Genomic DNA, 69948 nt, shown 5'->3' with positions numbered 1-69948 from the left:
CTGATAAAAAATGAGTCTTATTTTCAATTTTTTAGTTTCTGATAAGAATCACTTCTCATGAAATTTTAACCTTGTTTATGTCTCTTTGGCTTTTTACTTCTCATAATTTTCATGTCTATAAATATAATTGAATAAGTTTCATTCCTTTAATCAATAAAAAAAAAGGTTTAAAATTTTGTCCAAAAATCGTAAAGTATAAAATTTTAAAAAAAGATCATTTAAAACATTTATAATTATGAAACCAACTTGAAAAAAAAAAAAGGAACATTTGTATCTTTTCTTTTTTTCCTTTACGGGGAAGCAACTATTTCCCACATTCTGAAATGGAAAGAAAGCAACAAAAGGGTGGGAATAGGCAAAAAATTACAAGTACTTGACCGTTGACACCCTTTTTCAATAATAATGACCTGCAAAATTGACAGACCTCGGAATTTTGTTCGCAGCCAAAGATAATTTGGCATAAATGAAACAATGGAAGTTTTAATTTGACATGCAAGCCATGTATAACTTAGCAAAAGTGTACTCCTATCATACCAATTCATTGGGTTGGACTCTTTCATTAAGAATTCAACAACTTGAATCATGGTTGGATAGTCTTTGTAACAAGCATGGTTAATCTTCTTACTGCCTCCCTGAATTTGTCTCCTACCTAATATCTTGAATTAGTCATTTAATATTTTCTTAAGGTGTGTAGTAGGAGAGAAATTTTTAATTTAGGTTGGAAATTCTAATTTTTCATGTTTGGTATCTATTTAAAAAAAATAACATTCTTGAAAAATGATATTTTTTTAATTTTAATTATTTTTTACAAAATAATTTAATTGGGGAGATGAAAATATTACTTTCTTAAGTTAATTTTTCTTTTAATAATATAAAAAAATATCATGTTATTCTTATTAAATTAAGGTAATCAGTAAAAGTATCATGTAACTTTTATTAAATTAAAATAACCAGTATCACGTAACTTTTTTATTCTTAGAAAACTCATCTAAATATTCATAACAATCAACCAAACAAATTTTATTTGTTCCAAGACAATATCATTCTTAGGATTCATATTCCGAGGGATCATGAGAATTTATATTCCTAAGAATCATGATCTTTGGGTATGAAAAAATTACCCTCCTACCAAATGTCTCCAATTAAAAATATATTTAGTTTAAAATAGAAAAATGAAAGAATAAAATAAAAGTGGAGAGAGAGAGAATAGAGTAATAGACAAGATGATTATGTAAATTGTTTGTTAGGAAAGAAAAAAAAAACTTTACTTTTCTTTTCCATTGTTTGGTTGTATAGAAAGTAAAAGAGAAAAAAATTATTTATATAAAATGATATATTTGCAATAAAATAAAGAAGTGTGTATAAATAAAGATAATTTAGCCTTTTATAATATCACTCATCATGTCAATCTTCTTTTCTTCCAAAAACCAACACCATAATTAGTTAGGGTGTCACTTTTTTCCCATTCTTTCACTTTTTATGATGTTTCAAGCTGTACAAAAAAGAAAGGGAAAAAAAAAGGTAAATATTCATTTTGGTCTCAAAAAGTGTCAAGTATTGACAGTTTGTTCCTTGAAAGATAAAAAAAATTGAATTTAATATTTGAATATGCAAAAAATACAATAAATTAGTCTTGCAGTTAATTTTTCATCGTTTACATTAATGTTTTTGCCTATGTGGCATGTGACCTTCCCATGAGACAATACATGTGTTCAAATAGGATGTCATGCGATTGATTATAGAACAGGACTGATATATCAATATGTTTTTCATGGACTAAATTATTAGTATTGAACATTTTATTTTTTATTACAACACTTTCCCTCCATTTAAAAAAAAAGTGTTGACAAATTAATCATAAACATTAGAGTTTACTGTCATTTTAGTCCTTCAAAGATATATCTGATTGACAAATTAATTCATGAAAAATAAAACACATAATTAAATAATCTCTACACAACACACTTGCATGAATGTAAACTAATATTACGACTATCAAACAAGAAATTCAATACAACGAAAAACAAAACATTGTTAGACATGTGCACTTGGAGGTTGGGATGAAATTGACGTTGTTAGAATGTTTATTGACGTTATAAGAGACTACACCATACTTTATGGATTGGGATATTATGTGGGGGGGAAATGATCACATTAGAGGTAGAGCGATTTGCAAACAAAAGGGGTGTTCACTAGAGATTTTTTAAGTGTTCAAATTAAATTGAATCAAATTGTTCGTAAATCATCAAATCGATCTCAAAAAATCAATTAAATAAAAAATTAAAAAAAATTGAAAACTTAAAAAATGACATACTTTTTTTGCAGTTTGGTTTGGTTCTTAGTTATTGTTATAAAAAATTCAACCAAACCACATATTATAATTATATTGGTTTTATTATTGTATGTTTTGCATTATATAACTCATATTGTTTTAAATTTTTAATAATTAAAGTATGTGATGTATAGTGTACTTCTTTCTATAATAAGTTTTTAATATTAGATATTTTGTTGTGATAATTGATAATAAATATTAGATAATTTATTACATTACTTTACTTTATAACTAAGGTGCATATTATACTTTCATTAGTCAAAAAAGGATGTAGCAATATTCTTAAAAATGATGTTAAATATTAAGTTATGCACAATTTATTATTATGTTACAAAAAAAAGTTTGTAATATTATTTTTTAATAATGTCAAATAGAAGTAAAAAACAAAAATATGTTAAACAAATTTTAATGAAAAATAAAATTTATTTTTAAAATAATATAACATAATAATTATGTAAATTTAGTCAATAGATTTTACACTATGATAATAGATTAAAAATAATGTTATATTTAAATCGAACCGCATCTTTATTTTATGTTTAGTTCACATGATTTTTTTTATCTAAAAATCAAACTAAACTGCACTACAAATACCCTTAGGAGAGTTATTGTGCATGGACCAAAGTTAAAAGATTTCAAATTAAAACCTTTGCGGAGGAGCATAATTGTGGTAAGGTCTTCAAAAACAAGCAAACTATTATGAAATGGGTGACCTAAAAGTTGGCTCATAAATTAAGAGTTCATCCAAGTTTAACTCATATTGAGGCACATGAGCATAGAAAAGAAGACTATGTTCTACTCATAAATGTAAGGAAGATGTTTAGGGCTTTAAAATAGGCTAGATTGATGACAATTAGAGTTGAGTTTCCAGTTTGATAATAATAATTTGAATTTGCATCCATGTAAGTGTGTTGTGTTTAAGATTATTTAATTAGGTGTTCTATCTTTCATAAATTAATTTGTCAGGAAATTATATCTTTCAAGGACCAAATTGATAGTATGTTGTAATGTTTAAGAACTAACTTGTCAGCACTTTAGTATTGTAAGAGAAAGACAAATAAAACTCTCAACGCTGACGATTTAGTCCATGATAAATATACTGACAAAAACCTCACGCATAGCAACACAAAATGTTACTACTAAGCTGCGACCCTTGACAGCGCATATACTTAATATACATATATTAATAGCAAAGAAAATATTATTTTTTGGTGGGACTAAAGCAAGGACTTCGGCCGCCTTACCCTTGAATCGGTCCTGCGAAGAAGAGTTAACAATAGGACTAATTTGTCGCGTTTTTTGTATAGTTAGGAATTAAATTTGAATTTCTCATCTTTCAAGGACTAAATTGTTAGCATTTGATACTTTTTGGGACCAAAATAATACCCGGAAAAGTACTATTTTCATTCCTCTATTATCATTCCGTTTGTGATTCACTGATTCATGCGTTTCAAACTTACACAAAAAAAAAAAAAACTTTTGTCCGTTTTTAACTACACTACTAGAAAATACACTTTCAACATCGGTTATTTAGAACATTCTACATCGGTTCTAAAACCGATGTTGAAAGTGACGATGTTGAATGTATGAATGTTAACATCGGTTTTGGAGAACCGATGTTAACATACATATGACAACATCGGTTCTCCAAATACCTGATGTTAAACACAATGAACAACAGCAAAAAAAGTGTATGCATGATGAACGTTGACATCAGTTTTCCAGTAAAACCGATGTAAATATGTTAGTTTAACATCGATTTTCTAGAAAAACCGATGTTAATATATGCCGCTTAACATCGGTTTTGCTAGAAAACTGATTTCAACGTTGATGATGCATACACTTATTTGGTGTAGTTCTTTGTGTATAACATCGATTAATTATTAATAACCGATGTTAATATTCAAATATTCACATCGGTTATTGATAATTAACCGATGTTAATGTACATTAGTTAACATCAGTTTTCTACAGATAACCGATGTTAAATTACAAACACTGACATCGGTTATACACAAAAAACCGATGTTAATATACAAACATTAACATCGGTTTTCTATTATAACCGATGTTGGTTATGATATAAACATCGGTTTTTGTTAATAACCGATGTTGTTTTCAAATATTTTTTTTTATATATACTTTCTGTTTTTACAGTAAACCCAAAATTGTACCTGTCAAATGCAATTTCAGAAGGTCCAATTCACAGCAAATAAACATTTTATTCTGCTTTCAAGCAGTTTTAATGATAATAAACATCAAATAATTGATTTATATATTATAAAGAACTATCAACAAATGAATTGAATGTTCATGTTACATAGAAAATGTAAAAAATGTCAAAAATGTTAAAAAATGTCCCTAAATCCTAGGCCTGATCTCTAATTCGGAGATAAAACTGTGCCCACTGGATCCGCAATGCTTTTAATCTCTCAGGCTCCAATGGTCTAGGGTCGTTAAAATATTGCATGATTAAATAAATCATATTAAGTTAATAATGTAATACAAATTATAAATAAATCGATTTTCTTTAAATAAACTTACCGCTTCCCAATTATTTGTAAAAGTTCCTAAAATGATGGTGGACATCCAGTGCATGACATAGTAGCCGCACTCAGTAGTTCCTTTTTGTCTATTACACTAAATACATAATGAAATTTGGATATTAATTAAACAACTAGTGTACAGACACATAAAGAAATATATATAAGTAGAAGTTTTATGTAAATGACGTACCTTGACGACAATCCACCTAGCAGGAGCCTTTGATTTAGGCTGTGGAGCATCATCAAGACCCTTGATAGCACTGTTCCATATGAGTAACAATTAAAAACTGGTGTTGTACGTTGAGGTATTACAATGCAAATGTATTGAAAACAACACTAACCTATTAATAATCCCCTTAAGGTAGTTGTCTGGCCTGTTATGCAATGAACAAAACCAGACAACTAAGTGTTCCTTGGGCAGGATGACCACCATCTGCCAGTGTTCGCTGCAGTGGAACCTAAAATGGGTTAGTACATTAGTAAACATTAATTAAATTTTGTTATTTTGTGACTTACCCATTTAGGTAGGCTCCAAGATACACATCGCGTTGTGAACTCTGCATCCAACTCTTTATGTAACTTTCAGATTCAAACTGCGATTGCCCATACCTCTGAATGGACTGAGGCTCGAGGAATCCATAGATATCATAATTCCCCGCTCGCATACATGTTTCAGTGAGATGCTTGTTTATGTTAAGTCAAAGTTAAATATTTATGAATTGAAAGCCATAACTTAGGTAAATAAAAGCCTTTTATATAAAGACTTACAGAATCCACAACTGTAACACTGATATGCTGAGACATTGACCACCGTGTGCGATTTCGGAGAGGTCTTCGTGCTTTATGTACAGGGGGAAATCTGGATTAACGACCCCGAACACGGTGGCATCCCATCTAACCTGATAAGGCCTCAAGAAAAGCTCTGGGATGGTCAATGTCATCAGATAAAGTGGATTATTGACCTCCGGATCGGGCTTCGGAGGTGGTTTTGGCGGAGACACAGCTACCTGTTCATGAAACAAAGTTAAATAGCCTAATTTGAAAAGAAGAAACATATAGTAAGGATAATAAGTACCTGCTGTGATAAAGACTTGACCAGATGTGTCGGCCAAGCAAGGAAGGTGTGAAGTGCCTGCCCCACTAAGGAAACCTCATCAGTGGGTACAGGAACTGGAGCATCTGCATCTCTAACCTCCTCCACACTCACCTTTACTTGGCCAGGCAACAAAGGAGTGTTATGAACAACAGTGGATCCCTCATAAACTCTCCCGATGGCAACCAGGCGTGCAGGATATGCTTCTATGTACAAGCCGCACCTGTCAGAGTCACCGGTCTCAGGATCGTTTCCTGAGGGATCAACACAACTCCCTTTTGTGCTCACTCGAGGACCGGAGGGACCAGGACCAACCACAGGCTCAGGAGGCACTGCAACTCCCTGAGATTGCATCTGCGACTGAAGGTGGCTGAAGGATGCCATGACCTGCCTCGTCACTTTCTCTGTGATGGACTCCTCTAGCTAGTCCCTGATCTGCTGGGTCAGCTGCTGTAATTCGTCAGGAGGCAGGGAGGAAGCGCTCCGGGACGTCCATGGAGCCGATCCAAAGTATTGCTTGATGGTGACACCGGCTCCAGCAGCACGGACACGTCAAGGGTGCTCTGGACGTCCAATAACAGCGGCCAGAACATCCTGACGTCCATGGGGGATGAACGATCCCTGTGTGGTCTGCTCCTCAAACGAATCCTGCACATAAAACACACAGTGGTACATGGCATTCTCAAAATATTCAAACATAATTGTAATGGTTAGTTGAACATGACTTACAATCTTCTCAGCGATTTCCTTTGCGGCCTCAGTCGTCATCTCCCCTGTCTTCTTCGTGCGGGTCATCTTCCACTTCACGTGGCGTCTGACCGGGGATGGAAGGTCGATGACGCCATCAACGCTTCCTGACTGTGCAGCTTCCTGCATCTTCTTCTTGGTCTTCTCAGCCAGGAGCTTCTGCTCCAAATAATCATAACCCCCACGAGACAAAACGTGGGGGGCAGTATTCTGCTTCTGGATGGTTTGTGCTTTCATGCGCACATCCTGAAAAAATTAAACAATAATGTTTGAAATGGGTAGAATGAAGTATAACAACATCATGTTTAATATGAAAAACAACTTAAATGGCAAAGGAACATACCTCCCAAGAAGGGTCTCTGCGAGTCTGGCAAAACTGGGCCCACTTTTCCTTGCTAATGTCGTATTTGTCACAGACAGTGTCCTCGACACCGTCCTGATCAGCTGCAAGGGCCCATTTCCTCGTGAGGTCTGATTTAAACTGCCTCCATCTCTCCCCCACGGTCTGTAGTAACTTCCTTTTCGTCCTACTATCAGAAGCCTCTAGGATATCAAATTCCGCCTGACAACATGAAACAAAGTTTATTTGTTACAATAATGAAATTTTTTGGCTATTAATTACACACAATCAAATATGAAAAGAGAAATACCTGAATATCCTCCCAAATCAGGTCCTTCTGAGCAGTAGGGACCTCCTTCCAGTTCTCGTAGGTGATGTCCACCTTATCACATGTCACAATCCCCAAATATGTTCTTAATTTCTTCTTGTGGGGACCGTCGGCCTTCCCTGTAGCAAGATCAACATGCACCACTGGTCTCTCAACACCAGGTGGTCTAGTGGACAACGATCGTAGGCGTGAGGCTTTGCGTGTCCGCTTCACGGCAGACGTCGAAGCCGATGCGTCCGAAGTAGGAGGAGGAGAAGGAGGAGAAGGAGGAGGAGCAGTAGTGGAGGCAGGTGGAGAACCCATTATTTTCCCTACGCTGTATCAAATCTCTAACCAATAACAGCAACCTATCATCCTCTTGGGAAGTCATAAGGAGGTACGATGGGAATTGAACTTTAAATTGAGGGGAAACTTATTTGATAATGAAGCTACAATGGCTGCTGAATTCCTAGAGGAAACAGTAGGGCTAGCAGTACAGCAACAAGGAGCAGACTGATGGGTTTGGAAGCAAGACTCGAGTGGAATCTATTCGACCAGAACTGCATATAAGTTTCTGTTGGGGGAAATAAGGGGGGAATCAGAGGATGGGACTTTCTCGCTTCTGTGGAGACTTAAAATACCACCTAAGGCAAAGGTATTTACATGGAGGCTCATCAAAGACCGTTTACCAACGAACATGAATTTAAGAGGAAGACAAGTAGAGATAGCTGATCCATTGTGCCCATTCTACAACAATTTGGATGAAGATGCAGCGCACCTTTTCTTCAACTGCAGCAAGGTACTTCCCTTGTGGTGGGAGACAGTCTCATGGGTCAAATCAGTGGGTGCTTTCCCAAAAGAACCGAAAGACCACTTCATGCATCATAGCAGATCGAATGCTACACGAACAAGGCTTTTTGTATCACTAGAGGGTAGATTTTTATTGAGGCTTTAGCAGATGTATTAGCCATAATATGGTTCCTAATTAAACTGTATTAGTTTTTTCTAAGGAACCATATGTATGGGATCCTATCTATGTACAAAGTACCTCTGGTACTTCATCACTATTTACATAATGAAATATTTATATATTTTTGCCAATAAAAAAAAACCATGCAGATGATAGCAACACACTAACAGTAGTACCAGATATCACACAGATAATAGCATCAGACAATAATTCCAACCAAGAGGAAATCATGATACATATAAAGATAGTCTACCAAACAATTTATCTACCAAACAAATACAGCAGTATATGTGTATATAAATGCTACGACAAATGTCAAAACAGTAGTCTATCATAATACATATAAAGATAGTAGACCGTACAAACATACCTGGAGTTGCTATAATCAAAGAGCTTCCACAGCAACGCCAATTAGCAGTAGTAAATGATAAGCCTAAAAAAAAGCATACAGAAATTATCCACAGTGTATTTAAACCCTTTTAAAGCCTATTATCTACATTTCAATTAAAGTACAACATCCATAATCAACTTAAACCAGCAGAAAAAGAAAATTTCACTGCAACAATAAACAAATTCTGGCCAATAAGGCAATTTTGCCTATCATAGTCAAAATTTTGCCCAATAATGCCATTTGGTTTAACCAATGCTCCGACTTCTTTTCAGTGTTTGATGAACCATATTTTCCAACATGCTTTAAGGAAATATGTGTTAGTGTTTTTTTATGATATATTGGTATATAGTTCCACATGGCATGAACACTTATGCCATCTAGAGGTTGTATTCAAAGTATTGAAAGAAAATGTTTTGTTTGCTAAGTTGTCTAAATGCTCTTTTGGTGTATTGGAGATAGAGTACTTGGGACATATAGTTTTAGGTGAAGGAGTTGCTATGGATGCTACTAAGGTGCAGGCAGTTCTAGAGTGGCCTACACCACTCAATATCAAGCAGCTAAGAGGTTTCTTAGGCCTCACTGGTTACTATCGAAGGTTTATCAAAGGATATGCAAAGCTTGTTGCACCATTGACAGATTTACTTAAAAAAGAAGCATTCAAGTGGACACCAGAGGCAGAGACAACATTTGTTCAATTGCAGAAAGTCATGACTTCAGCTCCAGTGTTAGCTCTTCCTAATTTCCAGCTGCCCTTCATTCTGGAAACTAATGCTTCCGACACTGCTATTGGAGCAGTATTACATCAGAATGGCCATCCAATAGCATTTTTTTCCAAGAAACTTGCACCTAGAGTGCAAAAGAAATCTGACTAATTTAGAGAGATGTTAGCAATTGTTGAAGCTATAGCTAAGTTCAGACACTACTTGCTGGGATACAAATTTATTATCAAAACTGATCAAAAAAGCTTGAGATCATTGATGGAACAACCCCTACAGACACCTGAACAACAGCAGTGGTTACACAGGTTTTTGGGATATGATTGTGTGATTGAATACAAGGCCAGAAAGGAGAATCTAGCTGCTGATTCTTTGTCATGAATGATGATGCTGTCTTGGTCTGAACCTCAAGCTAGTATACTGTAGAAGATTGAACAAGCCACTATAAAGAATGTTGCATTGCAGGAACTGATACAGTTGTGTAAACAACAACCAGAATCACAGACAAATTACACAATCAAGGGTAATTTGTTGTATTGGAAGAATCGGGTAGTAATTCCTGAGGAAAAAGAATTGATTCAAATGTTGCTGAAAGAATTTCATAACTCTCCCATAGGGGGCATGCTGGGATAAAAAGAACTACAACTAGAATTGCAAGCCAATTCTACTGGACATCCAGCATTCAGAACTACAGTGGAGTAAGGGAGAGGGGAACATTGATGTTAACAGGATATCCAGCATTCAGAAGAAATTAAATGAGGTGGAGGACTTAGCTTCTAATCGTATTTTGACTGATCAAGAGCTCAAAATCAGAAGCTCCCTTCAGCAGGAGTTATGGAATGTATCAAATGCAGTGGAATCCCTTTTGAGACAAAAATCTAGGATATCTTGGCTGAAGGAGAGGGACTGCAATTCTGGGTATTTCCACAGAATTATAAATTTTAGGAGAGCTTTCAATGCTATTCCAGGTATCTCTATTGATGGGGTGTGGGTCCAGCAACCCAATACAGTCAAGAATGCAGCTGTTAATTATTTCCAGACCAGATTTTCTGAACAGGATTATTCTAGGCCTTTTTTGGATGGGGTTCCTTTTAAAGCTATTTCTCAAAGGCAAAGAGAGCAGATGACTGCCCCCTTCTCTGACCTTGAGCTCAAAGAAGCTGTGTGGAATTATGGAGGTGACAAATGCCCTGGGCCAGATGGCCTTAACTTCAACTTTATCAAAAAAATTTGGGATATCATGAGACCAGAGTTTAGAAGGTTTGTAGATGAGTTCTATGCCCATGGCAGCTTTCCTAGAGGAAGTAATGCTTCCTTTGTGGCATTGATTCCTAAACTGAACCATCCTCAGTCATTCAATGATTATAGGCCTATATCCTTGATAGGTTGTATGTATAAAGTTATTGCCAAGTTGCTGTCTAATAGATTGAGGTCTGTTATGGATGGGCTAATTGATGAAAGGCAGTCAGCCTTCATTAAAAGTAGACATATCCTCCATGGTATTGTGATTCTCAATGAGGTGGTTGAGGAAGCAAGGAGAAGCAAGAAACCAGTGATGATCTTCAAGGTGGATTTTGAAAAGGCCTATGATTCAGTGTCTTGGTCTTTCATGGACTATATGCTGTTTAGATTGGGGTTCTGCCCAAAATGGAGGTCTTGGATATCAGCATGCCTCCATTCAGCTTCTATTTGTGTTTTGATTAATGGTAGCCCCTCTAAGGAATTTACACCTACAAGGGGTTTGAGACAAGGGGATCCCCTAGCTCCCTTGCTTTTCAATATTGTAGGAGAAGGCATTACTGGTATGATGAGACAAGCAGTCCACAAAAACCTCTTTAGAAGCTTCTTGGTTGGTAAGAATAGAGAGCCTATCAACATCTTACAGTATGTTGATGATACTGTTTTTGTTGGAGAGGCTATGTGGGACAACATTCATGCTATTAAGGCCATCTTAAGAGGATTTGAATTAGCTTCTGGTTTAAAGATTAATTTTGCCAAAAGCCAATTTGGGGTTATTGGTGATGGTGTTAATTGGGCCAGGGAAGCAGCTAATAATAACCTGAACTGTCGGCAGCTGGAATGTCCTTTCCTTTACTTAGGCATACCTATTGGGGCTAATCCCTCTAGCCAGCTGGTGTGGGAGCCTATCATCACTAAATTCAAGTCAAAATTAGCCAAATGGGCTCAGAAAAATATATCCATGGCTGGGAAGGTTACTCTAATAAATTATGTCCTCAATGCCCTCCCAATTTACCTCCTCTCATTCTTTAAGATACCTCAAAAGGTTGTCAAAAAGCTGATATCCCTTCAAAGGAATTTTCTGTGGGGTGGAGATATTGATCCAAAAAAAATTCCTTGGGTGAAATGGACTGATCTTTGTTTGCCTAAGGCTAATGGGGGGCTGAGGATTAAAGATATCTCCAAATTCAACTCAGCTTTGATGGGAAGATGGTTATGGGCTTTTGCATCTGATCAACAACAGCTATGGGCTAGGGTTATAACCTCTAAATATGGTGGTTGGTCAGATCTTCAAAATGCTAGAGACAAAAGGGGTTATTCCCATTGGTGGAGAGACATTAGAAACTTGTACCATCAGCTAGACTGCAGTATTTTTAAAGATAACTTGTCTTGGAAGGTTGGGTGTGGGGAAAATATCAAGTTCTGGACTGATAATTGGCTAGGGGAACAATACTCCCTGCAGCAGAAGTACTATCAGCTATTCCTCATAAGTAGACAGCAAAGGGATCTCATCTCTCAAGAAGAAGAAAATTTTCTATGTACACTTGTTGACTCCAAGAAAAACCTCATGCCCAACAGGAAGGATCTCATACAAAGTGAACAAAGAGGGACTTAAGAAAAAAAAAATGCAACTTTTTTTGAACTTGGTAGATCTTTTTTGTTGTGTTTCATGAATCATTGTACTCATGCCAGCATATGAGCATAATGACACAGTGCCTCATGATGTAGAAACGAGCCCTTTGCTCTTTGACCAGCCTAGCACACTTTCTAGCAAAAGCACACTTCCTCTGAGTGGAAGAAGAAGAAGAAGAATTCTTCATGATAGAGGAAGAAGAAGTTTGTTGACATACATTCAAAAAGGTCACAAAGCTGGAATCAGATTTAAATAAACTGGAGGAGAACTCAATGCATAGACAGTTAACAGAGCAAGAAAAATTGGAGAGGAAGCAGTTACATGATTCTCTTTGGGTTGCTGCCCAAGCCCATCAATCCTTACTTAGGCAGAAATCCAGATGAAGATGGTTAAAAGAAGGCGATTGTAACACAGGTTTTTTCCACCTATTGATGAATGCTAACCGAAATAGAAATTCTATCAGGGGTGTATTCATTGATGGTTCATGGACTGACGACCCACACAAGGTGAAGGAAGAGGTGAAATCCTTTTTCTTCCATAGGTTCCAAGAACCAATTGGTCAGCGACCCAAGATTGATGGAATCAGGTTTCAAACTGTTAATCTACAGCAGAATAACGAGCTTCTGGCACCTTTCATGGACGAAGAAATTCAGAAGGCAATTTTTAAAGCTGCATATGAAGGAAGGCAATTCACAAAAGGATTGCATGGATTTAATGGAAATCGGTATGCTTACCAAAAGAAAAGGCTGGCTTGGGCATCAAGGATATTGAAACATTCAACCTCGCACTACTTGGAAAATGGAAGTGGCAATTAATGCAAGAAAATGGTGAGCTGTGGACCAGAGTTCTGAAATCGAAATATGGTGGATGGAGGAACCTTGAAGAAACAGGAAACTCAGCAAAGCAATCTGTTTAGTGGAGGGATCTAAAACACGCTTTTAATCAATCACAATAGGGAATGGTTATTCAAAATAACATGAGGTGGAAGGTGGGAGATGGAGAGAAAATTAGATTCTGGAAACACAAGTGGATTAATCAACAGGAATCACTAGCAGAAAGGTACCCCAGGCTATTTATCATATCCTCACAGCAGAATCACAACATTAGGTTTTAGGTTTTAAGATGACATATAGAGTTTTAGGTTTATCAAAGAATTTCCCATAACAAATCCAGCACTATATCCCCACAATGCAAATAGTACAAGAGCAAGCAATCAATATACTTTAGCACCTCACACCCATACTCCATTTCAAGCATTATATTTTTTTCATATTTAGACATAACTTGACAACAAAGACATACCTTCGATGGCTTCCCTAGGAGGCTTAAAGCCAACCACAATGGACTTCCAAAATCGCTTCCCCCCCTTTCCTTTCGTAGTTTTCTTCGACCTGCGAAAGTGAGAAAATGTTAAAACGAGGAACGCCTAATGTTAAAACGTAAGGACGTACCTCAATCGATATGTGGCAGACACAAACTCCACAAAGACCAACTCCACAATGTGGTTGCAGTCACGGAAGCGCAACCCAGTTTGTAACAAAGACGAACTTAGGGCAGAAGGAGAAATAAGAAGAACGCCCTGGGAGTCTTAAGGCGAACCACAATGCACTTCCAAAATCGATTCCCACCCTTTCCGGAACTCTTTCCTTTCCTAGATTTCTTCGACCTGTGAAAGCGAGCAAATGTTAAAACGAGGAACGCCTAATGTTAAAACGAAAGGACGTACCTCAATCGATAAGTGGCAGAGACGAACTTCACACACACGAACTCCACAATGTGGTTGCAGTCACAGAAGTGCAGGCCAGTTTGCGACAAAGACGAACTTAGGGCAGAAGGAGAAAGAAGAAGAACGATAGGGTTCGAGCGCGCGGGTTCTGCAGAATCAGATTTTTAATATATAATGACAACAACATTGGTTTTTTAAAAATAACCGATGTTAAAAACAACTAAGTAACATCGGTTTTAAGAAAACCGATGTTAAAATCAACTCCATAACATCGGTTTTTACCAAACCGATGTTAACAACGACACACCAACATCGATTTTTCTAAAACCGATGTTAACTACTCCATAGTAACATCGGTTATTTAAATAACCGATGTTAATATATAGTACTTAACATCGGTTTTTCCGAAACCGATGTTAACTATGTCTAATTATTTACAAAAATGCCACCGCGCTTTTGTTAACATCGGTTTTGTGAATAACCGATGTTAACCGTGCGATGTTAAATCTAAAAATTGTAGTAGTGCTAGTTCAATTAGCACCTGAATAAAATCAAAATACATAGCTTGCTAGCCTTACTCTCATCACAAGGCGAATCCTTTTTTCTTTCTCTCTACCCACAAATGATGCAACAACTCAAAACCATTAATTTGGTCTTTCTATAAAAACTTTAAACCATTAATTTGCTAACCATTAAACGAATTTTTTAAGGGTTTGCCTACCTATTGCTCGAAGCTTATAATCATTCCAATCTTAAGTTTTTAATTAAGACAATCCAATATCACTCGTATCGTGAGGCAAAGAAAAATACTTGTTTTGCATGTGTATATCAATGTTTCCTCGTTGTCTATTGGTTGGATATTAGTTCTGATGTGTAAATTTGCCTTTGGGTTCTTAATTCTACAGGTGTTTGATACAAAAGAGAGAAGTAGAGTAGATAAAAAAAATGTAAAAATAGATAAGAAATAAAGTGACATATAAAATTATTTGATTGGAGAGAAATAAAAAAGAGGTGAGGAGAGAAATGAAAAAATGAGTAGAAATAATACATGCTGAGTCTCATTATTTTTAAACTTATTTTCATTTTATTTCTCCTCCATCAAACACCCAAAATTATTTTCATCCTCTATATTATTTCTATCTTCAAAACCAAACATATGGTAACATGATATTGTTCACAAATCCCAATATGAAAGAAGAAAAAAATGTTTACAACCTTTTCTTGAGAGTTTACTTAGACAACGAATTACTTGCGGCTTAAAGAGACGATCATTACATGTGTAAAATTTAAAAACGCAATTCAAAGTTGTAATTATAACTTTATAAGTCATTTTGATCTATCACAATAAGCTTAAGTTTATTATGGCATTCTTTATTTTTTATTTGCAATGCTGCTTTTTTCAACGCATACACTGTTTGTAGAATAGTACTTGCAAATAAAATCAAAATAGTTCTAAATCAACATATTTTCTGCATATGAAATTACGCATTTCCACTATGAAATCAGCACTAATAATAGGTCTCTCTGACTCTAACTCTCACTTTTCCTCAATATTTATCTACATTAATTGACAGAATGCACCCTCTGCTAAGATGATTGAAGATGTGCAGACTAGCATAAACATATTTTTCCTAAGTTGTGTTCATTTTAAAGTTTATTAATTAACCATATCTCATGAAAAAACTGATAATTTTGATCATTCCTAAAAAAGATGAAAACATTGTTGAATAAAATTAGTAAAACAAATAAACTACAAATATGCCCTAGTCCTGCCTTGGTTAGTTGAATTCGCCAAGGATGATTGACATTTCAGGAGGCAAGCTGAAATGCAATTCATAGCTAGACAATAAAAATCAGGAATCACCAATGTTTCAAAATAATCTCAACTTCATTTAGAAGTGGTTGTAGATGCTGAGCTCAAGTTGATAGGAGAATTGTCTGCTTGATGCGCATTAACATCACTTTCAGTATCAGCTTTCTCAAGCAAAACTTCTTGTTGCAGTGCTTTCAACATCTCCGTCAAAGTTTTCTCTTCTTCCATCATCTCAGATTCATTCATATTGGTTTCAGCATGGTTAACTTGATGCTTACTAGCATTTTTTTCAGCTTCAGCTTGTTGAAGCGTAGCTTGTTTCTCCAGTGCCTGCATCATAATCTCTGAAGTTCTCTCTTCCCCTTGTATTTGCATTTTCATTATAATCTCAGCTTCCTTGTCTAGAGGCTTGAAATAGTCTTCAATGGCTGTCTCCTGCACGAAATGTGCATCTTGTCATGCAACAAATTTGAGTATCACAAATGAAACAATCATACATTACGGAAAAGAAATAAAATATCATCTAAGAACTTCCATATATTAGACAAATATTTTAATTAAGATAATCATGACAGAATACAAATGTCTCCATCCAAAAAGAAGAAAAAAAAATGAAAGAATATGAATCATCCAATTTTGACATCAATAAAAGTAGGAAAAAAAAGTGCATTTCACACAGAAGTTCTCAATGCATGTTGGTATCACTTCTTATGTGAAAAAAGAACAGATAAAACTTCTTGTTTAGAAGACATTTTGCCTTCATATTTATCAGCGAAAGGAAAGGATTAGAAATTTCAAAAAAAAAAATCCAAAAGAAATACATGTATTTAAATCCTAAATTTCCAAAATTTTATAGTTTTCCTTGATAATACAACTTACTGTTTCTTCCAGCTTCTTATTCAAAGCTTTCATCTCATCAACCATTCGCCGAACCTCGGATAAAATAATCTGCTCAGGTACTTTATTTATGGCCGCTTTCCTTGCTTGTACCTTATTCATGGGAAAACATCATATACATCAGAATGGAAATAAAAAAGAAATCCCACATCTGCCGTCACCATAATGAAAAATGAAGGTTACAAGGTGATAATTGTTGTGCATGCTTAGTTTTGCACTTAATTTTCACAGCAATTATCTTATTTATTTTCATTTAATGCTTGATTTGATTCCAATATGTTAGAATTTAGTGTTCTTTTAGGTTTTAGTCTCTTGAAGTTAATTTCTAGTGAATTTATTAGTTTTATTGTGTTTTTGCAGAGTTGGTGCATTAATTGAGGAATTGGAAAAATTGAAGTTTGGAGTGGCTCACTTGGCGAGTTGTATCCCGCTAAGCATGCATGTTTGTCAGAACTCAGAAGGATGCCACGTTGCATGTGTTTGGAAGCTGAAGCCAGGCACTTAGTGAGCGATTTTCGTGTTAAGCCCAAATCTCCTCTGACTAAGATTTGAAAGTAACTTCTAATGGGTGTTATGTCTAGGGATGGAATAACACTTCTTAGCCTTGTTTAACTTGTGTTCTTAAATCCAAGTGGTTTAACTTGACTTGCTAAGGGATTAGGAGTTGAGTTAAGCAACTTAGGCTCTCTCACATAAGAGATCATGGTTAGAGCATTACAGTAGGTTGAAGTAAACATTAGAATGAACATTGGATAAAAAAATCTTTGATTACTGAGATTGTTAGCTTAGTGTAGCCAAATCCCCAACACTTAATTTATTTTGCATTTAGCTTCTCTTGCCCACCAACTTTATTTTGCATTTAGCTTCTCTTGCCCACCAACTGTTTTTGCTTTTGTTCACCTTTAATTTGTTATGTTTTCAGTGTTTTTATCCTTTGCCTATAACTTGAATTTACATGAATAGCCTAGTACAAACAAGTCCCTATGAATACGATACTTGGACTTTCATTTTATACTATTTGCACTATACTTTGGTATGTTGGCCAAGGATTTATCACAAAGTTAAATTCATATGTCCCCCATGTGAATAGGTGATGAAAAATATACTTATATAAATTATGATATAATATCTTCACTACCTTGCATTACCTATTTTTATAAGATTGTGATATCAGCACGATAAAAGCCCGAACCTTAACAATTTACTACTTATTCAGACTTAGGTCATCATAACCAGAATTGACACTATCACAGTCTCCTTCATCCTTCTCTCTCTGAATCTATCAATTATTTTCTCTCTCTCTTTCATGCATATTCACAAACACATAGTAATCACCACCTAGCTCAACCTCAAACCACCAAAGAAAAAGCCACGACCTATTTCACCAAATTCAGTATCCTCCAACCCCATCAAACCAAAATCCAAGTAAATTCCAAAACATATAAATGTAATCCATATAGGCAAAACATACAGGCCGTCAATAAAATCAAAATTGAAATAAAAAAAGTGGGCAGCGACAGAGAGAAAGAGATTACCTACCAACAAGAGAGAGAGAGAGAGGATTGTGCAACAAGAAAGGTTGAGCATTGCAGCTAGAGAGTGAGCGTCCTTGGGAAGAAAGTGGCTTTTCAAAGTGTTCCCTTGGAGAAGACGATTTTGTACTGTAAGGGATTGTTTGGTTAAAATAAAGAAATTATTATTTAAGAAGAAATTTTCAAAATTTAGGATGGTTTTCACAATTTTTTTCTATACTTTAATTTAAATATTTCTTTCATGCAACTAAATAATTACTGAAAGAAAAAAAAGACACAATTAAAGTTGGCTTTTTTTTATTTTGTTTTGTTGTTGTTGCTGCTTAGAAAAGATAAGTCATAAAGCTCCATCAGACGTGCGCTCGCAATGGCACTATGGGTGGTAAAGTGGGCTAGTTCAACCCATTTTGGCCCACTTTGTTGCTAGCCCACCAAAAGTGGGTCAGGACGGGCTGGCCCTCCTTCTAATGGTGGGCTAAAGATTTTGACCTGCCCCGCTTAGGGGCAAGTTGACGGGCCGACCCACCAAAAATGAAAAAAAAAAAAATATATATATATATATATATAATAAAAATAACTCAAATGAACAAATTTAGTTTAAAAATGTAAAGTATTTTTTTTTTTTAGAAAGGCAGAAAATATATATATATATAATAAGAAAAAAAACTACAGTACCAGGGGTACTGATGATAAACATACAAAGGCAGCTGTGCTGCCAGCCTCCCAAAAAGAGAACAAAAACCCTTCACAAAGCCCAACTACAAGGTATGACACCCGATTAATCAAAGGCCTCCATTAGATGGGATGACCAGTGATTAAAAGGGATATTAAAACCTTTAACTCTAGCTTTAGACCAGGACCAAGCCAAAAATAAGGCATCATCCATAACTTTGGAATTAATAAAAGGAATGCCCTGAAAAATGAGTAAATTCCTATGCTTCCAGATGGCAGAAGTTAAGGCAATCCACCATCCACACCATCTATTCTGATTTCTTCCTGCAACCAAACCTTCACACCATAGACTGAAATGACTTGCTGGGGAAGAAGGGAGAGCTCCGAAAGTCTGAATCCACCTCAAAGATTCCCACCACAGGCCAACAGTGTATCTGCAATGGAAAAAAAGATGTCCTGCCTCCTCCTGCTCACTATGACAGAGGGGGCAGGTAAGATCCTGCAACTCCACATTTCTTCTATGCAGATTAGCTCTAGTAGGGAGCCTATCTTTGATGAGCCTCCAGGTGAAGATGGCCGCCTTTGGGGGTATCTTCAATTTCCAAACAAGCTGGAAATTTATCCCATCTAAAGCAGTACTGTTTTGACTTGATAGAAGCCTATAAGCAGACCTAGTAGAGTATAGCCCACTAGGATCAGCTTTCCACAGCAACTTATCTTTCAAGTGATTCTGAAGAGTATAAGCAGTGATGTCCTCCATAAAAGCCACAGCTACACCCTCCTCATGCTCGAAGAGATGTCTCCTCCATTTCAAATCCCATCTCCAAATATTCTGTGAGAAGCTACCCATGGTGGAGATAAAATCATTCTGCTGCTTACTAATCGAAAAGAGCTGAGAGTATTTCTGTTGCAGAGTGCTTTCCTCCCCCAACCACCTATCTTTCCAAAATCTGATTTTATCCCCACAACCAGCCTTCCATGCCATATTCTGATGGATAATCTTGAAATCATTGTGCTGATATAATCTCCTAAGGTCTTTCCACCAGTGAGAATCCCAGCAATGAACTTTGCCATTCTGCAATGCTGACCACCCCCCATATTTGGAATTAAGAACCCTAACCCAGGGCTGATTCTGATTAGAATATAATTCCCATATCCATCTTCCCATCAGGGCAGCATTGAACTTGACCAGGTTCTTAATACCCAGGCCCCCTTCCCTTTTGTTGAGGCAAATGTTATCCCATTTAACCCAAGGGATCTTCTTTTGGTCAAGGTCTCCACCCCACATGAAATTTCTCTGAAGAGAGACCAGTCTATCAGCTATTCTTTGAGGAATTTTAAAGAAGGAGAGGAGATAGATTGGTAAAGCGTTTAGAACAGAGTTTATCAAGGTAACCCTGCCAGCCATAGATAGGCTTTTCTGATTCCATTTAGAGAGTTTAGCCTCAAATTTACTGATCAAAGGCTCCCACACCATCTGAGATGAAGATCTGACAGCAATAGGAATACCCAAATAATGAAAAGGGACACCCATCTGCCTACAATTCAGCACCTGAGCAGCTTCATGAGCCCAGCTAACAGGCTTCCCATAAATCCCAAACTGACTTTTGGCATAGTTAATTTTCAGACCAGAGGCCATCTCAAAACCTCTAAGCATTGCCTTCATGGCAAGAACATTCGCCCAAGAAGCTTCCCCAATAAAAACAGTATCATCAGCATATTGGAGGATATTAATAGGCTCCTTATGCTTCCCAACGCAGTAGCTACTATAAAGATTTTTCAGAATGGCCTCTCTCATCAAACCAGTGAGACCCTCCCCCACTATATTGAAGAGCAATGGTGCTAGGGGATCCCCTTGACGCAAACCACGAGAAGGGGTAAATTCTTTAGTAGGACTACCATTAACTAGGATGGAAATGGTTGCCGATTGGAGACAGGCAGCAATCCATTGTCTCCATTTACCACAGAATCCTAATCTGGATAGCATATAATCGAGGAAGGACCAGGAAACAGTGTCATAGGCCTTTTCGAAATCCACTTTGAAGACCATGACTGGGTGCTTTCTCTTCACAGCTTCCTCTACCACTTCATTAAGGATGATAATCCCATGGAGGATATGTCTATTTTTTATGAAAGCTGATTGTCTTTCGTCAACAATACCAGAAATAACTCCCCTCAACCTATTTGCCAAAAGCTTAGCTATGACTTTGTACATGCACCCAATTAGAGAAATAGGCCTGTAATCATTTAAAGATTGAGGATGATTTGTTTTAGGGATAAGAGCCATGAAAGAAGCATTGCTGCCTCTAGGGAAACTCCCACGGAAGTGGAATTCATCCACAAATCTCCTGAATTCAGCTTTCAAAACCTTCCAAAAGGCCTTAATAAAATTGAAATTAAATCCATCGGGCCCCGGGCATTTATCTCCACCACAACTCCACACAGCCTCTTTAATTTCTTGGTCAGAAAAAGGGGCAGTGAGCTCCTCTCTTTGATTCTGGTCAATGGATCGGAAGAAAACTCTATCAAGAGTAGGTCTAAACTGCTTGTCTTCAGTAAATCTATGTAGGAAGAATTTATGAACTTCCTCCTTGACTAGGTTAGGCTGTTGAACCCAAATCCCATCAATAAAAAGACCCTGAAAGGCATTAAAGTTTCTTCTAAAATTGATAACTTTGTGAAAGTAAGCTGAATTACTATCCCCTTCCTTAATCCACTTCTCTCTAGATTTCTGTCTCAAGAGGGATTCATAAGCATTTGAGGCCTCCCACAGCTGTTGTTGAATGGACTTCTTGGCTTGGGCTTCATCTTCAGATAAAGGTCTATCTCCAGCTGAAATTTCCAAAAGATTAAGTTTGTGCTTCAGACTCTGGATTTTGTTAATATTACCATCAGCATTAACTATGCTCCACTGCTTGATGCTATTTCTGAGATTTCTCAACTTGTTTTTAAGAGCTATGCCCCCCCATCCGCCCTGCTGATCCTTAATCCAAGCCTCTTTCACCATCTTCTGATATCCACTTTGGTTAAGCCACGAATCCACCACCCTAAAGGGCTTGGGTCCCCAGTCAAGAATCTGAGTTTTCAGAATGATTGGGCAGTGATCTGAATAGTCTCTATGTAGAACCTGCTGAGTGGAATCAGGCCATATGTTTAACCATTGGTCTGAAACAAGGAATCTGTCAAGTCTGCTCTTGACAGAACCATTAGGCCTGAACCAAGTGAAATTGCCACCAAAACCTCTGATTTCATGAAGCTCCATATTTGAAATCCAGGCATTAAATTCTGAAGTGTCTGAGTTATCAGCTGACCTTTGAGATAGTCCAATACGTTCCTCCTGGCTCCTTATACTATTAAAGTCACCAAGGAAGCACCAAACTCCATCAGGATTGGATTGTTTCAGCTGAATTAACTCCTCCCACAGATTTCTTTTCCCAGCTAGATCACAAGGGGCATAGACATTGACTATGAAAAGCCTCTGGTCTTCACTCAGCCATCTCCCCTCTAAGCATAAGAATCTATTGCCTTTTATACTCCTTTCCACATGGAAAACTGAATTATTCCATAAGCAAAGAAGGCCACCAGCTGCTTGAACAGAGGGAACGCTTTCCCAAGAGACAGTGGAATCCCCCCACATTGACTGGCATATAGATTTATCAAAGTGCTCTCTTTTTGTTTCTTGAATACACACAAGGTCAGTCTTATGTATAAAATTGAGTCTCCTTATAGCTGCCCATTTAATCCCCCTTCCCAAACCTCTAGGATTATATGATAGTATAATCATAATTGGTGGTTCTTGATACCCTTCTGCACTACCACAGAGTTATCTCTCTGTTCCATGTGAATCAACATCTCCTTAATCATCTGGGCTTCCTGACCATAGGTGAGGCCCATGTCACTGGCTAGAGCTATTTGGTCTTCCAGGGAAAGCTGCTTACAGATTTTGGTACTTGGGTCCTTCACGTCAACTTCCAGGCAAGGTTCATGCGGCTGAGAGGTTAAGACTATGGGGGGGGGGGGGGGGGGGGGGGGGGGTGTAGAGCAGATTGGGCCACAGTTTTGGAAACCTTAGATTCCTTTCTTCTAACATAAACTTTGGTACCAGAGTGAATTGGGCCTACTAATTGCTGGCCCAACTCCCCCTCTTCATTTTGAAAATGATAAGGACCTACGGGTAATGGGGTTGAGCTTTCTAGATTATTATATAGACCACTACTACGGGCTAACCTCTCCTCAAAAGGGGCTATTATATATTTTTCTCCCTCCAAATTACCCATTATGGAACCAGACAGGACCACGTCAGCGTCTTCTTCCTGCTCCTCAACACCTATATGGTTCTGATCACAGTCTGCCACCTCCACAGCGTCTTCTTTCTGCTCCTCCTCTGCATCCATTGAGGTCAAAACAAATATTTCCTTTTGCATGTCAACGCAGGATTTACTTTTGGTCTTGGCATTAAAAGGTATCTGTTTCTGTCGAAGAGGACCGTTGCTGCGTTCCTTCGGGCTTTGAGCCTCCACGCCCTTGTTGTCGCCGAACGATTGGGCCACGTCAGGTTTGTCATCAACAGACCGCTCCATGTGATAGTCGTGGGTAGATTGGATCCGATTGACCCGACCCGCCAGGAACGACTGGGTACGGCGCCAATGTCCAGAGAACCCGGCGTCGGAGCCTTGTGACCCACCGTCCGACGAAGCTCCTTCGTTAACAACCCCTGGGGTACGACCTGTGAAAGTTGTGGGAGTGTTTGGCTCGGTCGAGAAAGGTGATGGCGGGTACCACGTGAGGGCTTGCTTGGGCTTCGTCTTCGTTCCGAGCCCCTGCATGTCTTCAACGATGTGGATAACAACATCCACTCCATCAATGACGGCTGGGACCGCCATGGCAATGCCCGGTCTGAGGTCCGTCCTAATTAAGATTCGCGCCACGTCCAACCTCCAGCGTTCCTCAACCATTACATCAACCTCTACCAGCTCCCCAAGCTCCGCCACAATCTTCTCTAAATAAACTGCTTCCCACACAGTTGGCGGTAGACCCCATAACAGGACCCACGCCAACCTGTGTGTCTGACGAATAGATGGGGACCATTTCTGGAGGTCTAGTAAAGGTGTGGAGCCGTTCGTCCGTTCCTCATCCACTAGACAAAGTGCCTTATCATCCTCAAGGTTGGGTAAGATAACCCAATCATCAACCCAATAACGAGGGTTGATGTCGGGGTCTAGAACCCATCTCAGTTCCTCCTTCACTCTTTCAAACATTCCCCTATTCTTCAATCTGCCCACCCAAGCCTTCTGTACCCATTCTTTGTGTTCGTTGGTTGGATTCAGAGTGACCGGGCTCAGGACTGGTCTAATGTCATCTAGGACAGTCCCCTTCTGGTTAGACAAGTTATCCACAGATGGTGTTACCCCCTTAGCCACCTCAACATATGACCGAAGTCTTCCGCCCGTGTCGCATGTTTTATGGCCACCGTTGTCCACCTCCTGTATTCTCCCCTTTCCATGTGTGAGGGTACCATGCTGATAGCCTCTATTCGCATTCTCCCTCTCAAACTTTGGTTTATTGACAAACATTTTGATCCCATCAAGGAAAATGCTATTATCCAGCTGTCTTTCCAACCTCTGCACATCTTGGACCTCCTTATACCTTACAAAACCGAACCTATGGCCTGCCTTGTTTTTAGTTTTATGAATGAAAACTTCCCACACCTTACCCCACCTTTGGAAAATCTGCCATAAATCCTTTTCCTTTACTCCATCAGGGAATCTTGAGAAGTAAAAGGAGGTGACATCCTCCTTATCTCTCCATGTACCTCTCCTATGTTGCCTTTGTCGCTTACTAAGCACAGAGGGTCCTCTGTCTGCGACTGATTTCTTCTTCCTCCTATAGGAAACTTCCACCCATCCAACATCAGTACTAGCAGGGTTGTTATCCACCTCGTGAGATGCCCTCCTACTCTCTGCAAGACCCCTACTTTCACCATAAACAGTGACTCTTCTCCTTTCTCTATCAGAAAACTTCTCCCCATGTTGGCCACCAGAGGCTTGGTGATGTCCCTGGCCTCCTACCCTGTCACGGGCACTCCCTCTTCCATTGCCATGAACATTCCTTCGTAAACTCCCTCTCAGACTCACTCTTTCTCTCGGTCTACCCTCTCTCACCTCTCTCACTGTGTCTCTCGTTCTACCTTGTCTCACTCTTTCTTTCGTTCTACCCTCTCTCACCTCTCTCACCTCTCTCATCTCTCTTACTTGTTAAAAAAAAAAAAAAAAAAAAATGTAAAGTATATCAATTGTTTATTTTAAATTTGATTTCAATATAATTTTTTCTATAAGTATTAGAGAAATTGAATTTATAAAATAATATAAAAATAATAACAAATACCTATTTTGAACAATACTATAAAAAAATACAAAGTGACAACCCAAACCCTAAACACCTATTAGTATTTAGATTTTCTTTAAAAAAAATATATGTATGGCAGGCTAATGGGCCAACCCTTCCCACGCTGCTGTTGGCTCGTCAGACCTACGAGTTAGTCAGGGCAGGCCACATCATGTTGACAGGTTCCATCAAACATCAGCGAGGTGGATAACTCTAACTCCTTAAATGGAATTAGCCATTATCACACAACAAATTGATACCAAGACCTAAAACAAGTAAGCAGAACCAATTGATGTTCACACAAACACACAGTACAACCTTATGACCCAATTAAAAAATAACTAAGCAGAACTAAAAGCTTCAAAAAAACAAAAACCTCCAAGGAAAGTTTTGGACAGGTTGACGAGGTTGTAGAGGTGGTTTTTTGTGGGGAGGAGAATTAGAGGAGAAGAAGATTGCATGGGTCAAGTGGGAATCAGTATGTCTTCCAAATTAAAAAACAAGTAAGCAGAACCAATTGATGTTCACACAAACACACAGTACAACCTTATGACCCAATTAAAAAATAACTAAGCAGAACTAAAAGCTTCAAAAAAACAAAAACCTCCAAGGAAAGTTTTGGACAGGTTGACGAGGTTGTAGAGGTGGTTTTTGTGGGGAGGAGAATTAGAGGAGAAGAAGATTGCATGGGTCAAGTGGGAATCAGTATGTCTTCCAAAGGAAAAAGGGGGCTTGGGAATTAAGGACCTGAGGAAATTTAATTGTGCCCTTCTCAAAAAATGGAGATGGAATTTATTTCATCATAAATGAGAGTTGTGGGCTCGAGTGTTGGATTCAAAATATGGAAGCTAGAGGAACTTGGATGAGATAAGAAGGTGCAATAGTGAATTCCTATGGTGGCGGGACCTCAGCTTCATTTGTCAATCTGCTGAGGAGGGAAGGTGGTTCCAAAGTGGGGTAAAATGGAATGTCGAGTGTGGAGCCAAGGCGAGATAAAGGTGGTCTAATTGAACTACCTTCACTTCCATCATCATCTCGTAGCACAATATTCCTTCTACATAGAACATTGGGCGGATAGTAGTAAGATGTAAATGTAAAGGTCTCTTCCACTAAATAAGCTTCACAAATACTACCCTCAATTGCAGATGTGTTTGTGACCTTGTCTTTTAAAGTGCGAATAAACCTAATACAATAAATTGAAGACATTAATTTAATAAATATTGATTGGTCATTTATTGAGAACGAATAAGATATATTACTCAATCTTTCAAAGGTATACATCCACCGATATTGCACGAGACCACCAACCCTAGCTTCATAAGGCAAATGAATCGAAAGATGCTCCATAAAGTTGAAGAAACTTGGGAAATATTTGTTCAAGTTTGCACAAAAATATTGGAATATTTTTTTCCATTAAGCATAAAGCATCCTCTTTTAGTAGAGGCGAAGTTATTTCTCGAAAGAACTGACTGAACTCTGCCTATGTGTTCCAAATGGCCTTTGGTAAAGCTTTGAAGGCAACTGGAAGCAAACATTGCAGGAACATATGGCAATCATGACTTTTCATTCCGAAAAACTTCGCATCTTCCATGTCAACACACCTAGACAAGGCAAAGGCATACCCATTGGGTAGGCTTTAGTCTTTTGACCCATGCACACACTACTAATCTTTGTTGCTTTGTTAATGTGTATTTTGCCTTGGGTTTTTCCAGTTTCCACCCTCCTCCATCTTACAACTCCAAATCTCTTCGCCTACAAATATCTACCATGTCTAGTCTAGCATTAAAATTGTCCTTTGTCTTGCCTTTAGTGTCCATAACAGTATACTAGATATTAAGAAGCATGTTTCTCTCAATGAGCATGACATTTAGATTATGCGGGAGAAGATTTGTTTTCCAATATGGCAGCTCCCAAAAGATGGTTTGTTTGGTCCAATGGTGACCAAGTCCATACCTTGGTAGAGTATCATATCTCAGTCTAGTTATTTTAGGTAGATGTCTTACCTTTTTCCTACATTTCTTCACCAGTCAACCGATGGGGAGCAATGAGGTCTCATCATGTCTATGCCTAAAAGCAATTTTATTTCTTCTATAAGAATGATCAATTGGCAAGAATTTTCGATGTAAATCAAAAAATGATACCTTTCAACCCTTATCAAGGTATATTCCTCTTGATTGCTCCATGCAGATTGGACAAGCAAGTTTACCCATTGTCATCCAACCTGACAACATTTTGTATGCAGGAATATCACTAATAGTCCACAACAAGCAAGCTTTCATAAAAAAATTCTGCTTCAACGAGACATCAGAGGTCATGACACTAGAATTCCATAAAAGTTAAGGTCATCTATAAGTGGCTGCAAGTACACATCAATTTTATTTTTTTGGATTGGATGGGCCATGGATCATAATGGTAAAGAATAAGAACTCTTTTTTGATGCACATCCAAGGTGGGAGATTATAAGGAATAAGAATTACTGACCAACAAGAATAAGGTCTGTCAAATATATTAGATGGTGCAAACCGATCAGAACATAGCCCTAACTTGACATTCTGGGGAGTCTATTGCAAATTCAGGATATCTTTATGTTAGCTTTTTCTAAAAGTGCTACATGTAACATCCCAATTTTCTTAGATTGGGAAGTTATGTGCAGAATTGTTTCTGTTTGTTTGGTATGTAGTGTAATAGTATTATTCTTAGTATAATTATGAATATAAGATGTAGAACTATCATTAGACAGCCATGTGACTTGGATTTAAGTTTTGAGTCTATGGATCGGTGGTTTACATACAGAGAACCCTTAGTCAAGCCATCAGTTAACAAAAGTCAACTATAGTTTAGAAAGTCAAAGTAATGATATTTTCATTAGTGGCAGTTTAGTAATTTAAGGTTTTTATGCCAAACAAAGAGATTTAGGCACATTAATGAAAGTTTAGAATATGTTTGTGTCTAGATGTGAAAAACTATTAGCCAACACATGTTAACACATCGATTCAACACACTCATTCATAGCACACCTGCAAGTTGAAGGTTCTTGACGACATTAATGCACACATCAAGTTTTCAAGACAACTTGTATCACTTAATGACTTGTCATGACATCCTACCGCACTTCACGAATTATAGAGTGGCTAGTCTCATAACTCATGACTCAACAGTGGATTTATGGTATAGCAGACATTAAGGATGCAACGCTCATCACAAGAATCATTCAATCTCATTTAATCATGCAAAGGAAAATACAATTAATAATTCAAGCATGTTCAACAAAAGCATTCATAAGTAATCACACAGAGTGCACACCAGAATATGGTAAGCACATAACACCTGCGCTATTGATAAACCTATGCTACAAGATCATATACCTAAAGGACATCAAACAGATCATGAAGCAGGTAAAAGACAAATCATTTTGTTCAAAACTATGACTTGAAGGACTCTCGGGGTGCAACAGGTGAATGAAATCAATCACGGTGGAGGGCCATACCCTGGAAGATTAGGCCATTGGTTTTTTACGAAAGAAGAAGAACCAGCACCAACACCACTAGTACTAGTCCTCTCAGAGTTACCACCAATAGTGGTGCTGATGGTGCTCCACAAAGAGGCATCAGAGGCTCTATTACTAACATTATTGTTATTGATGAAGCTCATAGGCCAATCATGCTGAGAAACACCACTGCTATTAGTATCAGTATTAGCCATGTTGGATGAATATGGATTGACCAAACCTTGTTCATACAGAGACACCATCTCCCTTTCACCACTCCCCATTTGATGATACAAGTGCGGTGGATGAATTGGCCCAATTGGGCGCTGAACATTGAAACCAGATAGAAGGCCCAAATTGGAAGAACGCAAGGTGTCACTACCCGCAAAATTTAGAGAGTGATCAAAAGGGTGTGATCATGAGTTGAGTGAATGCATAGCAGCCAAAGAAGACAAGTACCCACCACTTTGGTAAAAGGTTGAAGCCACAACGGAAGAAGGGTCTTCAATTTAAATCATTCAGAGGCAGTTAGCAGCTGCGGGACAGAATTTTCATACGGAAATTGAATTGTGAGACTGTTTACAGGTCACGTGTGTCAAAGTCAGCACATGGCAGCAATTCCACAATGTATTGCGCATTCAGATTGAGGTAACAAACACAACAGAACTACCAACCCTAATCGAGTTTCCAAGAAATGCAGCAAGCTATATCATTGCGCAAAGAAAAGGGGTGCAAATACAAGCAAAATCAAAGAGGGTCATCACAAAGCCCTCTTACCTCAGAGACTACGTATAAGAAAGAAAGGGAGAAAGGAAGCTGACCTGGAATGAAGAATTGCTAGATGGTTGATGGTCTGCCTTAGGGAGATATGAAAAATTGCTGCCGATATGAAAACTTAAGCTTCCTTCCACTCTTACCTTGTCTGGAGGTGCTGGCCTCCAAATCCAGTTTTTCCTTTTACACAGTAGCAGTAGTATACAATAATAGCCTATATTCAAAACTAGAAGATAGCATTCTTAATTCATTGCATTCTGAAGCCTCAACTTACTGGAAAATGAAATGAACCCACAACAGACCAACTTAGAGATGGTGTGCTTCACGACGAGAACCAAGTTAGAGATGGAAAATGACCCAATACAATGATGGAGAATCGTCAACGACAACCACGACACTGCTGGTGTGCTTCACGACGAGAACCAACTTAGAGAGACAAAGGTTAAGGGCGCAAAATTACTCAGGTAGCAGGCTAGAGTACACTGCGAGTACGCAAGGGAACAAGATAAAATTGACTTGACTTTCAAAGACAGTGTATATAAAACCCATCTTTGGATAATCCAGTTCAACGACGGTGCCCATTAAACCCATCGTTGTAATGCGAAGACGACGTCGTTAGTCATTTTCAACAAAAACATCGTTGAAATAAAGCACATATTTACTAAAATGCCACCGCCTGTTAAACGATGTTGTTTTTCGAACCACCGTCGTTGAAATCGTAGAATCAAATATTTGTAGTAGTGTACAAAAGCTAGCTATTGTAATTGGAGAGCCAAGGGCCCTATAAACCCCATATTAGAATCCCATACCTCCAATGTGGGACACAAGTCCCACAAGTCCCATACCTTGCAATTGGATCCTAACACAGGTCTCATTTGATTTTTTAAATAAACTTGCTTGGCTATTGCAATTTACAAAGAGCCCTAGCCTCACATGAAATCCCAAGTTCTAGCTCACAACATTCATATGCCTTATTTTCTCATGTTTTCCAAAAGAGAACAGACACCAACACCAGTAAGAATATAAATGTTCATGGAAGAAAAAATGTTAGACCTGTTGTACGCGTTGCTCAAGCTGCAGCCTATAAGATCGTATTCTTCGCTCTTCATATCCAGAAAGCACCCTGACATAAAAAAGGGCTTTCCTCCCAAAATCTAACAACTTCTTCATGTCGACAAATCATCAACAACTATTTGTTTTGGAAATTTCTGCACAAAGGAATCCACCTCAGAAATGCCAGGGAAAAAAAATATTCAATGTCAATTAATCTGATAACTCTTGGAAGGATTAATTAATATGTTTCATGCAGCTGCCAGATGGAATCAAATCTTGGCTAAATTATCACCAGACAAGACATAACAAACTTCATAATTACAAGCACCCTGACATAAAAAAGGGCTTTCCTCCCAAAATCTAACAACTTCTTCATGTCAACAAATCATCAACAACTATTTGTTTTGGAAATTTCTGCACAAAGGAATCCACCTCAGAAATGCCAGGGAAAAAAAAATATTCAATGTTGATTAATCTGATAACTATTGAAAGGATTAATTAATATGTTTCATGCAGCTGCCAAATGGAATCAAATCTTGGCTAAATTATCACCAGACAAGACATAACAAACTTCATAATTACAAGCAGAGAGCCTTATTATCCCAAAGGGTATGTTGGGTAGTGAGGTTTGGGAGGGAAAAGGAAAGGAGGGTAAAATTATTATTTTTAATAGGCTTAAATATATTTTTCGTTCTTGCAATTTAGCATTTTTTTCATTTTTGTCCTTTCAATTTTTTTTTTCATTTTAGTCCTTGTGGTCCTTAAAGTGCTTTAGATATCGCTTTTTTCACTGTTCAAAGCACTTTTTTCCTGTTCAAAGTGTTATCCAAAGCGCTTTAAGGACGAAAAACAAAACATATACATTTTACACGGACTAAAACAAAAAAAAAATTGCAAGGATGAAAATGAAAAAAACACTAAATTGCAGGGACAACAAATGTATTTAAACCTTTTTAATAAATATTCTCTACTTTAATAATTTTTTAAAATAACAGAAATAAAATGATAGAGTAACATAAACTTAATGTCTCAATCTTTTTTTTTATTGTTATAAATGTTATACAACTCTTGATTCAAAAATAAAAAATTTGTCCTCCATTCTCTTTCCCTCAAAATCTCACTTCCAAACTTTCCCTAAGACTTTTGACCTTTGGAAGAAAAAAAAAAGATTTATTAAACTTACAAGATATTAAACTGCATAAGTAAAGGGAAATGAAAGAATAAAGGATGAAGACTGACTCAATAACCTGACATTGATAGACCTCATACAAGAGCAGCAAAAGCAACCAGATGAAGATAAAAAGCATGAATTATGCACTAACTCACAGCAGTTGCCAAAAGACTAACAAAGAGAAAATAACAAAAACCTTGAGATCACATAGCAGCAAGCTTAAGAGCCTCATGCTGCCAACATAAGAACACAAACAGCAGTACACAAAAAGTTCTGAATTTAGCAAGAGCACAACAGAGGTGAGGTTTGTAGGAAACAGGTGAAGTTTATACTCCACGGGAAATCACCACACTTCAATATGCTCCAAAGTACCTGAAAGCTATCTTAGGAAACCACTAACTTGCCCAAACTACACATTTCTTTAAAATCTCAGTTTAAGAATGCAAAAACCTTTGCACAACCATTTTTTAGGAGTTGGACAGTAAAATAAAATCCCTGAAAATTTAATTGCTGACTAACTTTAAAGCTTAATGTCCTCAAACAAAATTACAAAGTTGAAGTTATGAAAAGTCATGTGTAATATCAGTTTCTAAGCAGGTTAACATTAAGAAAGAGTTAAATACCAGTGCCTTAGAAATTTGGTACATAAAGGTATAGGTCATCCATTGCCATAAGAACTGGGAATTTCATATACATTTTATTCATAGTCGGATTGATCTTTCTTTCTAGCACGTGATAAATTTAGCTGCAAGATGTATGGTAACCAAAGCTTGTCATAATAACATACAACTCAGCACCCAAAATATAAAGAAGTCAACATGGAAGGATTTGAGTTGACTATGATAAAAAAAAAAAAAAATCTAGTCAAAATAGAAAACGAGTCTAACCCTAAATTTCTTGTACTAATTTTAAGAACAAAATCCCAGAAAGAGTCTCCTCCTACACTAATCAATCAGTCTCGTAAGAACCTGAAAAAGAGCCAACAGAACCACATACAAATTCCACCACCAAGACCCATTAAAGAAATAACACTATCAAACTAAGTTAACAAAGCAATCCACAAAACAGACCATAAGAAACCAACATTCAAAAAACAAACCAAGAAAGCTAGCAAAGGAGATCGATGTTCGTTTGGGCATTTGACCAAACACAAAACTCGCAACCCACAATATTCAAAAATTGTTCCAAAACCCTTCAATCAGTCATTTTACAGAACCTGATGCCGACAACCTACACACATGCCTCAGATATTCATTCACAGACAAAATTACTCACAGAAATTCAGAAACAATGTATAGGCAAGAAAATTCAACCCACGAAAACTGCATATGTTACTACTGTGCCCACAAAGAAAAGAATAATTAATTAACAATAAAGAGGCAGCAAAAGGGTTTGAAGTTCAAAGCAAGATGATTGAGAAATAAAATGTGATTTAGTTACCTGAGTGAGAGTGATTTGGAGGCAAATATCAGCGCTTCATTATCATCGCAAACCCTGATGCTTTTAACGCAAATATCTGGTGATTTTATCTTGCTGTGTATGCCAGAGACTGGACCGAGATCGCACTACGGCGAGACAAATGAGGTACCGGAGACTCGAAAAGGTAAGGAGAGCGAAGATGTCAAGATGGGCGACGGCGAGAGAAATGAGGGTTGAGGGCTTAGTGACAAATAAAAATACAAAGGATAGATCACTTTTGTCTCTCAATCAGAATTTCACTCGAAATGCTATGAAGGATGAAAATATTTTGGAAAGGATAAAAAGTTCGATAAATATGTCTTCCGGTTAACTTTTATCGTACACCCGTCCCATTAATATGTTGATAAAATAGCCTAGGTAATATGCAGGCACAAATTTATCATTGAAATATACAAGTACATATTTATTATAATAATTTTTTTTACTTTTCATCTTTCCATTAAGTTACAAATGCGTCTCTTAAATATGAAAATGCAAAATTTAGTCTTTAAAAATATAAAAAATACACAAATATATCCGAGCGTTACTAATAGATTGTGGCTAATTATTATTATTATTATTATTCACTGCTCCTATTTGTTTAGCACTTATGTAATACATTTTTTAAATTTTCTTTTAATATATATATTTTTATTATTTTGATTTTCTTGTCAAATCTTAATCTTTGCTGTTAAAAAAAAACTTTCTCACTTTTAATCTTTAAAATTATTCCATATCACAATTCTAATTTAAGTGCCCTCATATTTAGATTGAAAATAATATGTGAGAGTTTTGAGTAGAAAAAACACAATTGGCAGTAGGACCAAATTTATTTATTTATTTATTTATTTATTTTAAAAAAAGAATTTAATAAACTATTTTAAAAAAAAATCTTACAAAATTTAAACTAGATAAAGTTAAAGTGGAATTATAATTCTTTTTCCTTAATCAATAATATATATATATATATATACACCTCAAATAAGAAAGAATTTCTTGGATATACATAATATGAATGAAATGAAAACAGTTACTAACAAATAAAGAATTCAAATAAATTTAAATAAAAACACAATAATACTCAAACTAACACAGAGGTTAACTTTAAAATAAAACAAAAAAAACTAATACAAAGGTTGTTTATTCCTTAGAGTTGTATCTCTCGCTGATTTTGGAATGGCAGTGACCTTTCATTCCATTTGACATACTATGGTAGAGTACATAATAAAGATCTATATATTATCTAATAAAAGAGAAGTACCTGGAAAAACTGAAAATACCTCTATCTAAGGTTGCGACACATGGCACTTTTTTCTGTTTTTTGGTCATTTTGCCCCCCACCATGTGTCACTTCCATTGGTGGATTTCAACTCCTCATTTAATTTCACTTAATACTATCTTTTCTCTTCGTTTCTCTTTCTCTTCCTTAATCTTCTGACTGTATCTCCCATCATTTCCTCACCAACTCTAAACCTGCCTGTTTGCGTTATTTCCTCACCACTTTCCTTCCTCTATTTGCTTGTTTTCTTCTTCATTGGTCTGATTTTTTGCATTTGCATTATTTCCTCACCATCTTCATTCTATTTTTTGCGATTTTGGTTAGGGTTCTTTTTCTTTTATTGGTATGATTTTTTGTGTTTGATTTTTGGGACAGGCTATAGTAACAACGGCGACTTTGGCAAAGAAGTGGTCGGAAAAGTTAAGAGGAAGATAGAGGTTCTTCTATTTTGATTTTATTAAAACGGTGTTTATGTTTATTTTTTTGTCTAATTTTTTGTGGTTTTTTTGGATGCTTCGTTGCTATTTTTTCCTGAAACTCAGTTCTAATATTGTTCAGAGTTTTACAGGACAGTCTACAAGGTAAGCTATAATTTTTATGCATTTTACTCGGTGCTTTCAAGTTTTCCTTTCATTTGGCTGATTTCTTCAGTCGCACACGAGGTTTTGTTACATGCATGCTTACTTCTATTTTGATTTTATTAAAACAGTGTTTATATTTATTTTTTTGTCTGATTTTTTGTGGTTTTTTTGGATGCTTCGTTGCTATTATTCCTCCATCTTTGCTGCTAAAGACAAGCACACAACAGAGAGAAGTTGTAGTGGCCACCCATTCGTTTTCGATAAGTTAAACATTAAACATGTTTATACATATCAAACATTAAGTTAAAAAAGGTAATCATCATCGATCATAATCAGTTTATTATCGCGAGTACACTAATAATCAAACTTTTTTGCACATATTACCACGTTCAGTGCACGTACATAGAAAGTGTAAGAGCGTGTTTGGTTTAATGTTAAAAATTGATTCTCATTTAATAATTGATTTTTGATATATGATTATGTATTTAATATCATATTAAAAAAGAATTAAAAATTAATTTTAAATTAGAAGTAATTTTGAATCATTTTTATATTCAATTTAAAATTTATATTGAAATTTATTCTAACTAATTTCTGATATTGTTCAGAGTTTTATGGGACAGTCTACGAGGTAAGCTATAATATTTATGCATTTTACTCAGTGTTTTCAAGTTTCCCTTTCATTTGGCCGATTTCTTCAGCCGCACACAAGGTTTTGTTACATGCATGCTTACTGAGTTTTAGAACGAAAGTTGTTTCATTTTGGTCAGCTGGAATATTGTTTCATTTCCTGCATGTTGGTTGCTTATGGAAGTTTTTTTGTGGTGTTGTTTATTTTCACAACGGCGATGCCGAAGGTGACCCCACTTTGCCCATTCAAGGGTTGCAACAATAGGATTCACAGGACGGTGTTAAAGAATAAAGGTGTCATTTTTATTTTCACGTATGTTGCCCCCTTGCTAGATTTTAATTGTATTTCTATTTTGTTTAATTTAAAGGGATTGATGAGGCCCTTGTATTGAGAGATGGAGGATCTGACAAGCCTAAAAAGGGTGTATCAAAGGTAAGTCTCCTGCTATTATACTAAATACTGTGGAAGGTCATCATGTTAGATTGATCTAATCGTTTATTTTTACATGGTTTTTTGTTGCACATGCAGGTTGTGGACAATGCGAACACCATTATTGCTCATGCTTTGGTTGGTAAGGTTGGTTCAATTTATCCTACAATAATGTTGTTAACTAAAGATTTTTTTACTGGCTCAAGTTAGGACTTGCTAAAGGTTATTTGGCTCTATCTAAATTTTATGTTGCTTTTTGTGACGATGAGTAGGACCCAACTCAACATACTGCTATTGACAACTTAATGGTTCAACAGCTTGATGGAACTATTAACGAATGGGGTTGGTGCAAGCAAAAGGTGCTTAGCTGATGGAACTATTATCCTACAATCAATATTTGTTTTACGTTTGGAAATTTGCATTTTGAATGTGGTTCATATTATTCTAATGCAAACTTTTTGTTGTTTTAGCTTGGAGCAAATGTCATATTGGCATTACAAGGTTAACCTTTTTGTGTACCTTGAACCTAATCATTAAAAATCTTCAAATCACAAAAATATATATTTGTTAAAATTCTAAATCTTAGAATTTTTTACTTTTTGCTTGGAAATCTTGATTTAGCTGTGTTTCTGCCATTTACAGGTTCAAAATCCACACAACATTAAATTCAATGGAACAATTCAAGGTCTAAAATATATGGAGAACTTAAGGTTTCCGTGGGTTGTTCAAAGGGAATGGTACTAATAATTGAAATTTGTTTCCACTGGTGGAATGAATTTAGTGTCTTCCTTTATGTCTTTAAGACTCACCAATTTTCTTTTAAAAGATATATTATAGCAACTGAACTATTGTGAAGCATAAAAGAACAAATGTTTTAGCTTAGAGCAAATGCCATATTGGCATTACAAGGTTAACCTTTTTATGTACCTTGAACCTAATCATTAAAAATCTTCAAATCACAAAAATATATATTTGTTAAAATTTTAAATCTTAGAATTTTTTACTTTTTTGCTTGGAAAGCTTGATTTAGTTGTGCCTCTGCCATTTACAGGTTCAGAATCCACACAACATTAAATACAATGGAACAATTCAAGGTCTAAAATGTGTATGGAGAACTTAAGGTTTTCGTGGACTATTTCAAAGGGAATGCTACTAATTGTGCTCGAATTGTCCCAAATTCTGCTGTGAAGTTCTTCAGTTATGAGCAAGCTTCCAAGTAAGCTTTGCTTTAGATATACACTGATGTACTGCACTTTTATGATAATAAATTTGTAGTGATGGGATTCTGCCATCCTTTTTTATTTTTATTTTTTCAAAACAATTTTCTTTAAGGATGGTCACTCCTTTGGCAAAGTTGTTTCAATTTTTATCAGAAGCAAACTGGAAACGGTATGTCCATGTTTATTATTTTTCTCTTCTGGTGTGTGTGTGTGGTTGTTAAGGGAGATTATTATTATTATTATTATTATTATTATTATTATTATTACTATTATTATTATTATTATTATTACTACTCAAGTCAAGTGACCATGACTGTTTTTCAACCTTCCTTTTCTCTGCGAGCATTTTTCGCTATGGCCGAAGAATTTGTGAAGGATTCTGTTCATCAAAACGGCGTCGCCGCAAAGGTATTTTCTTTCTTTTTCTTTTTCTGCGACTCATATGAAGTCATCGACCGTGCTGTGAAGACTTGGCAAGTTAGTATTTTTCTACATAATATATTTTTTTATGTGAAGAGATAAAAATTTGTCTTGGATTAATTTTCATTTTATATGATATACGTGCTTCTGTTTCTTTTTCTTTCACAACAGCTTGGTATCTAATTTTTTTAATTTTTTTTTCAACCTTCCTTTTCTCTACAAGCATTTTCCACTATTTTATATGATGTACGTGCTTCTTTTTCTTTCACTGCAGCTTGGTATCTAATTTTTCAAACTTTTTTTTCAACCTTGCTTTTGTCTGTGAGCATTTTTCGCTATGGCCGAAGAATTTGTGAAGGGCTCTATTCATCAAAACGGCGTCAGTCATAACCCTTGATCGCCCCAAAGGTATTTCTTTCTTTTTCTTTTTCTGCAACTCATATGAAGTCACCGACCGTGCTGTGAAGACTTGGCAAGTTAGTTTTTTTTTTGCATAATATATTTTTTTTATGTGAAGAGATGAAAAATTGTCTTGGATTAATTTTCATTTTATATGATGTACGTGCTTCTTTTTCTTTTTCTTTCACTACAGCTTGGTATCTGATTTTTTAAATTCTTTTTTGAACCTTCCTTTTCTCTGCGAGCATTTTCCGCTATTTTATATGATGTATATGCTTCTTTTTCTTTTTCTTTCACTGCAGCTTGGTATCTATTTTTTTTAAAAAAAAATCCAACCTTCTTTTTCTTTTTCTTAATGAAATTAATTTATTCTCTGAGTATCTCTCAAAGTTATTGTTAGAAGTTGTTGTATTTATCTAAAATCTTTTTATTTGGGGGTTTGGAGTTTGGACATTAAAGTTTTGTTTGGGTTTGTTGCATGTTAGTATTTACATTGTTTACTAGCATGTAACCCGTGCGTAATGCACGGGTCGTTTCTTAAGTTATTGCAATTCAGTGTTGAAGAATAAAAGGCTGAATATTAATAACTAAATAATGGTAACAATAACAAAATTAACAAAATAAAAAAGCTGAATATTAATAACTAAATAATTAATTGTTCAACAACTAAATTAACAAAACATTGTTTTAAAATTTCAACCGTCCAGATATGATCTTTGAATATATGTCTTGCTCTGCCACATGTTTGTTGGTCTAGTGGAGGGATGAAGTGTATGTCAAACTGGTACCTATGATGGATTGTTGTGGACTCGTAATTTACTAAATAGCATCTTCCTCGCCTGACTCATATTTCGTAAATAAAAAAAAATTAGGCAATGAAAGCATAGTAAAACATGACTTTATGGTTGTGAAAAGTAGCGGCAAATTGGATGATCAATGGTGGTTGTATGATCGGATATTTCATCTGCAGCATGGGTCGCTCGGTAAGCGCTATTGTAAAGTTTAATATGCATATAAAATTAACATAATAATAATAATAATAATAATAATAATAATAATAATAATAATAAAATTAAATAGAATCTTAAAGCAATACTTAGGACAATTTAATGGTATAACAAACCTCATAGACTTTGAATTAATCTAGCTTGTTGCAATAAGAATAAAATTTATGATTTAAAATACAAAATTGCAGAAATCATTTAAATAATTAAGTCAATAGTAAATAAAATATTATGAGTATTCTTATAAATTTAATTTATCTTGCTAGTCCACGGAAAATCACCTTGAAGCATGAATATATATATATTTGTCTTCCTTTTCCAAAATGAATAAAGGACTACTAATAAGTGCATGTTTGGAGATAACCATTTTAAACCGTTTTAAATGTACTTTTCAATACCGAAACATATTTCTAGAGGAAAATACTCTTCAATACTTTAATTCTGAAAAAAAAATATTTTTGGAAGCAGTACAACGGTTATCCAAAATATTTAGGCATCTTTGAAGGGGATCACACAGATATTCAGTAATTTTATCAACACGAACGCAGCCCATTGTCCGTACAGCTAAGGCACGGATCAAACCAAGATGTGTGCATTCCTTTTGGGGCTGTGCCTCATCATGAGTTGTCTCACTGTGCTTTCTCTTCTTCCCCATTTTTTGCTAAAAAATCTGCCATAAAGAACCAAAATCATATAACAAAAATGGTACTAAAATTATATGCATAATAAACTTACGTTTGCGCTTCAGCAGTTTAAGTTTCAATCTTTTTTTCAATTGAATTTTTCTCTGATGATCTAGTGGTATCTTTGGTATCCCCTGCTCAACGAATTAAGCAATATCAGCTTAAGCAAATCTACCAAATCTGCTATTAGCTTAACATACCAAACATACAATATTCTATTGGTCCATGAATTTTTTTGCAAGATAATCACATTGAAATAAAAAAAAAATATATACAGCACAATAACAAAAAAGCATAATTATTAAATTGAATTCTACACAACTCACGAATTCAGTGTATAGGAGACAATAACATTTAGCGAGAATCCTAAGAACGAAATTACAATACAATTAGAAAAGTTACAAATTGCAGCGATAGGGAGTGGATGAGAGGCAATAGTGTGAAGTAGAGCACACAGCGGGAGCCAGAAGTGAGGGAAAAGAATAGTATACATGATTGAAGTGAACCCGACAGAAACATCTTGACCCAGAATCCATGCCTCTTTCGGCCACTGCACACCATAGTAAAAACAAATGCCACAGGAACAAAGTTTAGAGTAGGATTTTCAATCAACAAAAAGAAAGTACACAAATTAATCAATATTGAATAAATTAGAGTGTATATATAATGTCATTATTGATAATGTAATGTCACTTCCACAAGTGACAATTTTGTTCTCGTGCTTCCAACCAATAATACAACATGCATTCAACTATAAAATTTAGTAACTTCATTAATAATTTATGTAATTTTTTGAAGTGAAATATATTGATGTAATTAATTCATTAAAATCTTATGAGTATAATTTAATTCAATCTTTGTCCATTTGCTTAAATAAGATTCAGTACTAAAATAAACCTTCAAATCAGGCTTGATGGGCATGCAAGGCACACTGTGTGAATTTGGGTTTCGGGGATCTTTCACTGCGTGATATTCTCAAACACTTGGTGAGCATGCTGCAAAGGGATTACTCATTGCTTTGTAAGAGTAGCACGACCCTGAACCATCTGCTCTCACACACGAATAGATAACAAAAAGAAAGCAATACATTAGAACCCCATTCAAGTCAAGGGCAAAAAAAAAATTAAAGCCTTCACAAACAACAAAATAATATCAAATCATATATATTATCAAGCAACTCTCTTGCCCTCTTCATCTCCACTCACACTCTCTATGTATCTTGTTTGTGTTTCTTTTTGGATTTGTTTCGCATGCATGAATCTCCTTGTCACTTGATTCTGGAGATCTTATAGAAATCTTTGATCTATTGGATAGCGTCAACTGTTATCAATTTCCAAAAATAATCAGAATTTTAGGATTGAGATAATGAACTTTGGGATAAAACAAAATTTCAATATACAAACACATAATAAATAAGGATCAAAATTATTTAAAATCACTTTGACATATATTTTTTTTAACGAAAACTAAGGGGGTGTTTGGTTTGATTGTTTTCTGTTTTCATTTTCACTGAAAACAGAAAACGGTGATGAAAATGTGTTTGGTTGGATTTCTGAAAACATTTTCAGTGAAAATGAAAACAGGAAACAACCAGAAAATGAAAACAATAAATTTTCGTTTTCAGTGTTTTCAATTGAGAACAGAAACCTCATTTCGATTAAAATGAAATTGCGGTGACAATGAATGTAATTTTAAGCAAATCTAAAAATACAAAAAGACAAGAAGTCAATAATATATCATAAATTTTCAATATTTTTATTTCATGAAAACAGGAAAACAAGAAGTCAAATCAAACATGTTTTCAGAATTCAAATCTTTTAAAAATGAAAACAGTTTTCAGAAAATGAAAACAGGAAATAAAAACAGAAAATGAAAATGCAAACCAAACACATCCTAAACTAATTATATATGGTATCATTAAAGAAAAAGATGGAGCTCACACCTTGCTTGGATTGAAGTTACAGAGAATCTCCAATAGTTTGAAGAGCCTATACAGAAAACATGCATGTAATTAGATTTCAGATTCAAGAAAATGAAAATCACACTCATATATATTGTTATAAAGTGCGTGAACAACTTTAACAGGAGAAGAATCTCGTGACTCAACCATAAAAATAAAATAAAAAGAGGGGAAATTATTACTTTGGGATCATTTCCTGCGATACCAAAATAATCTGCAACAGGCTTTCAAGGAAAAAATAGCAACGAAGCATCCAAAAAACCACATAAAATCAGACAAAAAAAACATAAACACAGTTTTAATAAAATCAAAATATAAGAACCTCTATCTTCTTCTTAACTTCTCCCACAAATTCTTTGCCAAAATCGACGTTGTAATTGTAACCTGTTCCAAAAATAAAACCATATAAAATCAGACCAATCAAAGAAAAAGAACCCAAACCAAAATCGCAAAAAATAGAATGAAGATGGGAGCCCTCAGCAACTCTAAAACTCAACCGAAAACAAAAGAAAAAAGTGGAATTGAAGAAAACACCAAAATGAAGAAGAAAGAATGGAAACAGAGGAAACAAATTGGTGGGGAAATGACACAAATGAAGGAATCAGGTTTGAAGTTAGTAGGGAAATGATCGGAAACACTGGAGAAGAAGCCACGTGCATCACCAACAGAATGGCCAAAGCTAAACACTCAACGTGGCATAAAACGTGGCACAAAACCAAGGTAAAGCTGAAGGGGCATAAAATGACCAAAAAGCCAATAAAATGGACATGTGTCATCAGCTGAAGCACAGGCACAATAGTAATTTTCCTGGGATTCTCTTTTATAATATAGAATATAGATGAGTTGTTGTTGTTGTTTTGCCTATGCACTAATCCTACATTTCTTTTAATTCATTCATCAAAAATCAATTGGCGAATGATTCGTGCGTATGCACGGTTACCGACTAGTTAATAATTAATTAAAGAAACAAAAAATATCAAGAAATAAAAAGGCTTTCATTTTTTTTAAATGGTAACTCAATTTTTTTATATCATAAAACTAAAGAATTTTATTTTATTTTGGAAAATAAGTAGTTATATTGATTAATTAAAAAATTATTAACAATTTGATAGATGGATAAATAGATAGATAATCAAAGTATAAGAATTCAAATCTTAAACTGTATTTTACTATTTTTTAATCCCTTTTTTCATAGCTTCTCTCCTATACAATTCATTATTAATGCCCTGATATATTAGTCGCACTTATACTTTCGGGACTAAATCTTGTATTTTCATCGTTCAGACACGTATTTGTCAACGGGGTTGGAAGATGAAAAGTCAAAAAAATATTATGACAAATATGTCCCTATGCTGGCAATCCACGTTGACAATCATTTCAATGATGAATTTGTCTTTCTGTGTCACATAGGATATTTTATTAATGGTGACGGATGGAAGTTAACGATAGGATATATTTGTTGCACTTTTTAAACTTTAACTAAATTTTGTATTTTCATCTTTCAGGAATTTGTCAACGAATTACACATTCACATTGAGGGACAAAAGTGACTATTTACTCAAATACAAAATATAAAATAGGTTTAAATATGTAAATATTTTATTTTTGTGTTTGTTGTCTAGTACATTTTTGTTTTAGGTTCAATCCTTATAAAATAACATCTTTTTATCATTAATAGTTTATTTTAATATCTGGTAAATTAATAAAAAAAAATTGTGTTTGCTTCTTTATAAACTAGTAATTTTTGTTTTAGTTTATATAAATGACAAATGAGAAATATTTATCATGGAGCAAACACAAAATTTACTAATTTATTAGAAACTAATTGTTTTATTAGAGACTTCTCACAAATTTTTTTATTAGAAAGCAAATGCAAAATCAAATATTTATTAGGAATAAAAATAATTATTTTAAGTAACTAACGGAAAGACCGGCGTTATCGCCACTATGGGTCTATAATTCTATTGTACTATATTATTTTTATATATCATTTTTTTCAATATATTTTCTAAATACATGTTAATTTATATGAATTTTCTTATTTCTTATATCATATTTTAGTTCAATCCATAATCTATCATATTTTAACAGTATTAAAAAATATCTAATTTAATAATTACTAAAATAGAAAGTTACCTTAATTTTAATTTGGTTTCTGTTTTAAAAGGTTTAAATTAAAAATTAATGAAAATGATTTTTTTTATTTGAACTATTTGAGTACATAATTTCAAAACTAAGAAATATAATTAAAATATACTATTACATTGTAATTTAAACATTAATAAATTGTCATGATAAATATTACTAAACTTTCATGTAAATATAGATATTCAATGATATAAATATCATTAATATAATCTGACAAACACAAACAGAATTTTTATCCCAAAAAAAAACTTTAAAAAATAAGGGGAAGGACTAAAGCTGAAAAAACAATAATCAATGACCATAGGGTTTAAATATAACACTACTTTAGGGAAAGTAATAGGAGGAAGGATCCATTAATGACCCAAGAGAAAATATTGACAATATAGTGAGATTAGTTCTCTCAGCAAAGAATTTTTTTAATTCATTTATATAATCTACTTTTTAGCAATCATTTTTCACATATAAAACTCATGAATTACTTTGTAAACCAAACTTGCTAATCTTCCGAGTTTAGATAAAGATTACAAAAAATTAAAGATGGATGGGTACATTAGAGGACCACATCCTATCCTATCCAACATAAAGTTAGTGCTAAGTGCACTACCACCCTATTCTTACAAAATCCCTCCTTGTTTATGCAAAAACACTCTGAGAAATATTGTCCCGATACAAAAATGAATTTGCAGCATGTGCTCCTTGAGTAACCATTGCAACCATAGAATCTCTAACAATGACACAATTCCACGCAAACCCCATAGTCAAAGCTCATAAAAAATATGCTACAAAATGCTACTTTATATATGTGTAACCCACACCATCATACCAGTAAGAAAATGCTAGTATATGCATAACACATTATCTGTATGTAGCAAACTGATATATAATGCATAATCCTCAATTGCTCCTTTCCTCTACTGGCCACTCCAAAAACTTTGATAATTTTCTATGTTGCATTGTTGTTAACACATTGGACCATATTTTCAAAGTTTTCCACACCTTTCCTATCTATTCTGTGCCCATAAGATATTTGATATAATGTCCCTGTCCCTGTCCCTGTCATAGTGTTGAAAGTATCCCCTAGACTGGAGTCTAGAATTAAATTCTTGCATTATTATCAGTATATTTCTTCTGGTTCTCTTATGCAAGACGAAAAATAATCCCAATTTTAGTTTCATCAAATTGAAGCATATTTCACAAAATCCCAAAATGTTGCAAAACGTAATAGTTTAAGTTGAGGTCATTAAGTCGTTTGAGAAGGTCAATATGAGGTAGCTGAGGACCAGGAATAGCCTGTATTCCAAAAACTCCTAACTTGAACCCAAAATGTGTTGCAATGTAAGAAAATGCTGAAAATGCCCATTCATTTTAAGGGATGCCTATAGCTAATTTACTTGAAATTCATTTGACAGTTCAAGTGATTTAATTATTCTGTAAGACCAAAACCATTTCATGATCAGAAACTAAAGTTTTGTGTCCTACCTAAAACTGTCAGTACTTGCATCAAGGCACAATGCAAGATCTTGTCTTTATTGAAAAGCCTGACATGTCAAAGATCCTAATGCAAATCTTGATGTGAGCTTTTATTTGCAAAAGCTTTCATGAAAAGAATAAAAATAGAGTAGTCAAACTAATCTAATGGACTATTCCGAATTGGCAAATTGGAACTTCCAAAGGGAAGTTTAGCTATTGTTGAACTGAAACCACCCCTCAAAAACCTCTGTTCTATCAAAACACTGACAAAACAACCAAAACCAGAACGTGACCTCTTATTGTAACTGTACATATCCCCTACGTTATGTTATTATCATATACATCAAAGGAATGCACTTGGATTTACTAACTAAGCTGTTAAACGCTGATAAAAAACTAAACTGCTAAAAAGTACGTGAAGCCTTTCTTCCAAGACTGTACTTTCACCTCTTCAACAATGTTGTATTTGAATCTCTTCCTTAACAATCATTGATTCTTCCAAAGCATTCAACTTAAGAATAAAACACCATGAAAACTTAACACACATGTAAAACAATTACTGCAAATTAGAAAGAAAAACAATTTGAGCAAGCTATTAAATTTTAACAAAACCTCATAAGTACATAATAAATAAATCATAAAAAATCTACCTGTATTGGTTAAAATGAAAATCTATGACATATATATAAAATATATATTTATCACACAGCGTCCAAGGTAGATCGTCTATGTGGGGTGGACAAAGAGAAAGTACACAATGATGAGACGATTAAGTTCAGATATCTCCTATGTTAGCTTTTTTTTCACTCAACACATTGCTAGCACGAAAAATAAATATGCAATTTGAGTAAGAAAAAAGTACACGGGATACCTATAGATGAGTGCGGTTGGATAATTGCTTGTCATGTTCCCCTTGATGCGACGACTCTGGCCTTTCCATGGCCCTGCCTGTGGAAGCCATTGAGGAACAGTGATAGCTTTGACGTTCCGGCACAACGAAAGTGGATGAAGGAGCAAAGGAAAAAGAAATAAAGAGGCGAGGAAGGGAGGAGGGGATATTGAATCGGTTCTTCGTGAAAGAGAATGGAATGGAAAAAACATGAATATGAAATAATGACACGGGAAGAGGATAAATAATTAATGGGAGCATTAATCATGTTGGGGAATGATTTTTATGGGCGACAATATTGATTAGAGCATAAACGAAAGGTCTCATACACGGGAAGAGAGACAGAAACTAAGCTAGATGTGCAGGAGGAAGGAGGAACTAAAGTGTCAGTTACTCCCTTTGATGGAAGGAGAAAACGCGAGGGAGTGGGCAGTTACAATCTTGGTTATATTGTTTTACTCATTTTTTCCTTTAACTAAGAACATGAATTTATTTATGAAGATAAAAATAAGGGCATAAATGGAAAGTAAAAGTGAAGACCTAGGAGTACTTGCAAAAACTTGTATCTTTTATCTATTGATATAGATATCCGTGTATTATATAATTATATGTTAATTATTTTTGAATATAAATCAAGTGATTAAACACAAAGTGACTGTACTCTAATTTGATCTTTGTTGAAAATATTTTTTTTTTTGTCAAATTTTACTTAGCTTGGGTAAACTTTGAAAGGCTAAGATAAAAAAAATATTAGCAACATACTTTTTTACCCACTCTCTTGATTTTGATTCTACAATTTTTTTTTCAAAAAAGAAAAGTTATTTCATTTGACACTCTAATTAAAGTATGACCGACATGATTAGTTCGCCTCTTAACAAAACTCACCTTTGAGTTTGAACTATTTTTGAGATAATGCTTACGTAAATATATAATCATTGGGACCTCTGAACAACCTTGTATGGTAGAAGATAAGTTATAGTTATAGATTTACAATCTTGCTCATAAATAACATTGGCTAAATCAAGTGACCGGATCCAAATCAAAGTTTGGAGAAGACCCCAAGCCTCAACCTCCATCAAATTTGGAAGTCCATGCTAGAAATGAGTTTGAGCTTTTATAAATCTTCCTTGATGATCATGAATTATCATTGATAAATCACTTTCTAAGTGATATTTTGTATGATTTTTTGTGTCATTTTGCATTTATTTTATTGGAAAAACTCACGTTTGGACACTAGTTTTGTATTGCAAAAGTATAGTTGTTCAAGTGAAAGAGTTGGAAATTGGTCAAATCATGAGGGTTGTGGTCAACTCATGAAGGTTGTGGTCAACCAAAAATGTCATATTAATCCATAATGATCCAAGGCTTTAGCATCACTTCCGACCACAGTCGTTGTGCACCTTTTCGATAGTTATCTTTTGGAAGCTATATATAGAGGTCTCTGTCTTTGTAAAAATTCATTATTGAGTTTTATTCTTATCTTTTACGAATTTGAGAGAACTTTGAGGGCTTTTGAGAATTGAAGAGCGTGGACAACACTGCTAGGATGGACCATGATCATCCTTCATGTGTATTGGTATGTCTATATATACTCTTTATAGGATTGTTTAATTTTTCTTTGATCATGAGCGGCTAGTCCGAGGGATGTAACTATCCATTTGTACCATTCTCCTTGTTTTATGGAAATCCTCATTATTTTATGTTAATTAATTATCTTCCTTATTTTAATGTTTATTTGGAACCAACCATTCTAATACTCAATTGATTGCATAGTAGTGATTATCTGCATGTAATTAGTAGATCTAGGTAGATAATGTTTTATACCAAATTGCATGATCAAATTGTTTGGGTAATCTCTGATAGATTAGTTAATATTTAATTAATCATTACTAGAATTGATTTTATCATTTGACTTAAATTGACAAATCCATGATCATTAGGGTATTAATTTAAGGCAAAAAACATCTTCTAACCTTAATCATAGGTTTTAGTTAATTTTGAAAATTGGTAATTAACTAGAAAAGGAATTTCATTAGGACCAGGATTTGGGGAAAATTAATACTAGTGAGTCATAACCCGTGGTCATTCTTATCATCACTTAAATCTCTATTTATTTTCGTTTAATTGTTTTCTTATAAAAAATTGAAACCATAAAAAATATTTAAATCCTCATTTTTAATCATCTCTATTATTAGTTTAATAAACTTAACTAATTGGGTAAGATATTCATACTTTCAAGTTCAGTGTTACTATTGTGTAAGGTACAGTTTCCCTTATGCAAGCCTAACATATTTTACGCATCAATCATGCCTACACTGAAGCAACTTTCAGCCTTAAAAAGTGCAACATCTATATTGCATTTAAAGCAGCCTTATGGTGGTATTTGCCAATTATCCAAAGGTTGATGAATCCAACGAGCAACAAGAATATTTGCATGTTGGTGATGATGAAAAGATTGTTTTGCATGTTGCCATTCTGTAAAATACTGCATGGAAATTGAAACTGAAATGTAAGGAGGATTGGTATGCTCATTCCAAATATTGTCATTCCGAAAATTCCAAATACTCCATAAAATAACAGCAAATTTGTTGACAAGATCTTCATGGGGTGATTTTAGCAAGTAAAAAAATGAGCTCTTTAACACCTGCTACATTCACTTTCCATTCAGTAAATTGCCAAATCCCAGCAGCCGACCAAATGCTTTAGCTTGATTGCAACAAAATAAAATGTGCCATTCATTTTCAACATTGGAGAAACAAAAAGCATGTTATTGGACATTGAACTCCTTTACATTGAAGCCTTTGCCTACAAGGAAGGCATCCACGTAACACTCTCCAAATAAAATATTTTATTTTAGGAGGAATATTTAATCTCATGTTGTTCTTGACAATTATCTGTGAAGCGTGGATACTACGCCAAATAAAACTTGGATTATGCCCAAGATTGGCATCCAAGAAATTCCTATTTGGAAAATATTTAGCCTTGAAGATATGTGAAACTATACTATCTTGCTTGGTTAGAAACATAGCCAAGTTGAATGCATGAAGATTTCTGAAGCCCATACCACCATCTTTTTTTTTATATCACTAATTTACCCCAGCTAAGCCAATTGATCTCTCTTTCCGCCACATTTTTATTTCGCCACCAGAAAGAATTCATCATTTTCTGAAGCTCATCCTCCAAAGTAGAATACACTCATACAATAAGTTTGTATAGATTAAGCAATGGGTTTTAAAAGAATTTCCTTGTCTGCCTTTGAGAGATAGTTTCCTGACCATTGGTTGAGAGACCTCTAGAGTTTGTCTTTCAAGAAACCAAAAGTAGTTTTCTTCATTTGCCAATGATTGATGGAAGTCCTAAGTATTGGTGCTGAAAAATATCTCTAACTTCTGGTAAAAGAAAATAGTCATCAACAAATAGAAGGTGTGAAAGGATATGAGATCCTCTACACACTTTCACTCCATGGATGTTTCTTCTCATCTCTTTATATCTCAAAAGTGCAGAAAGACCCTCAATACAAAGAATAAAAAGGTAAGGAAATAGTAGGTCACCTTGCCTAAGCCTTCTCCCTAAGAGAATAGGTCCTATAGAATCCCCATTGATCATAATTGAATATTGAACAGTTTGGAGGAAAAGTTTTATCCAACTCACCTACTTTTGGCTAAAGCCCATTTTAGTCATGGGACAAAAGAGAAAATTCCAATCAACAAAGTCAAAAGTCTTTACTAATATTAATCTTAAGGGAAACCTCTCTTTGCTTGCCTTTGGTCTTACATTTCATGTGGTGGATGATCTCAGAAGCTAATAAGACATTATCTAGGATAGATCGACCTTCAACAAAGGCATATTGCTCTTGAGAAATGCACTTAGGAAGTAAGGGTTTGAGACGGTTTGCAAGGGTTACACAAAGAGATGAGTCTAAAATCTTTCATAAAATAAGGACTAGTATTTTTTGGAATGAGGACAATACTGGTATTGTTCAATTTAGGAGGAAGAGTATCAATGTTCAGCCAGGTGGTAGCTGCCGAAAAGATCTCAAGACCACATAAATTCCAAAAACATTTATAGAAAGCTAAATTAAGATCATCTGGATCAGGAGATTTGTCAGAATTCATTTGGAACAAGGTTTGTCTAAGATCATCAGTAAAAAAAAGGTTTAGAAAGAAATTCATTATCATCATGAGAAATGCAACAATTAACATGGTCAACAACATCATTATACTCAAAAGAGGAATTATTATTATTATTATTATTATAAATAGAATTTGGAAGTAGCTCTTGGCAACATTACAAATATCATTTCGAGTGCTAGCAACAAAATGAAAATATTTAGTGTTTAGATCACCATCTTTGAGCCAAAATAATTTTTCCATCTAATGCTAATAAGATTCCTCTTGAGCAAGAAGATTATTTAATTGATTGATGACCTCCTAGTAATAGTTTGAAGAATGACCATCCACAGATTCACAAATCATCTCAAGCTTCTTTCGACCATATATCATCAATTTTGTTACAAAAATTTGTACAAATTTTCCTCCCCCAGCAATCCATCTCCTCTGAACTTGACTTGATCTTGGCCATTAATCCATCTGTGAGAGATTTGTTCCAACCCTACTGAACTACATTTTCGAGATCATCCTCCAAAAGCCAAGAATTTTCAAAAGGAAAATGTCTATGAAAGTTCCACTGATGATTACCTTCAAGTTTGAGAAGAAAATGGGAATGGTCAGATTTGGAAGACACACCATTGATCAATTTGAGTATGGAGAAAGGTCAATCCAGTTAAGAGTTGTAAGTGCATGATTAAGTTTTTTCTCTATCGCATCGTGTTTGCCAAGCCTTTGAGCCCAGTTGTATTTGTAGACTTCCATTGAAAGGTCATGGAGATTTGCATTAGAAACAATACTATGAAACTCGTTCAATAGTCTAAATCAACAAGGCCAATCTTCTCATCATTATTTAGCAAGTCATTGAAATCACCAATGGTAAACCAAGGGAGGGATGTGTCTTCAGCCAGAAAACGCAACAAGTTCCAAGAATCCTCCCTATTCTCACGATCAGGGTGGCCATAGAAGCCAATGATCCTCCAAATAGGTTTGTCTAACTGACAAACTCGAACATTTATGAAATTAGAAGAAAAAAAATTAATCAACTTGCAATCAAAAGGTTGCTTCCAAAGAAGAGCCAGACCACCACTCCTACCTATGGAATCAACAGAGAAGCAAGAGTTAAAGTGAAGCTTAGTTTTTATTTCTTCCATTCATCTAGAATTCACCATAGTTTCACACAAAAAAATAACGACCAAGCGGTATGCCCAGACGAGGTCTTTGAGAGAAGGAATTACACTCGAGTTGCCCAAGCCCTGACAGTTCCAGGCAGGCCTAATTTCCAAGGACTACCAATAAAAGTATCAGAGGTGAGAGAGAAGAAGAATTAGGGTTTGACAGCTACACCATGTTAGCTAAAGTGTTTGAATGCATGGCCATTTGGTTTTAATTGTCCATTTGTCTTTTTCTTTTCACCTTCCACCAAATCATTAACAACAGACTCCTCAACATTCATTTCATCATTATTTGGAGTCTTAATGTGTAATGATTCTTGATTTGATTGAGGAGAGATAATCTTAGGATTTTTGAAAATTCCTGCCTTTAAATGGGATCTTGTAATGTCCTCATGATGGGTAATGATTAGCATTGTTTGGTTTGAATTTCCATTTTTAGCATTTGACAATTATGGCCTTACCTCATTAATGACCTTGTCTCTAGCTGGTAACATATTATTAGTGATCATCCATGCTTGCAATCCCTATGATGTTTCTCACAGCCACTTGGACTTTGCTGCTCCGTCGCTAGAACCACCATCTGGCCCATGCAGGTCCACCTTGAGATTAGGTCCCCAATGATAGTTTCCATCATCCACACCTTTGGAGAACAACATCTCACACAACTCATCAACATGCCCCAACTTGCCACAGTAAAAGAAAAATGGACCAAGCTTTTCATACTTGAAGAATACTTCATTTGATTCACCTTCTGCTTATTAATTATTTTAGATTTGATCAAAGGTTTCCTAACATCCAACAAGATCCCAATCCTCATGAAAGGTCTAAAAAGGTTGTTGTTATTCTTCTCATCATATTATATAAACTCTCCTATATAATTACCAATGCTTTGCCCCATTGTTTAAGACATGAGACCAATTGGCAATCCATGCACTTGCACCCAAAATGGGATTGTGAAAAGAGGAACTTGGCTTGGACTTTCACATGGTTTGATAACTCCTCGGATCAACAAATGCTTGTCAAAACTCCAAGGACCATACTTCAGTATACGTTGGACATCCATATGGTGATAAAACTGGAAAAGGAAGAATCTAGATTGTAGTTCAGAGATGGTGACACCTTCAACCGGGCTCCATACAACAGATTAACATTCCTTCATAATATTAACTCTAGCAAGCTTGTTAGTCAGGAAGCACCCAACTAATCACAAGGATAAATCAATTCCTTCTTCAATAGATGGCTCAAAGTTGATTTTAAGATCAGCCTCATTTTCCTCAATATTAAGGTTTTCTATGATTGGTGGATGGGGCTAACAGACAATAAGATGGTTAAGGTTCAAAAGCTCACCAGGGTAAAAGAAAGGTTTGGATAGCAATGATCAATGTGGAAACAAAGGGTACTCTCATAACGAGAGAGTCAACTCAGGGAGAGAGAAAAACTTCTACTCTACAACTCTTTTTTAAAATTTTGTATTATATGCAATGTGATATATTTTTATCTTCATAATTTCATAAGAAAATATAACTTTATCATAATAATTTAGATATTAAAGTGAAAAAATAAAATGTTCATATTTTATAAATAACTGGAAATTTTGTACTTGCTTTTATAAAAAAAATATGTGCTATATTTTATAAATATTTTTCATAAAAATATGAAAAGAAATTTAAACTTAAATTACCATAAAAAATGTACAAAATATTACACACAAGGATGAACATTTTTTATATAAAAAAAGTAGAAAAATTACATTAAATTCATAGGGATAAACATTTTTACTTAACATTGTTGTAAATAATTAATTTACATCATTTGTTATATTTTTTGTTCTTTCTATGGTCATAAAATAAACATTCAATAAATTATTTAAATCAAGAAATAAAATATCATAAAAAAACACATTCAAAATTTGAATTGTTAAAATAAAAATATAATTTAATAATAATAATAATTTAGATATTAATTTGACTCCAAATAAATTGTTTATCACCATAAATTAAATAATTTTTTTACTTTCTTTTATAAATAAAAAATCAACCCTACGTGTTATATTTAATATATATTCGTAACTTAATATATTGATATATACATATCAATGTATCAAATAAAATTAAAATTGTCCGACTAGAAGAAAATAACGAATGATTTATTTGAGTGAGAAAATAATAAACAAAAAAAAATGAAAAACTATTTATTTAAAAATTAATTTTAGACACTAATTTTCTGTGAAGAAAATAATAATAATTATATTGGAGTATTTGGTTTTTTATGTAATTAATTATGTAAACTAAAATTTCTACTTGCTTTTTTAAGGTAAAAATATTTATCCTTATGTATTATATTTTATATATAATTTTTATTTAATTTATTTAATATAAATATCAATGTATAAACATCAAGGTCCACCTGCCATCGACCTTAACCTCACCGCGGAAGATATTGCACGGTTGCGTTTTCCAGTGGCCTTTTTTTCTAAGAATGCTTACAACATTTAGAGAAGATTGGATATGGAATTCTAACCTCTGGTGGATTGGAAGCAATTTCCATTCGAAGAAGAAGTAGTCACTTGCCCTCCGTCCATGCACAGAGATTTACAAGTTGCATCTTCCTCTACTGAGCTGGATCCGCCAACAAGGATTGAAGTTCTTCCTCCACCAACATGAAAGAGACTTCACCCCAAGGTATCCAAGCCTTCATCCGTTATGGCTCAGCACAAGAATTTTTACAAGATTCCATTAGGGGCCTGTAGAGAAAAGGTGACCTATGATAAACATATCATTGGATGGTTTCATAAGATTAACGCCCAACAAATTTGATGTAATCCTACCCCCAAGGGCATTGGATAGAAGACTCCAAGAAGATTGGGTCAGAGATGCAAGAGAAAGTCCTAGGGTTCTCATGAGCCTTAGGGTAGATTTTGGGCCCATGGGCTAAGTATGAGCCCACTAATCTTTGTACATTTTAGATTAAGGTTTCATTATTTTTGGACCTTGTATTTGGGGCTCCATAATATAGATAGGGTATCCTAGAAATGTAGGATTTTTTAGCCCTTGTATTTTATGGCACCTAGACTAGTTTTTGTATTAGAGGTGGTTTTGTAATTTCACATACATTAGGTGAATATTTGATGTGTGTGTTGGGAAATAAATTTAATTGAACTGGGAGAAGCTCAATCCAATTAAATTTTAGAGGGAAAGGTGAGTATTTGCTTGCTACACCCCATTGCCACATCATATAGTCACACTTTGTGCATATCCTTCATGCTTTACATGCCTCATGACATCTAAGCACACTTAGTGAAAAATCTTGAACTTGATCTTGGATTAGTGGGCTGAACCATAACTAAAATTCACTAATCATAATTAGTGAAATTTTGGCTCCAAAATTTGGCTCCAGAAATTCAATTTCAAATTCAAGTGAAATTTGAATAGAAATTCAAATTTTCCTCCAATTTGTGTGACACTTAGGCTCTAAATAGAGGTCATGTGTGTGCATTTTTTCAACTTTGATCATTTGAGAATTACACTTTAAAGTTCAGACCTCTTTTGAGGCATAAAATTTTGTGCTCCTTCTCTCCCTCTCCCTCCACTAATCTTCCCCTACCTTCAAGCTCTTATCCATGGCTTCCTATGATGGTAGCTTCTTCTTGGCTCATCTTCTTCTTGAAGTGGTATCTCCAATCATCTCTCTTCCTTCTCCATTATGATGTCATTCATTTTCAAGAAGTAAAGGACTCCATTGATGAAGAAGATCCAAGGCCTACAAGCTCCACATGGAGCTACATCAAAATTGATTCATCCTATGATGATTTCCTTCTACCTTTTCTGTGTCCAAAGTACATCCAACTATTTAATCCTATGTCCAAATTTGTTCCTTTAGTATATGGCCATCAAGCCCTTCCCTTAACTAAGGACCACATATATAATATTGGGATGATTATGATGCAATGCGGGTTAACTAATTAGTGCCCAAGCTATCCCCTCGGTATTCACATCATACCCACCACTACCATCAAGTTCATGCTCGATCACATTGCTCCAAGGTTTCCACCATTGGACCTCATGAAAAAGAAAGGCAAGGTTCCTCCTCATAGCAAACCCATGCCTTATCCAGGCCCAATGGACAATGTTGCCTTGCGTCTAATTCCCTATCATTGGAGTAGGTACTTTACAAGGGATGTTGCTAAGAAGATTTTTGCTTTTAAGCCAGACGTTGAGTTTGATCAAAATGATGTCATGCTCTTCTATTTTAAAGACATGTATGAAAACTCTCGTCTTGTGTACACTTCAAAATATAACAAGGAAGACACCTCCAATCATATCCATATGGTGCAAATCTTGCGTCCAACAAAGATTTATCGATTCAATGATTGACAGATGTGTTTCCTGAGGTAAGAAGGAGATAATGAGTTCTATCAATGTCTCATCCATGATATTCCTCCTCTTCGCTCTCGATTTGTCTTTGACTTGCACAAGTGCTCAAAAGTTGGTTTCCTGCACTTTAAGAGCGTCCATTCTCTCTTTATCAGAACCCTTGGGTTCCAGGTCAAGGAATGGCGGCTGAACTTCAGAGGAAACAAGACAAACCCAACTGCTAGTTGACGGAGATGTTGAAGAAGGTTGAAGCCAAACAACAACAGGAGAAGCTTAAATTTGAAAAGTTGTTCAACAACCTTCATGCTCATCTTGGACCTCAAGTTGATGTTGTTGAACCTCCGCTGGTTGAAGTCACTTCACAACCTCCACAGATCATTAAAGATACACTCGCAATGTTAACACTTCCAATACACCTAGTGAGATAACTCCTTTGACCACCTTTTCCCCAACTAGTGTGTCTGAAGAGAGAATTCAAGAATCGTTGCACCTTCAATAGGTTAACCTTGAATAAACTATGGAAAGAAGATTCCTTGTTGAACGCATGGAGACCAATCTGCTGATTAAGAACACCTTAAAGTCCTCACTCAAGTCCTTCAATGATTATGTTCTTTTTAATATGAATATGATTATGCAACAAAGGTTGCCTCCATCCATCCAACCACCTCCACCACCACCAACCACTATTATGCAATCTCAGCCTGCGGTTCCTGCATCTAAGGCTACCATAACTGCAGATCTTGTGTCTGCACCACCGCCTTCACCACCAAAGTCACAACCAACTATCCCTCTATCTCTATCCACTGAAGGTTCACTGTGATGTTCAAAGTCATTTCCTTTTTCTCTTCAAATCTGCATCTTTTGATAATGACAAAAGGGGTGAAAGTAGAATAGAAATTTGATTTATAAAACACTTGTACTCATCTTACTTTTTAATAAAACAAGTGTCTTGGTGGTCACATATATATGTTTTCATAATTTTTCAACTCTTTTCTACACATATGCTATACATATTCTGATTAATACATATTCTCTTATACATGCATAAGGTGATGAACTCAAGGAAAGTCTCATTTATCTTCACATTATATTTAGGCACTTGTTCGTTATACCAAAACAGAAATAGCACACATAGAGAGAGTAAAATTTAGAATTTCAACATGCATGGAGCGAACCAAAACTATTTTTGGATTCTACAAAATAATAATTCTTGAATCCTAACTCAAGAATGACAAAGACATTGACTAGGAATCACACTCAAACATATTGCTAAACATTTGGATTCCCTCTCTCTCTTAATATTATTGTTAGATGGTTAACATTGTTAGTGAAAATGGTTAACTTTTTGACTAATTTGTTAATAGGTTTATCTGATATGCGACCTAATACCATTTGAAAGAACAAATCCTATGAGAATCAAAAGGAACAAACCATAGTGTTTAAGGTTCTCATATAAAATTAGAACGCAAATTTATACAAGAAACCCTATATCATATTAGAGAAGGAATGCTTATATGAGAGATAAACAAACCTAACCTGAGAGAGATGAACCTCAACTAGTGATAAACACCAATGTGTGAGAATCACAACCCCCGTGCTATAAAGAAACATATCAATGTGTGTGCGCATGTGAGATGAACTTCAATACAAACATGCACACAAGATAGGGAGTCACTTACCAGCTACCCCATCGAGGACATGTGATGGTGACAAAAACCTCTAAGGACGATGGCGATGATTTTTTGAGATAGATGATGGTGGCTCAGAGAAGGACAATAGTGGTTTTAGAGAACCATGAAAGTGAAATAATGTTTTTTTAATGTTTCAAATTGTGAGAGAGGGTCTTTCTAATGTTTTTAAGAAATAATAAATAATGATTTTTTAATTTTAAAAAAGGAATTGATTGATTTAAAAATGCCACATAGGCAAGTGGCTGTTAGATGGACGTTACTGTGCAATGATTCGTGTATCGGTGTTGTTAAGTCTGGCTACGTCCAAGTCACATTAGACTGTATCAAAAAATTAAATTCTTAAGGTTTTGATGTTAACAAAGTATAAATTTTATGTGTTAACCTTTCATGCTTAAGCTACAGGTTCATCTATCTCTATGAGATACAAGCAAAAAGCATGAACAGAAAAGGTTCTAGATGATAGCCAAAGTATCAACCATTAGACGATACTGCCTCAACGTCTAGTCTTAAGACGACAAGTGCTTTAGCACTTGGTTCATAGTACAAAGGAAATGAAACAGCTACTCGATCCTTAAGAACTGAAAGCAATCATTAGAAAGTAACGTCCATAAGTTCAGTAAGCAATACGTGTGATAGCGCACAAAAGGGAAGATTTAAATTGTCTTGTCTTAACATTCTTAATTTCTTTTGTCTTATGCTATTAACATTATATTTGATTTGTACACTGAAATTCAACTCTAAGAACTAGGCGACACTAGCAAGTTGTACTTCTCTGAAAATATGCCACAAAAAGTGTTTGTGGCCCCCACACTTTCTTTGCACAGTAACAACCTCGTGTAAAGCGCCAAAGATATTAGACAATGACTAGTTAGGATCTCTTAATGGATTGAAGTTCTGAAGTCTATATAAATCTTGAAGATACTTGTGTTAAGGTTGTCAAACCACAAAAATAATAATTTGAGTCAAAACGAACAAAGTGTTGTAACGTTGTTAGTTTTACTGGACAAAAGAAACTTGAGTGAATTGAGTGAATATTAGCTTTGCTAAGTTAGCAAGTTTCATTGTATTCAAGCTTATTGTATAAACAATCTTTGAGTGATTAGAATACACTTTCTATCAAACATCTATGTTTGTGAAAACCAAGAGTGGCTTAATGACAAAGAAAAATCGGGTCTTAATCTCAGGGGGAGATTAAGGGTAGTTCCTGGAGTGGCTTAGAGAGTACTCGTTGTAGCCTGAAGTGGCATAGAGAATACTTGGTTGTAATAAAAGAATTGATTACTGGAACCCTTCAAGTTTTGAAGGAGAACTGAATGTAGCCCAAGAGTTGGGGTGAACCAGTATAAAACCTTTGTGTTTTGTTTACTGCTTCTATATAACTAGTTATTTTCTATAGTTTACTTCTACACTATTGTGTCCAAGTTTTGCGAATTGGTTTTCAAAGCTCAAAGTGATTTTGAACCCCTTGGATGAACCCCATCGTCCATTGATATATGTTTGAGAAAAGCTTTCAAAGTTTTCAAGAGACTAAGTTTTATCCATCACACTATTCAATTCTTCTCTTCTAGTGTGTTTCAGGTACTTCAAGCGCTTGATATTGTACAAGATTTGCTTGTTGTTGATTCCCCTACTTAGGTATTTCTGTGTAGTTGTGTTTTGTTTGGGCTTTTGCCCTTCTTTATCAACATTTTTTTTTATTGAGTAACAATATATAGTAATTTAAATATTTTATCATTTGTAACTAATATTTAAATTTAAATTTATTTTATTTTTGAAAATTAAAATATAATTTTTTTATTGAAGTATTTTGTCATTTTTTTAAATTAAAAGATTTAAGTATCTATATTTAGTATTTTATTTATTTACATAATTATTATTAAAAACTTATGTAAATGAAATTGATTTAACACTATTTTATTTTATAAATATATTTTTCCATTAAACAATATAACTAGTTTTAAATAAAAATAAAGCTTTCAAAATCTTACCAAACAACCTTTAGGTTAAAAGGAGCTTTTTAAACCGAAAAAATGGCAAACAACTTTTTTTTTTTATTTAAGCTTCAATTTTTAACTTTAATTAAATGTAGTTTTAATCTAAACACTAAAGCTGGACCAAACAAACCTAATATAGATAATTTAATCCTAAAATGAATTATTCATTTAATTAAGATTAAATACCCATTTTGGTCCCTGAAAATGTGAAACGATGACAAATTAGTCTTGGAGGATAGAAAATTTAAATTTAATTCCTAAATATGAAAAAGGTGAAACACATTGGTCCTTCAGTTAAATTTGTGAGACAATTTTATCATTAAATTATAATGTTTACGTACAAATTTGACAATTAGTTATATTTTTAGGACCAATTTGACATTAAATTGCAAAGCTTATGAATCAATTTGTCGTTAAATTATTTACAGGACTAATCTATCACACTTTATGCATATTTGGGGACTAAATTTAAATTTTTCATCTTTCGATGATCAATTTGTCACAGTCTAACACTTTTAGGGACCAAAGTGGGTATTTAGCCTTTAATTTTTAGTCATGCAGATATTGATGACAAATTAGTTTTTGAAATGATTAATGTGCCTAAGGGAAGAAATTTTCATACTATTTTACTTCTAATTTTTTTTAATAACTAATAGCATGTGTGGAAACAATTTTGAACTTGATGTGATGTGAATTTTAGAAGCAAGGAGTGCATGTTTGCTTGCACGTTAGATTCGATTGGATCCACGTTTGTGAGAAACAACTATATGTAACTTCTACTAATTTTGGTTATTTGGATGTAGAGAGAGAATATTGATCCATGTTGGTAAATGTTTTCCAAACACGCACTCAATATTAGCTTTTGCATCAATGTTAAGGTTTCAACATGAAAATCGAAGGATACATGCATTTATAATGCCTTTACAAACACATTAAATTACGGGTGTGCAACAGTTTGGGTTGGTCGGGTCTGGGGCAAAAAAACCCAGTCTGAGCTAACCCAAAGGGTTGCTTTTTGAGTCCTGAACTCGACTGAGATGCACTTTCAGTTTGGGCGGGTTTCGATTTGAATAGGCATCGAGTTCTTGGTTCGATTTCATGTAAACCCGAGAGTGGCAACTCCTAAAATGAAAAAAAAATATAGATCCAAAATTTACAGAACAAAATGACAAACACGTTTTGTTGATAAACAAATCCCAAATTCAAAGTAAAACGTAATATAGATCTTGTTGATAAACAAAGACTCAACAAGTTTTGTTGTGAGCATCTTGAACTTGGCCATCTACGATCTTGGTAATACGGATCCATATCTGAATCACAAACATCTTGAACTTGCCCATCCAAATTGTGGACCCTTGCCTTTTTTATCATTGAACCCTAGGCAACCATCAAAATCACATTAGCTTTAACGAAATCACCCACCATTAGAAGTCATTTCCATTTATGGTGCCACCTTCTTCATAGACCACTGTCGAACAACCTCCATAGAAGATGGAAAATTAGCAACACAATAGGAGAGGAGGAAGGAGTCGACACGGAAGTTGGTGGCAGTGTCGACCACCTTTGTTGAGAAAAAGCGAGAAGCGGCGATAGAGAACATTTAATGGTGAGGCTGTAGATGTTGGCGTTGCACTGATGTGAAAGAGACAAAAGGGATTGAGAAGTAAAAGTGGCTAGGGTTTCAATTTTAGGAAATGGAAGAAAATCATTTAGGGTGTGTTTGGTTTGCACTTTCATTTTTTGAAAACTGTTTTCATTTTCAAAAGATTAGAATTCTGAAAACATGTTTGGTTTGACTTCTTGTTTTCTGCTTTCAAGAAATAAAAACACTGAAAATGTGTTTTCAAAAGGAAATGTATTTTTAGATTTGCTTAAAATTACATTCCCTGCCACCGCGTTTTCATTTTACCCAAAATGAGGTTCCTGGTTTCAACTGAAAACGATATTTTATTGTTTCCCATTTTTGGTTTGTTTGAGAAAATATTTTCACTGAAAATGTTTTAAAAAATCCAACCAAACGCATTTTCATCACCATTTTCTATTTCTAATGAAAATAAAAACAGATAAACCAAACACCCCCTTAGTGTTTTAGGATTAGTTATTCTAGTGAAAGGAACCGCGTTGAGCCTAATTAACTAATGGCAAGCCAAACCCTTTCGAGTTGGTTTGATTTCCAATGAGTCTAGAAATCACTAGTGAACCTAACCACGTCTAATTGTTTTAACTCGTTTCTTTAACCTATCATACCGCTAACTTGTCCCAAATAATTCGAAATGTAATTTTTTTTATTTGTGTGATTTTGGGTCTAGTGAGGTCACCTTGCTCTCCCCTATATTTTTTTATCTTAATTTTCCAATTTATCAATTTTTTTAACTAATCTAAAATTTGAAAAAAAAAAGAAGTCTAAATAAGAATTCATTAAATAACCCACCCCTACAATAAATTACCAACATCTATATTTTTTTTATAGACAAAAATGAGAGTTTATTCAAAGTGGCAAAGACCAAAAGGTCAAAAGGTCCTTCGCTTGACAGCTCGATCCTATTCCAGTAGAGCGAGAGACAAATTTGCCCAAATACCCATCTAATCTTATCATGTTTTGACTTTGCCCATTCTCAGCATCAACCTGCTGTCAGTTTATGATTATCACCCCACATTCCACACGCGCTTCTTAAAGCGGCGCGCTCCCTCAACCCATACCCCCAAAACACGCCACATGCACCCCTTCTCCATCAAACCCCTGTCACCCTATCATTCCCCTCCATCTACACTAACCCTAGTCTAAGCTATATATATCCCCACTCCGTTCCCTATTTCCCTTCTGTCCTTCCTTTTTCTCTCCCTCACTCATCCGTTCCGTTGGTTCAGAATATTCATCACCATCGGGCCCAGCACCAAACCCCTTCCCCTCTCCCCCAAATTAGGGTTTCTCTCTGGGAATGTGATTCAGCGCGCGGCAGCATCAATGGCGGAGAAGAGATTCGGCGTGATAGGGTACGCTCTGGCGCCGAAGAAGCAGAACAGCTTCATCCGCGACTCGCTGGTGAGCCTAGCGAAATCGCGAGGGATTGAGCTCGTGCGCGTGGACTCCGACAAGCCCCTCGCGGATCAGGGCCCCTTCGACTGCGTCCTCCACAAGCTCTACGGCGACGACTGGAAGCGCCAGCTCCAGGAATTCCACACCCTCTACCCAAACGCCGTCATCCTCGACGCCCCCGAGGCGATCGAGCGCCTCCACAACCGAATCTCGATGCTGCAGGTCGTGTCGGAGCTCCGAATTGAGGACCGACCCGAGACCTTTGGGATCCCCAAGCAGATTGTGATATACGACAAGGCCACCCTCCTGGACCCGCAGGCCTGGGAGAGCCTCAAGTTTCCCGTGATAGCGAAGCCTCTCGTTGCCGACGGCAGCGCCAAGTCGCACAAGATGGCGCTCGTGTTCACGCGCGACGCACTGAACAAGCTCAAGCCGCCGATCGTGCTGCAGGAGTTCGTGAACCACGGTGGCGTGATCTTCAAGGTGTACGTGGTGGGCGAGCACGTGCGCTGCGTGAAGCGCAAGTCCCTCCCCGACGTGTCCGACGAGGAGAAGGCGCTCGGCGGCGTTTCCGAGGACCTGATGTCGTTCTCGCAGGTCTCCAACCTCGCCACCGTGAACGACTGCGACGGCTATTACCGTTTGATGCATCTCGACGACGACACCGAAATGCCCCCCGACGCCTTCGTCGTCGACATCGCTGGGGGCCTCAGGCGCGCCCTCAAGCTCAACCTCTTCAATTTCGATGTCATAAGAGACGCTCGATACGGGAACCGTTATCTTATCATTGATATCAACTATTTCCCTGGGTACGCCAAAATGCCCGGCTACGAGGCCGTTTTGACCCAGTTTTTCTGCGAAGTAATGCTCAAGAAGAAACAGCAAGAGGAACAACAGCAAGAAGAGGGTAACGCTCCTAAGGAGAAAGAGGAATCTCTTCAAGCTTGAGATAATTTTGTCACACAGATGTTGTTCTGTCGGTGTCGGTGTTTGGTGGTTTTTGGGTAACCCGAATTTCCCCAGTGGACCCATTGGTTGGCACGAGTTGCAAATTTCGATTTAGGGTGCAGTTGGTACAGTAGGGTTGTTTGTGGCTAGTTTTTTTTAACCCTCTTCAACAACATGTATATTCCTTTCACCATTGCTCTCTGGAGATAGGTACCTTTTCAAATACCCTCAACATTTAGGAAAGTTGTATTTTGCGGCTTAAGATTACCAAGCTAGAAACTGTTTACTTTGTGTTTTTTTTACTCAATAACTTCATTTTTCCCATTTTGCCAAATTCTATTCTCATTTTGGATTATCTTGCTTTGTTTACACTGATTCTAATTTAAGATTTTCTCATTCAGTTATGTATTCCTTTGTTATTTTTCCGCCTGAAGCTCCTTAATTGCTGTTATGCTAATGAATATTCCTTAAAGACGATGATCAGAAAAGTGCACGGGTGGTAGACTCGTTATGCAACTTTTGCTTCCCTCTTTGGCTAGCTGAAGTCATAATAAATGAGAAAAAAGGCTTGAACATGTGGCTCAGTATGAGGCAACCCATAAATTAACTGTGCCAACACAGCTTTAGCTTTTATAAAGATACTAGATATTCTAATCTGATTGATAATTTCATACATAACAATTCAAATTATTTGTTGATTTATGAGCAAATTTAGTTTTTTCCTTGTGTTGCCACAATTTCAGTTGCAATGTCAAGGTTTTTAGAATTACTGCAATTGCAAGTATGGCCACATCACATCGATTGTATTATCTGCAATTTCTCACCATATCAAGGGTTGTGATGAAACCGTTCATGAACATCTTATTGGATTTGTTTATTTTGCTGCTAGGTATAACTTGATATGAAGTTTCAACACCTTAATACATTGTTCCAATTACTCCAATAAATACAGTAATATTAATACTAAAAGTCTCATACAAAACAATCCGCAATTGCAAGTATGGCCACATCACATCGATTGTATTATCTGCAATTTCTCACCATATCAAGGGTTGTGATGAAACCGTGACTGCAATTGAAATACTTGTTCATGAACATCTTATCGGATTTGTTTATTTTGCTGCTAGGTATAACTTGATATGAAGTTTCAACACCTTAATACATTGTTCCAATTACTCCAATAAATGCAGTAATATTAATACTAAAAGTCTCTTACAAAACAATCCGTTTCCTTACAGTAACTTTTATTGGATTCTAATTGCTATCTCTGTATGTGTTAATGATTGCCAACATGTTTGGTTTCACTTTCTCTTGGCTGACGTGCATCAGAACAGATGACCAATTTGTTGCTTTTCTGTAAATTCTCATTATTTGATGTGAAACTGAAGGGTAACACCCCTATCTAATGTGTCTCTAAACACATGCTGCATTGTTTTTGGTTTTGCTAACCAATGTGTTGTACATGAATTAATTAGCCTTATATTTCCCTTCATATATATTTGTTGTGTTTCAACTGATTATTCTAGGCTTCTACAGAAATTTGACTTGCTGGTCTATACATGGTCGCACTGCCAAATTTTAAATGGTATATGCTGTTGTCAGCTGGCAGGACCTATTGATTGGTACCAGTCAAGATAAAAGGGTATATTTAACTTGAACAGTCTTGGTTGTGGCACAATCTGATAAGTTTTATGTGTAATACTTTATATTTATATTCTATACATGAATGACTCAAGAAAAAATAACCACAGTTGCATTCAAAGATATGCATATTGTGTAATATTTTCAGCTTGTGTGCATTTTAATATTAAGTTGATGTTCTTTTGGAAGACTTTTTTTTTGCACTTTTTTTTTTGCTCAGCAAAATTAGGAGTATTATATATATATAAAATAGTACCAGTGGTACTAAGTTTACATATGATTAGAAAGGAACCAGCCTATCCAATAATGGGACAAGCTAGAACAATCTAATATGTTACATAGTTCTACCATCATCTATCCCCCCTAGTTACAGAATGCATCCCTCAGGCCAGAAGACCATTGGTTAAAATGTAAATTAAAATCCTTCTCCATAGCTTTGAACCACGACCATAGTAAGAGTAATGCATCCTCCAGCACCTTATTTCCATGGAAGGTGGCATTTTGGAAGGCCACCTTGTTTCTATGTTGCCAAATTGTCCATGTTAAGGCAATCCAGCAGCATTTCCATCTTTTAGATTTGAGTCCATCAGCTATGTCAGTTCCATACTGTAGGAAGTGTTGTCTAGGAGTTTGGGGCATTGCTGTCTTCAAGTTGACCCAAGACATTGACTCCCACCATAGAGGGAGGGTTTTGGTACAGTTAAAAAATAGATGTGCAGCCCCCTCTTCAATATTGTTGCATAGAGGGCAGAACATGTCTTGAACCATAACTTGTCTCCTTCTAAGGTTTGATTTGGTTGGTAATCTGTCCCTAACCAATCTCCATGTGAACACTGCTGTCTTGGTTGGTATTTTTAGTTTCCATATTTCCGCAAAATCAGCATCTTGAATTTCCTCTGTCAGCTCCCCCCATAGCACGTGATATCCACTTTTTGTTGAGTAGTGTCCTCCTGGTTCAGGCTTCCAAAGCCATTTGTCTTCCCTTTGAGGATGTATTTGCTGCTGAGTTATCTCCCCAAGAAAGCTATCCGCCATTGCTATTTCAGAATCGAAGAGTGGTCTCCTCCAATTCAGCTGCCATTCCCAACCTGAATTTGTGATTGTCCCCAACTGCTGTATGGTTTGCTGTTGATGGCATGAAATCTGGTATAACCTAGGAAATTTATCCCTTAGTGATAGGTCGGTGTTTGTCCAAAGATCCTCCCAAAACTTGATCTTATCTCGCCCTCCCACCTTCCAGATTGTTTCCCTTTTGAGAGGTAAATTTCGATGCAGTTGCTGTGTTTTGATTAGGTCCTTCCACCATGCAGAGTCTTTGCTTCCACTACTCCCTTCCTCCAATGCCCTCCATCCTCCGTACTTAGAGTGCAGTACTTTAGCCCATGGTTCCTGTTGGCTGTAGAACAGATCCCATCTCCATTTGCCTAGCAATGCTGTATTGAAGGTTCTGAGATCTTTGATACCAAGACCACCTTTTGCTTTCGGCAAGCAAACAATATTCCAATTAACCCATGCAATTTTCCTACTCTCCGCTTCCCCACCCCACAGAAATCTGCGCTGCAAGCTTTCAAGTTTGGCTATTATTTTTTATGGTACCCTGAAAAAAGGAAAAAAATAGATAGGAAGAGTTGATAAAACAGTATTAATTAAGGTCACTCTCCCCCCGAAGGAAATGTGTCTATGTTTCCATGCGGCGAGTTTTCTCTCACATTTACAGATTATGGGATCCCAAAACTCCGTACGTCTTAGGTTAACCCCAATGGGGATACCCAGATAAAGGAATGGCAAGGACAAGGTCCTACAGTTTAGGTATTCAGCTGCTGACTTCGTCCATTGAGCAGATTTGCCAATGGCCCTAAAACTACTCTTTGCAAAGTTTATCTTTAATCCGGATGCTAGTTCGAAACTCCTCAACAATGACTTGATTGTCTTCACATTCTTCAAGGTGGTTTCACCAAGGAAGATGGTGTCATCGGCGTACTGGAGGATGTTAACTGGTTCATTGTTTGTTCCCACAAGGAAGCTGCTGTAAAGATTCTTATCCAATGCTTCTCTCATAAGGCCGGTTAATCCTTCAGCGGCTATATTGAAGAGCAAAGGCGCTAACGGGTCACCTTGTCTAAGGCCTCTTTGAGGAGTGAACTCATTAGTGGGGCTGCCATTTACTAGAACAGAAACTGTTGCAGATTTGAGGCAGTTCTCGATCCAGGATATCCATTTTTGGCAAAATCCTAATCTGGTCATCATGTAGGAAAGGAACTCCCATGAGATGGAGTCGTATGCTCTTTCGTAGTCCACTTTGAACACCAAGCAAGGTTTATGTTTTCTTTTTGCTTCTTCCACCGCCTCATTGGCTATGACTACACTATGAAGCAATTGTCTTCCACTTATAAATGCTGATTGTCGCACATCAATTATCTCTGAAAGTATCTTCTTCAGCCTATTTGCAAGGAGCTTAGCCACTATCTTATAAATACAACCAATTAGTGAGATTGGCCTGCATTCATTAAGATTTTGTGGATCTCTCTTCTTTGGGATCAAGGCAATGAAAGATGCGTTGCTGCCCCTCGGGAAGGTCCCGTTTGCATGAAATTCAGCTATGAATCTGCTGATGTCGGGCTTCATGGTCCTCCAAAAGTGTTTGATGAATTTAAAATTCAAACCATCCGGGCCTGGGCTTTTTTCGCTGCCACATTCCCATACAGCCGCTTGTATTTCATCCTCAAGGAAATTTGCCACCAGCATTTCATTATGATGCAGTCCAATTCCTTGAAATCTAGTTCCATTTAAAATTGGTCTGCGCTGTTCAGGTTCAGTAAATCTCTCATTGAAAAATCTGCGGACCTCCTCTTTCACACTTATTGGGTCTTCTACCCATATACCATTAATGAGGACACCTTTAACTTTAGTATTTGAGCGTTTAGAGTTCATCAACAAGTGAAAGTAGCGAGTGTTGCAGTCACCCTCTTCAATCCATTTTTCTCTCGCCTTTTGCCTCATAAAAGATTCATGACTCTGTGCTGCCAGCCAAAGATCCTCCTGTAATTTTCTGCGGTTCAGTAATTCTTGAGTAGTCAGCTGCCTTGTGGTGCTTGCAATTTCGAGGCTATTTAGATCTGCCTCTAACCTCTGCACCTTCTTAAGGGTGTCACCACAATGCTCCTTGCTCCACACCTTCAACACCTCCTTTAATTTTTTGATTTTTACTTTGAGCACGTGCCCCCCCCATCCTCTAAGTTGTGTGTTTGACCAGCATTCCCTGACTATCCGATCGAAGGATTTGTCTTTCAACCAGCAGTCAAAAACTTTAAATGATTTTGGTCCCCAATCAATGTTCCCAACTCTCATGAGAATGGGACAGTGGTCCGAGAAATTCCGGTCCAAGATGAATTGGGTGCAGCCTGGCCATTTGATGAGCCATTCGTGAGAGACAAAAACTCTGTCTAGTTTGCTCCTTCCGTTTGGTTTAAACCATGTAAATCTTCTCCCCACACTAGGTATTTCTTCTTGTTGAATATCCTTGTAGTTTAGCCATTTGTAGTAACTTAGTTGGTAGCATTTTTCAGAGGGCAACAGTGCATTGTCACTGTCATAGCCTCTCTCTCTCTTCTCTCCCTATCTTTTGTACTCTATATATATGTACTATTTTGAATTCAATAAAGTAAGGGAAGAAAGCTTTATTCTGGTCTCCTTCAACTTGGCATCAGAGCGGGTTGCCGCCGTCCCCGCCGCGCCGTCCGCCGTCCGCCACCGCCGGCCGCCGTCAACTCCGGTGGTTTTCTCCGGTGAGACCAGGGTTCGGATCGCCTCGAAAAGCGCGATCCACCCCTGGAACTCGCGTCGCCGTAGGCCGCCGCACGCGCCCACACGCGTCGCCTTTCCTCCGCGCGATTTCCGGCGCGTGCTGCTCACGCGCCGCCGTACTGGCGTCGGGAGCTGTCCCTTCCGGTCCCGGCAGCCTCGCCGTCACCTCCTGGACCTGTTTCAGGCTTCAAATCCCGCTTCCGGCAAGTCATTTGGTCAGCCCTTGTGTGTTTGCCTCTCTTGTGTGTTAGGGTTTGCTGTTTTTCCTCTTAAATGGCCTCCTCTGGACCTGTTTTTTCCTTTTCCGGGACCCCAACCATCACCACTGCCAAGCTGAACTGGAAAAACTATCCTTCATGGTCTGCTTCTGTGGAGTTGTGGTTCCTTGGTCAAGGACACCATGACCACTTGGAGAAAACCTCCGATTCTGTTTCAGATGATAAAAGAGCTGAATGGGAGAAGCTTGACTATCAATTATGTGCCGTGTTATGGCAATCAGTTGAGTCAGACATCTTGGAGATTCTCCGATCTTTTAAATCATGCCGTTCTTTTTGGAAGAAAGCCCAGGAAATCTTTGCCAATGATATCCAAAGCTTGTTTGATGCAACTATGAAAGTTACAGCCCTCAAGCAAACCGGTCATGACATGATCGCTCATGTGGGTAAGGCTCGGGCTGCCGTGGAAGAACTAAGAAAGTTCCTTGTAGCTGATTCATTGGAAGAAGTGAATAGGAAACTTGACAAGTTCTACATGGTTCTTATTTTGAGGAGCTTACATTCAGACTT

At 36.0% G+C, this 69948-nt stretch overlaps 4 protein-coding genes and 2 long non-coding RNA genes across 10 annotated transcripts in view; 3 read left to right on the top strand and 3 right to left on the bottom strand.

Moving 5' to 3' along the window:
* Positions 1–15715: 15715 nt before the first annotated feature.
* On the bottom strand, positions 15716–33606 carry LOC100812260 (uncharacterized). Of its 5 annotated transcripts, XM_014768958.2 has the most exons (6): positions 30653–30791; positions 29874–30081; positions 29647–29779; positions 18290–18411; positions 16733–16843; positions 15716–16288 (listed from the first exon to the last, which is right to left on the bottom strand). In XM_014768958.2, the coding sequence occupies exons 4-6, from the start codon at positions 18335–18337 to the stop codon at positions 15929–15931; spliced, it is 519 nt and encodes a 172-aa protein (XP_014624444.1). In that variant the 5' UTR covers positions 18338–18411; positions 29647–29779; positions 29874–30081; positions 30653–30791; the 3' UTR covers positions 15716–15928. The 5 variants fall into 5 exon arrangements, with proteins under 5 accessions (XP_014624444.1, XP_040866261.1, XP_003547796.1 ...); XM_041010327.1 differs by lacking the exons at positions 18290–18411; positions 29647–29779; positions 29874–30081 and adding exons at positions 32447–32568; positions 33264–33561 and having other exon boundaries at positions 30653–30807; XM_003547748.5 differs by lacking the exons at positions 18290–18411; positions 29647–29779; positions 29874–30081 and adding an exon at positions 33264–33606 and having other exon boundaries at positions 30653–30807.
* On the top strand, positions 33321–36707 carry LOC106796413 (enolase-like). The gene is made up of 8 exons (XM_014768674.1): positions 33321–33426; positions 34936–34997; positions 35119–35141; positions 35750–35772; positions 36140–36204; positions 36301–36348; positions 36474–36560; positions 36672–36707. The coding sequence occupies exons 1-8, from the start codon at positions 33321–33323 to the stop codon at positions 36705–36707; spliced, it is 450 nt and encodes a 149-aa protein (XP_014624160.1).
* A 2781-nt stretch (positions 36708–39488) lies between these two features.
* On the bottom strand, positions 39489–42806 carry LOC106796381 (uncharacterized). Its single transcript, XR_001385371.3, has 7 exons — positions 42210–42806; positions 41870–41915; positions 41133–41247; positions 40825–40973; positions 40419–40477; positions 39980–40061; positions 39489–39914 (listed from the first exon to the last, which is right to left on the bottom strand). It is a non-coding gene; the product is annotated as an uncharacterized lncRNA (long non-coding RNA).
* A 1722-nt stretch (positions 42807–44528) lies between these two features.
* LOC106796373 (uncharacterized) lies at positions 44529–46833 on the bottom strand. The gene is made up of 2 exons (XR_001385357.2): positions 46377–46833; positions 44529–44759 (listed from the first exon to the last, which is right to left on the bottom strand). It is a non-coding gene; the product is annotated as an uncharacterized lncRNA (long non-coding RNA).
* A 15750-nt stretch (positions 46834–62583) lies between these two features.
* Positions 62584–64084, top strand: ITPK1 (inositol phosphate kinase). Its single transcript, NM_001250900.2, has one exon. It carries the CDS (start codon positions 62699–62701, stop codon positions 63716–63718), a length of 1020 nt encoding a protein of 339 aa, NP_001237829.1. The 5' UTR covers positions 62584–62698; the 3' UTR covers positions 63719–64084.
* A 3508-nt stretch (positions 64085–67592) lies between these two features.
* Positions 67593–69948, top strand: part of LOC121173673 (uncharacterized) — a 9334-nt gene continuing 6978 nt past the window's right edge. The window contains exon 1 of the mRNA XM_041010325.1: positions 67593–69948. This exon is cut by the window's right edge and continues 479 nt beyond it. Within this exon, the coding sequence (XP_040866259.1) occupies positions 69437–69948 (512 nt within the window). The 5' untranslated portion in view covers positions 67593–69436.

The sequence above is a fragment of the Glycine max genome, chromosome 16 (assembly GCF_000004515.6).
Source record: "Glycine max cultivar Williams 82 chromosome 16, Glycine_max_v4.0, whole genome shotgun sequence".
NCBI classification, from domain to species: Eukaryota; Viridiplantae; Streptophyta; class Magnoliopsida; order Fabales; family Fabaceae; genus Glycine; species Glycine max.
Note: the sequence above shows the minus strand (reverse complement) of the source record. Positions and strands in the feature narration are given on the sequence as shown.

What these genes read in the sequence shown, in the direction of transcription:
- LOC100812260 (XM_003547748.5), bottom strand. Translation starts at nt 30,769, where the DNA reads ATGAAGAAGTTGTTAGATTTTGGGAGGAAAGCCCTTTTTTATGTCAGG. An exon ending in TTGAGCAACGCGTACAACAG is followed by an intron (nt 16,844 to 30,652) that starts GTCTAACATTTT and finishes CCCATGAATAAG; the next exon opens with GTACAAGCAAGGAAAGCGGC. An exon ending in ATAAGAAGCTGGAAGAAACA is followed by an intron (nt 16,289 to 16,732) that starts GTAAGTTGTATT and finishes CATTTCGTGCAG; the next exon opens with GAGACAGCCATTGAAGACTA.
- LOC106796413 (XM_014768674.1), top strand. Translation starts at nt 33,321, where the DNA reads ATGCTTTTAACGCAAATATCTGGTGATTTTATCTTGCTGTGTATGCCA. An exon ending in TTTACAGGACAGTCTACAAG is followed by an intron (nt 35,142 to 35,749) that starts GTAAGCTATAAT and finishes GATATTGTTCAG; the next exon opens with AGTTTTATGGGACAGTCTAC. An exon ending in GGGGTTGGTGCAAGCAAAAG is followed by an intron (nt 36,561 to 36,671) that starts GTGCTTAGCTGA and finishes TTGTTGTTTTAG; the next exon opens with CTTGGAGCAAATGTCATATT.
- ITPK1 (NM_001250900.2), top strand. Translation starts at nt 62,699, where the DNA reads ATGGCGGAGAAGAGATTCGGCGTGATAGGGTACGCTCTGGCGCCGAAG.